This window comes from Chlorocebus sabaeus, chromosome 29 (genome assembly GCF_047675955.1).
Source record: "Chlorocebus sabaeus isolate Y175 chromosome 29, mChlSab1.0.hap1, whole genome shotgun sequence".
Taxonomy (NCBI): domain Eukaryota; kingdom Metazoa; phylum Chordata; class Mammalia; order Primates; family Cercopithecidae; genus Chlorocebus; species Chlorocebus sabaeus.
This window is the reverse complement of record NC_132932.1, coordinates 24,099,432-24,171,520: the sequence shown is the minus strand read 5'-3', so window position 1 is coordinate 24,171,520 and position 72,089 is coordinate 24,099,432.

The window sequence follows — 72,089 nt, the reverse complement described above, 5'->3', positions numbered from 1 at the left end:
GTGCTACGTGTATTCATTTCACCTAGATAAAATTTTCTTTACATTACACAGCTTGGAAACTCTGTCATGGACGGATCCGCGAAGGGACATTCGGGAGCACATTCAGGATTATGGTGAAAAAGGAAATATCTTCAGATAAAAAGTGGAAAAAGCTTTCTGTGAATCTGCTTTTTGCTATGTTTATTGATTTCACGTAGATAATGCTTTCTTTCCATTATTCAGCTTGGAAAGTCTGTCATGGAAGGATCTGCAAAGGGCATTCGGGAGCACATTTAGGGCTATGGTGAAAAGGAAAATATCTTCAGATAAAAACCAGAAGGAAGCTTTCTTTGAAACTGCTATGTGTCGTGTGAATTCCTCTCGCTCAGTTAAGCTTCTCTTTTCTTTGAGAAGTTTTCTAACACTGTTTATGTTTAGTGTGTGAAGGGATATTTTGGAGCGCTTTGAGACTTATGGTGAAAAAGGAAATATGTTCGGATAGAAACTGGAGAGAAGCTTTCTGAGAAACTGCTTTGTGATGTGTGCAATCCGCTCAGGGAGTTATACCTCTTTTCTCATAAGGCACTGTTTGAACACTGTTCCTGTAAAATGAAAAAGTGATATTTCGGAGCGCATTGAGGACTATGGCGAAAAGTGAAATATCCTCAGATAAAACCCAGAAAGAAGCATTTCAGGAAACTGCTCTCTGATACGTGCACTCATTTCACAGAGTTAAAGCTTACTCTACATTGTCCAGTTTGGAAATTCTGTCTTTGAGAAATCTGCAAAGTGATATTCAGTAGCGCCCGGAGGCCTGCGGTGAGCAAGGAAACGTCTTCCGATGAAAACCTGAGAGAAGCTTTCTGAGCAACTGCTTTGTGATGTGTGTATTCATCTCATAGAGTTAAACCATTCTTTGGATTGAGCAGTTTGAAATCACTGTTTTTGTGGAATCTGAGGAAGGACATTTGGGAACGCTCCTTAGAATATGGAGAAAGAAATATCCTCAGGTAAAATCCATAAGGAAGTTTTCTGTGAAACTGCTCTGTGTCTTCTTAATTCCTCTCACTCCATTAAGCCTCTCTTTTCATTGAGCAGTTTTCTAACTCTTTTTATGTTTAGCGTGTGAAGGGATATTCAGGAGCACTTTGAGGCTTATGGTGAAAAAGGAAATATGTTCAGAACGAAAGTGGAGAGAAGCTTTCTGGGGAACTGCTTTGTGACGTGTGCATTCCACACACAGTGTAATACCTCTTTTCTCATACAGTATCAGGGAAACCCTTTTGAAGAAAAAGATACCAAGAGATATTCGGGGGCACTTTAACGCCTATGGTGAAAAGGGAAATAGCCTTAGACAGAAACTGGAAAGAGGCTTTCTGTGAAACTGCTCTGTGCTATGTGTATTCATCTCACATAGATAAAGCTTTCTTTAAATTATGCAGTTTGGAATCTCCGCCATGCAAGCATCCGTGAAGGGACATTTTGGAACACATTCAGGACTATGGTGAAAAAAGAAATATCTTCAGATAAAAACTGGAAAGAAGCTTTCTGTGAATCTTCTTTTTGCTATGTTTATTTATCTCACATACATAAAGTTTTCTTTACATTGCGTAGCTTGGAAACACTGTCATGGATGGATCCGCCAAGTTACATTCGGCTACACCTTCAGGACTGTGGTGAAAAAGGAAATATCTTCAGATACAAAGAGGAAAGGAGCTTTGTGAGAAACTGCTTTGTGATGTGTGCATTCCACTCAGGGAGTTATACCTCTTTTCTCATAAGGCAGTGTTTGAACACTGTTCCTGCAAAACCAAAAATGTGATATTTTGGAACGCATATAGGACTATGGAGAAAAGTGAAATATCCTCAAATAAAACCCAGAAAGAAGCATTCCAAGGAACTAATCTCTGACAATGTGCATTCACTTCACAGAGTTAAAGCTTAAACTACATTGACCAGTTTGGAAACTCTGTCTTTGAGGGATCTTCCAATGGATATTAAGTGGCATCTGGAGGCCTGTGGTGAGCAAGGAAACGTCTTCCGTTGAAAACTGGAGAGAAGTTTTCTGAGTAAATGCTTTATGACGTGTGTATTCATCACATAGAGTTAAATCATTCTTTGGATTAAGCAGTTTGAAATCACTGTTTCTGTGGAATCTGAGGAAGGACATTTGGGAATGCTCTTTACAATATGGAGAAAGAAATATCCTCACATAAAAACCAGAAGGAAGCTTTCTGTGAAACGGCTATGTGTCGTGTGAATTCCTCTCACTCAGTTAAGCTTCTCTTTTCATTGAGCAGTTTTCTAACACTGCTTACGTTTAGCGTGTGATGGGTTTTTCAGGAGCGCTTTGAGGCTTACGGTGAATAAGGAAATGTGTTCCGATAGAAACTGGAGACTAGCTTTCTGAGGAACTGCTTCATGACGTGTGCATTCCACTCACAGTGTTATACCTCCCTTCTCATGCAGCATCAGGAAAACACCTTTGGGGAAAAATTTACCAAGGGAAAGAAGCTTTCTATGAAACTGCTCTGTCATATGTGTATTCATTTCATGTAGACAAAGCTTTCTTTACATTACGCAGCTTGGAAACTCTGTCATGGATGGATCCATGAAGGGACATTCGGGAGCACATTCAGGACTAGGGTGAGAAAGGAAATATCTTCAGATAAAAACTGGAAAGAAGCTTTCTGTGAATCTGCTTTTTGTTATGTTTATTCATCTCACATAGGTAAAGCTTTCTTTTCATTACGAAGCTTGGAAACTCGGTCATGGATGGATCCGTGAAGGGATATTCGGGATCACATTTGGGCCGATGGTGAAAAAGGAAATATCGTCAGATAGAAAGTGGAGAGAAGCTTTCTGAGCAACTGCTTGGTGATGTGTGCATTCCACTCAGAGAGTTATACATTTTTTTGCATAAGGCACTGTTTGAACACTGTTCCTGTAAAACTAAAAAAGTGATATTCGGAACACTTTGAAGACTATGGCGAAAAGTGAAATGTCACTCAATAAAACTCAGGAAGAAGCATTCCAAGAAACTGCTCTCTGACATGTCCAATCATTTCACAGAGTTAAAGCTTACTCTACATTTCCCAGTTTGGAAAGTCTGTCTCTGAGGATTCTGCAAAGGGATATTAAGCAGCAAATGGAGGCCTGTGGTGAGCAAGGAAATGGTTTCCTTTGAAAATTGGAGAGAAGCTTTCTGAGCAACTCTTTTGTGATGTTTGCATTCATCTCATAGAGATAAATCATTCTTTGAATTGAGCAGTTTGAAATCACTGTGTCTGTAAATCTGAGAACGGACGTTTGGGAGCGCTCTTTAGAATATCCTGAAAAAGAAATGATCTCAGATAGAAACCAGAAGAAAGCGTTCTGTGAAACTCCTCTTTGTCATGTGAATTCCACTTGCACAATTAAGCTTCCCATTTCACTCAACAGTTTTCTAACCTTGTTCATGTTTAGCGTGTGAAGGGATATTCGGGAGCGCTTTGAGTCTTACAGTGAAAAAGGAAATATGTTCAGACCGAAACTGGAGAGAAGCTTTCCGAGGAACTGCTTTGTGACGTGTGCATTCCACTCACAGTGTTATACCTCTCTTCTCATATAGCATTGGGGAAACCCTTTTGGAGATTAAGGTACCAAATGGTATTTGGGAGCATGTTGATGCCTATGGTGAAAAGAGAAATAGCCTCAGACAAAAACTGGAAAGAAACTTTCTATGAAACTGCTCTGTGCTATGTGTATTCATCTCACATAGATAAAGCTTTCTTTACATTACGCAGCTTGGAAACTCTGTCATGGACGGATCCACGAAGGGACATTCGGGAGCACATACAGGACTCTGGTGAAAAAGAAAATATCTTTAGGTAAATACTTTAAAGAAGCTTTCTGTGAATCTGCTTTTTGCTATGTTTATTCACCTCACATAGATAAAGCTTTCTTTACATTATGCAGCTTGGAAACTCTGTCAAGGATGGATCCACGAAGGAATATTCGGGATCACTTTCGGGCCTATGGTGAAAAAGGAAATACTGTCAGATAAAAACTGGAGAGAAACTTTATGAGAAACTGCTTGGTGACATGTGCATTCCACTCAGGGAGTTATACCTTTCTTCTGATAAAGCACTGTTTGAACACTGTTCCTGCAAAATTAAAAAAGTGAAATTTAGAGCACACTGAAGACTACAGTGAATAGCGAAATGTCGTCCAATAAAACCCAGAAAGAAGCATTCCAAGAAACTGCTCTCTGACATGTCCATTCATTTCACAGAGTTAAAGCTTACTCTACATTTTCCAGTTTGGAAAGTCTGTCTTTGGGGATTCTGTGAAGGGATATTAAGTGGCAACAGGAGGCCTGTGGCGAGCAAGGAAATGTCTGCCATTGAAAATTGGAGAGAAGCTTTCTGAGCAACTCTCTTGTGATGTTTGTATTCATCTCGTAGAGTTAAATCATTCTTTGAATTGAGCAGTTTGAGGTCACTGGTTCTGTGGAATCTGAGAAAGAACATTTGGGAACGCTCCTTAGAATATCCTGAAAAAGAAATGACCTCAGATGGAAACCAGAAGGAAGCTTTCTGTGAAGCTGCTCTGTGTTGCATGAATTCCACTCACACAATTAAGCTTCCCTTTTCATTCAGCAGTATTCTGACACTGGTTTTGTTTAGTCTGCGAAGGAACATTTGGGAGCGCTTTGAGTCTTACGGTGAAAATGGAAATACCTTCAGATAGAAACCGGAGAGAAGCTTTCCGATGAGCTGCTTTGGGACGTGTGCATTCCACTCACAGAATTGTACCTTTCCTCTCATAGAGGACTGAGGAATACCTTTTGGAGAAAAAGCTACCAGGGAACATTCAGGAGTATACGGATGGCTATGGTGAAAAAGGAGATACCCTCAGACAAAAACTGGAAAGAGAATTTCTGTGAAACTCTTTGTGATAGATATGTTTATTCATCTCACATAGATAAAACTTTCCTTACATTAAGCAGTTTGTAAACTCCGTAATGGACAGATCTGCGAAGGGACATTCGGGAGCACATTCAGGCCTACGGTGAAAAAGGAGATATCTTCAGATAAAAACTGGAGAGAAGCTTTCTGAGAAACTGCTTTGTGATGTGTGCATTCCACTCAGGGAGTTATACCTCTTTTCTCATAAGGCAGTGTTTGAACGCTGTTCCTGTAAAACCGAAAAAGTGATATTTCGGAGCACCTTGAAGACTATAGCGGAAAGTGAAATATCATCAAATAAAACCCAGAAAGAAGCGTTGTGAGAAACTGATCTCTGATATATGCATTCATTTCACAGAGTTTAAGATTACTCTACATTGCCCAGTTTGGAAACTGTCTTTGAGGAATCTGCGAAGGGATATTGAGTGGCACCGGGAGGCCTGTGGTGAGCAAGGAAATGTCTTCCGATGAAAAGTGGAGAGAAGCTATGTGAGCAACTGCTTCATGATGTGTGTATTCATCTCATAGAGTTAAACCATTCTCTGGATTGAGCTGTTTGAAATCACCATTTGGGTGGAATCTGAGGAAGGACATTTGGGAATGCTGTTTAGAATATTGAGAAAGAAATATCCTCAGAGAAAAACCAGAAGGAAACTTTCTGTGAAACATCTCTGTCGTGTGAATTCTAGTCACAGAGTTCAGCTTCTCTTTTCATTGAGCAGTACTCTAACACTGTGTTTAGTGTGCAAATGGATATTCGGGAGCGCTGTGAGGCTTATGGTGAAAACGGAGATATCTTCAGATAGAAACTGGAAAGAAGATTTCAGAGGAGCTGCTTTGTGACGTGCGCATTCCACTGACAGAGATATATCTTTCTTCTCATACAGCATCGGGGAAACCCTTTTGGAGTAATAGGTACCAAGTGATATTCGGGAGCATGTTGATGCCTATGGTGAAAAGGGAAATAGACTCAGACAAAAACTGGAAAGAAGTTTTCTATGAAACTGCTCTGTGATCTGTGTATTAATCTCACACATATAAGCTGTCTTTACATTACGCCGCTTGGAAATTCCGTCATGGACAGATCCGCCAAGGGACGTTTGGGAGCATATTCAGGACTATGGTGAAAAAGGAAATATCTTCAGATAAAAACTGGAAAGAAGCTTTGTGAATCTGCTTTTTGCTATGTTTATTCACCTCACATAGATAAAGCTTTCTTTACATTATGCAGCTTGGAAACTCCGTCATGGATAGATCCGTGAAGGGATATTTGGTATCACATTCGGGCTTCTGGTGAAAAAGGAAATATCATCAGATAAAAACTGGAGAGAAACTTTCTGAGAAACTGCTTGGTGATGTGTGCATTCCAATCAGGGAGTTATACTTTTCTTCTCATAAGGCACTGTTTGAACACTGTTCCTGTAAAACTAAATAAGTGATATTCGGAACACATTGAAGGCTATCGTGAAAAGTGAAATGTCGTCAAATAAAACCCAGAAAGAGGCATTCCAAGAAACTGCTCTCTGACATTTCCATTCATTTCACAGTGTTAAACCTTACTTTACATTTCCAAGTTTGGAAAGTCTGTCTTTGAGGATTCTGCGAAGGGATATCAAGTGGCACTTGGGGCCTGTGACGAGCAAGGAAATGTCTTTCGTTGAAAATTGGAGAGAAGTTTTCTGAGCAACTCCTTTGTGATATTTGTATTCATCTCATAGACTTAAATCATTCTTTGGATTGAACATTTTGAAATCACTGTTTCTGTGGAATCTGAGAAAGGACATTTGTGAACCCTCTTTAGAATATCCTGAAAAAGAAATAACCTCAGATAGAAACCAGAAGGAAGCTTTCTGTGAATCTGTTCTGTGTCGAATGAATTCCGCTCACACAGTTAAACTTCTCTTTTCATTGAACAGTATTCTAACACTGTTTTTGTTTAGCTTGCTAATGGATATTCGGGAGCGCTTTGAGGCTTATGGTGAAAAAGGAAATATCTTCAGATAGACACTGGAGAGAAGCTTTCCGAGGAGCTACTTTGTGACATGTGCATTCCACTCACAAAATTATACCATTCTTCTCATAGAGGATTGGGGAATCCCTTTTGGAGAAAAAGCTACCAAGGGGCATTCGGGAGTATATACGGCTATGGTGAAAAAGGAAATATCCTCAGACAAAAACTGGAAAGAAGATTTCTGTGAAACTGCTTTGTGATAGATAAGTTTATTCATCTCACATAGATAAAACTTTCCTCATATTACGCAATTTGGAAAGTCCGTCATGGACGGATCCGCGAAGGGACATTCGGGAGAACATTCAGGCCTATGGTGAAAAAGGAGGTATCTCCAGATAGAAACCGGATAGAGGCTTTTTGAGAAACTGCTTTGTGATGTGATCATTCCACTCAGGGAGTTTTACTTCTTATCTCATAAGGCAGCGTTTGAACACTGTTCCTGTAAAACCCAGACAGTGGTATTTCAGAGTGCATTGAAGACTATGGCGAAAAGTGAAATATCATCAAATAAAACCCAGAAAGAAGCGTTCCAACAAACTGCTCTCTGATATATGCATTCATTTCACAAAGTTAAACTTATTGTACATTTCCCAGTTTGGAAAGTCTGTCTTTGAGGATTCTGCGAAGGGATGTTAAGTAGCTACCTGAGGCCTGTGGCAAGCAAGGAAATGTCTTCCCTTGAAAACTGGAGAGAAGCTTTCTGAGCAACTCTTTTGTGATGTTTGTATTCATCTCGTAGAGTTAAACCATTCTTTGGATTGAGCAGTTTGAAATCCCTGTTTCCGTGGAATCTGTGGAAGGACATTTGGGAACGTTCACTAGAATATGGAGAAAGAAATATACTCAGGTAAAATCCGGATTGAAGCTTTCTGCAAAACTGCACTCATTTAAGCCTCTTTTCATTGAGCAGTTTTCTAATCCTGTTTATGTTTAGCGTGGGAAGGGATTTTCGGGAGTGCTTTGAGGCTTACAGTGAAAAAGGAAATATGTTTAGATAGAAAATGGAAGAGAAGCTTTCTTAGGAACTGCTTAGTGACGCGTGCATTCCACTCACAGTGTTATAACTCTCTTCTCATACAGCATCGGGGAAACCCTTCTGTAGAAAAAGGTACCAAGTGATACTCGGGAGCATAGTGACGTCTATGGTGAAAAGGGAAATAGCCTCAGACAAAAACTGGAAAGAAGCTTTCTGTGAAACTGCTCTGTGATATGTGCATTCATCTCACATAGATAAAGCTTTCTTTACAATACAGAGCTTGGAAACTCTGCCATGGACGGATCCGTGAAAGGACATTTGGGAGCACATTCAGGACTATGGTGAAAAAGGAAATATCTTCAGATAAAAACTGGAAAGAAGCTTTCTGTGAACCTACCTTTTGCTAGGTTTATTCATCCCACATATATAAAACCTTCTTTACATTACGCAGCTTGGTAACTCTGTCATGGACGGATCCGCGAAGGGATATTCGGGATCACATTCGGGCCAAGGGTGAAAAAGGAAATATCATCAGATAAAAACTGGAGAGAAGCTTTCTGAGAAACTGCTTTGTGATGTGTGCATTCCACTCAGGGAACTGTACCTCTTTTCCCATAAGGCAATGTTTGAGCACTCTTCCCGTAAAACTGAAAAAGTGATATTTTGTAGCACCTTGAAGACTATGCAAAAAGTGAAGAATAATCAAATAAAACAGAGAAAGAAGGGTTCCAAGAATCTGTTCGGTGATATGTGCATTCATTTCAGAGAGTTAAAGTTTACACTACATTGCCCAGTTTGGAAACTCTGTCTTTCAGGAATCTGTGAAGGGGTAGTAAGTGGCACCTGGAGGCCTGTGTTGAGCAAGGAAATGTCTTCTGTTCAAAACTCGGGAGAATCTTTCTGAGCAACTGCTTTGTGATGTGTGTATTCATCTCATAGAGTTAAGTCATTCTTTGGATTGAGCAGGTTGAAATCACTGTTTCTGTGGAATCTGAGAAAGGACGTTTAGGAACGCTCTTAAGAATATTTTGAAAAAGAAAGACCCTCAGATAAAAACCGGAAGGAGGCATTCTGTGAAATTGCTCTGTGTCTTGTGAATTCCACTGGTAGTTAAACTTCTGTTTTCAGAGAGCAGTATTCTAACACTGTTTTAGATTAGTCTTCTAAGGGATATTCGGGAACGCTTTGAGGATCATGGTGAAAACGGAAATATCTTCAGATAGAAACTGTAGAGAAGATTTCTGAGGAACTGCTTTCTGACGTGTGCATTCCACTTACAGAATTATACCTTTCTTCTTACACAGCATTGGAGAAACCCTTTTGGAGAAAGAGGAACCAAGGGATAACCGGAAACATATTGACTCCTATGGTGAAAAGGGAAATAGCCTCAGACAAAAACTGGAAAGAAGCTTTTTGTGAAACTGCTCTGTGCTATGTGTACTCATCTCACATAGATAAAGCTTTCTTTACATTATGCAGCTTGGAAACTCTCTCATGGACGGATCCATGAAGGGACATTCAGGAGCACATTCAGGACTATGGTGAAAAATGAAAGGTCCTCGGCCAAAAACTGGAAAGAAGATATCTGTGAAACTGCTTTGTGCTAGATATGTTTATTCATCTCACATAGATAAAACTTTCTTTATATTATGCAGTTTGTAAACTCCATCATGGACGTATCTGCAAAGGGACATTCGGGAGCACATTCAGGCGTATGGTGAAAAAGGAAATATCTTTAGATAAAAACTGGAGAGAAGCTTTCTGATAAACTGCTTTGTGATCTGTGCATTCCATTCAGGGAGATATACCTCTTTTCTCATAAGACAGTGTTTGAACGCTGTTCCTGTAAAACCAAAAAAGTGATATTTCGGAGCACCTGGAAGACTATGGTGGAAAGTGAAGTATTCTCAAATAAAACCCAGACAGAAGCGTTCCATGAAACTGCTCTCTGATATGTGCATTCATTTCACAGAGTTAAAGATTACTCTACATTGCCCATTTTGGAAACTCTGTCTTTGAGGAATCTGCGAAGGGATATTAAGTGGCGCCGGGAGGTCTGTGGTGAGCAAGGAAATGTCTTCCGATGAAAAGTGGAGAGAAGCTTTGTGAGCAACTGCTTTGTGATGTGTGTATTCATCTCATAGAATTAAATCATTCTTTGGATTCAGCAGTTTGATATCACTGTTTGGGTGGAATCTGAGGAGGACATTTGGGAACACTCTTTAGAATACGGAGAAAGAACTATCCTCAGATAGAAACCAGAAGGAAGCTTTCTGTGAAACTGCTATGTATCGAGTAAATTTTTCTCCCTCGTTAAGCTTCTCTTTTCATTGAGCAGTTTTCTAACACTGTTTATGTCTAGTCTGTGAAGGGATATTCTGCAGTGCTTTGAGGCTTATGGTGAAAACGGAAATATCTTCAGATAAAAACTGGAGAGAAGCATTCCGAGGAGCTGCTCTGTGACGTGTGCATTCCACTCACAGAGATACGTCTTTTTTCTCATAGAGGATTGGAAAATCCCTTTTGGACAAAAAACTACCAAGGGACATTCATCATATGGAGGGCTACGATGAAAAAGGAAATATCCTCAGGCAAAAACTGAAAAGAAGCTTTCTCTGTAAATGCTTTGTGATAGATACGTTTATTCATCTCATATAGATAAAATTTTCTTTATGTTACACCGTTTGGAAACTCCATTATGGACGGATCCGCAAGTTGACATTCGGGAGCAAATTAAGCCCTATGGTGAAAAAGGAAATATCTTCAGGAAAAAACTGGAGAGAAGCTTTCTGAGAAACTGCTTTGTGATGTGTGCATTCCACTCAGGGAGTTATACCTCCTTTCTCATAAGGAAGTGTTTGAAAACTGTTCCGGTAAAACCGAAAAGGTGATATTTCAGAGTGCATTGAAGACTTTGGAGAAAAGTGAAATATCCTCAGGTAAAACCCAGAAAGCAGCTTTCCAAGAATATACTCTCTGATATGTGCATTCACTTCACAGAGTCAAAGCTTACTCTACATTGCCGAGTTTGGAAAATCTTTCTTTGAGGAATCTGCGAAGGGATATTAAGTGGCGCCCGGAGGACTGTGGTGAGTAAAGAAACGTCTTCCATTGAAAACTGGAGAGAAGCATTCTGAGCAACTGCTTTGTGATGTGTGTATTCATCTCATGGAGTTAAATCATACTTTGGATTGAGCAGTTTGAAGTCACTGTTTTTGTGGAAACTGAGGAAGGACATTAGGGAACGTTCTTTAGAATATGGAGAAAGAAATATCCTCAGATTAAAAAAAGAAGGAAGCTTTCTGTGAAACTACTATGTGTCGTGTGAATTCCTCTCACTCAGTTAAGCTTCTCTTTTCATTGAGCAATTTTCTAACACTGTTTATGTTTAGTGTGAACGGATATTAGGGAGTGGTTTGAGGCTTATGGTGAAGAAGGAAATATGTTCAGATAGAAACTGGACAGAAGATTTCCGAGGAACTGCTTCGTGACGTGTGCATTCCACTCAAGGTGTTATACCTCTCTTCTCATACAGCATCAGGGAAATCCTTTTGGAGAAAAAGGTACCAAGAGATATTCAGGGGCACATTAATGTCTATGGTGAAAAGGGAAATAGCCTCAGAGAGAAACTGGAAAGAAACATTCTGTGAAACTGCCCTGTGCTATGTGTATTCATCTCACATAGATAAAGCTTTCTTTACATTAAGCAGTTTGGAATCTCCGTCATGAAGCGATCCGCGAAGGGACATCCGGGAGCACATTCAGGAGTATGGTGAAAATCGAAATACCTTCAGATAAAAACTGGAAAGAAGCTTTCTGTGAATCTACTTTTTGCTACATTTATTCATCTCATACAGATAAAGTTTTCTTTACATTATGTAGCTTGGAAACACCATCATGGACGGATCCGCGAATTGACATTTGGGAGCAAATTCAGGCCTATGGTGAAAAAGGAATTATCTTTAGATAAAAACTGCAGAGAAGCTTTGTGAGAAACTGCTTTGTGATGTGTGCATTCCACTCAGGGAGTTATACCTCTTTTCTCATAAGGCAGTGTTAGAAAACGGTTCCTGTACAACCGAAAAAGTGATATTTTGGAGTGCATTGAGGGCTATAGCGAAAAGTGAAATATCATCAAATAAAATCCAGAAAGAAGCATTCAAGAAACTGCTCTCTGATATTTGCATTCAATTCACAGAGTAAAAGCTTACTCTACATTGCCCACTTTGGAAAATCTGTCTTTGAGGAGTCTCCGAGGGGATATTAAGTGGCCCCCGGAGGCCTGTTGTGAGCAAGGAAATGTCTTCCTTTGAAAATGTAGAGAAGCTTTCTGACCAACTGTCTGTGATGTCTGTTTTCATCTTGTAGAGTTAAGTCATTCTTTGGATTGAGCAGTTTGAAATCACTGTTTCTGTGGAACCTGAAAAAGGACATTTGAGAACATTCTTTAGAATGTGTTGAAAAAGAAATACCCTCAGATAAAAGCAAGAAGCAAGCTTTTTGTGAAACTGCTTTGAATTGTGTGAATTCCACTCGCACAGTTAAGTTTCTCTTTTCATTGAGCAGTATTGTATCGTTGTTTTTGTTTAGTCTGCAAAGGGATATTCGGGAGTGTTTTGACGTTTATGGTGAAATCGGAAATATCTTCAGATAGAAACTGGAGAGAAGCTTTCCAAGGAGTTGTTTTGTGATGTGCGCATTTCACTCACAGAGTTATGCCTTTCTTCTCATAGAGGATTGGGGAATCCCTTTTTGAGAAAAAGCTACCAAGGGACATTAGGAAGTATATGGACGGCTACGGTGAAAAAGGAATTATGCTCGAACAAAAACTGGAAAGAAGCTTTCAGTGACACTGCTTTGTGTTGGATATATTTATTCATGTCACATAGATAAAATTTTGTTTATACAATGCAGTTTGGAAACTCTCATGGATGGATCCACGAAGGAACATTTAGGAGCACATTCAGGACTATCGTGAAAATGGAAATATCTTCAGATAAAATCTGGAGAGAAGCTTTCTGAGAAACAGCTTTGTGATGTGTGCATTTCACTCGGGGAGTTATATCTCTTTTCTCATAAGGCAGTGTTTGAACACTGTTCCTATAAAACAGAACAAGTGATATTTCGGAGCGCCTTGAGGACTACAGCAAAACGTGAAATAACCCCAAATAAAACCCAGAAAGAAGAGGGTCAAGAAACTGCTCTCTGATATGTGCATTCATTTCACAGAGTTAAAGCTTTCTCCACATTGCTCAGATTGGAAATGCCCTCTTTGAGGAATCTGCGATGTGATATTAAGTGGCGCCCAGAGGTCTGTGGCGAGCAAGGAAATATCTTCCGTTGAAAATTGGAGAGAGGCTTTCTGAGCAACTGCTTTGTGATGTATGTATTCATCTCACAGAGTTAAATCATTCTTTGGATTGAGCAGTTTGAAATCACTCTTTCTGTGGAATCTGAGGAAGGACATTTGGGAACGCTCTTGAGAATATACTGAAAAAGAAATACCCTCTGATAAAATCCAGAAGGAAGCTTTCTGTGAAACTTCTCTGTGTCGTCTTAATTTCTCTCTCTCAGTTAAGCCTCTCTTTTCATTGAACAGTTTTCTAGCCCTGTTTATGTTTAGCGTGTGAAGGGATATTCGGGAGCGTTTTGAGGCTTATGGTGAAAAAGGAAATATGTTCAGACCGAAATTGGAGAGAAACATTCCCAGGAACTGCTTTGTGACGTGTGCATTCCACTCACAGAGGTATACTTCTCCTCTCATACAGCATCAGGGAAACCTTTTTGGAGAAAAAGGTACCAAGTGATATTCGAGAGCATGTTGATGCCTATGAGGAAAAGGGAAATAGCCTCAGACAAAAACTGGAAAGAAGCTTTCTATAAAACTGCTCTGTGATATGTGTATTCATCTCCCATAGATAAAGCTTTCTTTACATTATGCAGCTTGGAAACTCTGTCATGGACGGATCCACAAAGGGATATTCTGGAGCACATTCAGGACTGTGGTGAAAAAGGAAATATTTTCAGATGAAAACTGTAAAGAAGCTTTCTGTGAATCTGCTTTTTGCTATGTTTATTCATCTCACATACATAAAGCTTTCTTTATATTACGCATCTTGGAAAATCTGTCATGGACGGATCCGTGAAGGGACATTCGGGAACACATTCAGGACTACGGTAAAAAAGGAAATATCTTCACTCAAAAACTGGAAAGAAGCTTTCTGTGAATCTGCTTTTTGCTATGTTTATTCATCTCACATAGGTGAAGTTTTCTTTACATTACACAGCTTAGAAACTCCGCCATGGATGGATCCACGAAGGGATATTCGGGATGACATTTGGTGAAATATGGCAATAAAGCAAATATTGTCAGATTAAAACTGGAAAGAATCTCTCTAAGAAACAGCTTGGTGATGTGTGCATTCCACTCAGAGAGTTATTCCTTTCTTCTTATAAGGCACTGTTTGAATACACTGTTCCTGTAAAACTAAAAAAGTGGTATTTGGAGCACATTGAAGACTGACGAAAAGTGAAAAGTTGTCCAATAAAACCCAGAAAGAAGCATTCCAATAAGCTTTTCTCTTACATGTCTATTCATTTCAAAGAGTTAAAGCTTACTCTACATTTCTGAATTTGGAATGTCTGTCTTTAAGGATTCTGTGAAGGGATATTAAGTGGCAACCGGTGGCCTGTGGCAAGCAAGGAAATGTCTTCGGTTGAAAATTTGACAGAATCTTTCTGAGCAACTCTTTGTGATGTTTGCATTCATCTCATAGAGTTAAATCATTCTTTGGATTGAGCAGTTTGAAATCACTGTTTCTGTGGAATCTGAGAAAAGACGTTTGCAAATGCTCTTTAGAATATCCTGAAAAAGAAATGACCTCAGATAGAAACCAGAAGGAAGCTTTCTGTGAAACTGCTCTGTGTCACGTGAATTCCGCTCACAAAGTTAAGCTTCTCTTTTCATTGAGCAATATTCGACCACTGGTTTTGTTTAGTCTGCGAAGGAATATTCGGGAGCGCTTTGAGTCTTATGGTGAAAAAGGAAATATCTTCAGATAGACACTGGAGAGAAGCTTTCCGAGGAGCTGCTTTGTGATGTGTGCATTCCACTCACAAAATTATACCTTTCTTCTCATAGAGGATTGGGGAATCCCTTTTGGAGAAAAAGCTACCGAAGGGACATTCGGGAGTATAGGGAAGTCTATGGTGAAAAAGGAAATATCCTCAGACAAAAACTGGAAAGAAGATTTCTGTGAAACTGCTTTGTGATAGATATGTTTATTCATCTCACACAGATAAAACTTTGTTTCTATTAAGCAGTTTTGAAACTACGTCATGGACATATCCGTGAAGGGACGTTCGGGAGCACTTGCAGTCCTTTGGAGAACTAGGAAATATATTCAGATAAAAACTAGAGAGTAGCTTTCGTAGAAACTACTTTGTGATGTGTGCATTCCACTCAGGGAGTTATACCTCTCTTCTCATAAGGCAATGTTTGAACACTGTTCTTGTAAAACCAAAATAGTAATATTTCAGACACATGGAAGACCATGGCAAAAAGTGAAATATCCTTTATTAAAACCAAGAAAGAAGCATTCCAAGAAACTGCTCTCTGACATGTGCATTCATTTCAGATATTTAAAGCTTACTCTACATTTTCTAGTTTGGTAAGTCTGTCTTTGAGGATTCTGCAAAGGGATATTAAGTGGCGACTGGAGGCCTGTGGCAAGCAAGGAAATGTCTTCCGTTGAAAACTGGAGAGATGCTTTCTGAGCAACTGCTTTGTGATGTGTGTATTTATCTCATAGAGTTAAATCATTCTTCAACTTGAGCAGTTTGAAATCAGTCTTTATGTGGAACCTGAGAAAGGACATTTGGGAATACTCTTAAGAATATGCTGAAAAAGAAATACCCTCCGATAAAAAGCAGAAGGAAGCGTTCTGTGAAACTGCTCCGTGTCATGTGAATTCCACTCACACAGTTAAGCTTCTGTTTTCATTGAGCAGTATTCTAACACTGCTTTAGTTTAGTCAGCTAAGGGATACTCCACAGCGCTTTGAGGCTTATGGTGAAAATGGAAATATCATGAGATAGAAACTAAAGAGTTTTCCGAGTAGCTGCTTTGTGACGTGTGCATTCCACTTACAGAGTTATACTTTTCTTCTCATAGAGCATTGGGGAATTCCTTATGGAGTAAAAGCTACCAGGGGACATTTGGGAGTATATGGGCAGCTACCATGAAAAAGGAAAGATCCTCAGACAAAAACTGGAAAGAAGCTTTCTGTGAAACTGCTTTGTGATAGATATGTTTATTCATCTCATGAAGATAAAACTTTCTTTCTATTACGCAGTTTTCTAACTTCATCTTGGAAGGATTTGTGAAGGGCCATTCAGGAGCACATTCTGGCCTATGGTGAAATAGGAAATATTTTCAGATAAATACTGGAGAGAAGTTTTCTTAGAAACTGCTTTGTGATGTGTGCATTCCACTCAGGGAGTTATAACTCTCTTCTCATAAGGCAGTGTTTGAACACTGTTCTTGTAAAACTGAAAAAGTGATATTTCAGATCGAATTGAAGATGTGGCAAAAAGTGAAATATTCTCAAATAAAACCCAGAGAGAAGCGTTCCAAGAAACTACTTTCTGATATGTGCATTCATTTCACAGAGTTAAAGCTTACTCTACGTTGCCCAGTTTGGAAACTCTGCCTTTGAGGAACCTGTGAAGGGATATTAAGTGGCCCCCGAAGGCTTGTGGTGAGCTAGGAAACGTCCTCTGATGAAAACTGGAGAGAAGCTTTCTGAGCAACCGCTTTGTGATGTGTGTATTTGTTTCATATAGTTAAACCATTCTTTGAATTGAGCACTTTGAAATCACTGTTTTTGTGGAATCTGAGGAAGGACATTTGGGAACGCTCCTTAGAATATGGAGAAGAAATATCCTCAGGTAATATCCAGAAGGAAGCCTTCTGTGAAACTCCTCTGTGTAGTCTTAATTCCTCTCACTCTGTTAAGCCTCTCTTTTCATTGAGCAGTTTTCTAACCCTGTTTATGTTTAGCATGTGAAGGGATATTCGTGAGCACTTTGAGGCTTACGGTGAAAAAGGAAATATGTTCAGACCGAAACTGGAGAGAAGTTTTCCGAAGAACTTCTTTGTGACGTGTGCATTCCACTCACAGTGTTATACCTCTCTTCTCATACAGCATCGGGGAAACCCTTTTGGAGAAAAAGGTACCAAGTGATATTTGAGAGGATGTTGATGCCTATGGTGAGAAGGGAAATAGCCTCAGACAAAAACTGGAAAGAAGCTTTCTATGAAACTGCTCTGTGATTTGTGTATTCATCTCACATAGTTAAAGTGTTAGTTACATTATGCTGCTTGGAAACTCTGTCATGGACGAATACGCGAATACACATTCTGGAGCACAAGCAGAACTATGGTGAAAAGGGAAATATCTTCAGGTGAAAACTGGAAAGAAGATTTCTGTGGATCTGCTTTTTGCAATGTTTATTCATCTCACCTAGATAAAGATTTCTTTACCTTACACAGCTTGGAAACACAGAAATGGACGGATCAGCAAAGGGACATTTGGGAGCACATTCAGGACTACGGGGAAGAACGAAATATCTTCAGACAAAAACCGGAGAGAAGCTTTGTGAAAAACTGCTTTGTGATGTGTGCATTCCCCTCAGGGAGTTATACTTCTTTTCTCATGAGGCAGTCTTTGAACACTGTTCCTTAAAACTGAAAATATGATATTTCGGAGCGCATTGAGGACTATGGCAAAAAGTGAAATACCCTCAAATAAAACCCAGAAAGAAGCATTCCAAGAAACGGTTCTCCAATATGTGTATTCATGTCACAGAGTTAAAACTTACTCTACATTGCCCAGTTTGGAAACTCCATCTTTGAGGAATCTGCAAAGCGATATTAACTGGTGCCCGGAGGTCTGTGGTGAGCAAGGAAATGTCTTCCATTGAAAACTGGAGAGAAGCTTTCTGACTAACAGCTTTGTGATATGTGTATTCAACTCGTAGAGTTAAATAATTCTTAGGACTGAGCAGTTTGAAATCACTGTTTATGTGACACCCAAGAAAGGAAATTTGGGAATGCTCTTTAGAATATGCTGAAAAATAAATACCTTCGGATAAAAACCAGAAGCAAGCTTCCTGTGAAACTACTCTGTGTTGTGTGAATTCCACTCACTCAGTTAAGCTTCATTTTTCATTGAACAGCTTCCTAACACTCTTTATGTTTAACATGCATAGGGATATTCAGGAACACTTTGAGGACAATGGTGACAAAGGAAATATGTTCTGATAGAAACTGGAGAGAAGCACTCCCAGGTGCTGCTTTGTGATGTGTGCTTTCCACTCACAGTGTTTTACCTCTCTTCTCATACAGCATCTAGGAAACCCTTTCTGTGAAACTCTTCTTACATACGTGTATTCATGTCACATAGATAAATCTTTCTGTACATTTTGCAGCTTGGAAACTCTTTCATGGATGGATCCACGAAGGGATATTCGGGAGCACATTCAGGACTATGATGAAAAAGGAAATATCTTGAGATAAAAACTGGAAAGAAGTTTTCTGTGTATCTGCTTTTTGCTGTGTTTATTCATCTCACATAGATAACACTTTCTTTATATTACACAGTTTGGAAACTCTGTCATGGACGGATCTGCAACAGGATATTAGAAAGCTCATTCAGGCCTGTGGTGAAAAAGGAAATTTGTTCAGGTAAAAACTGGAGAGAAGCTTTCTCAGAAACTGCTTTGTGATGTGTGTATTCCACTCAGGGTGCTATACCTCTTTTCTCATAAGGCAGTGTTTGTACACTGTTCCTGTGAAACGAAAAAATGATATTTTGGAGTTCATTGATGAATATGGCGAAAAGTGATATATCCTCAAATAAAGCCCAGAAAGAAGCGTTCCAAGAAACTGCTCTCTGATATGTGCATTCGTTTCACAGAGGTAAAGCTTACTCTACATTGCCCAGTTTGCAAATTCTGTCTTTCAGTAATCTGCGAACGTATATTAAATGGTGCCCGTTGGCCTGTGGTGAGCAAGGAATTGTCTTCCAATGAAAACTGCAGATAATCTTTCTGAACAACTGCTTTGTGATGTGTGTATTCATCTCATGGAGTTAAATCATTTTTTTGATTGAGCAGTTTGAATTCACTGGTTCTGAGGAACCGGAGTAGGGATATTTGAGAACGATATTTAGAATATGGAAAAAGAAATATCCTCAGATAAAAACCAGAAGGAATCTTTCTGTGAAACTACTCTGTGTCATGTGAATTCCTCTTGCTCACTTAAGCTTCTCTTTTCATTGAGCAGTTTTCTTTCTTTGTTCATGTTTAGCGCTTGAAGGGATATATGGGAGTAGTTTGAGCCTTACCATGAAAAAGAAAATATGTTCAGATAGAAACTGGAGAGAAGCCTTCCATGGAACTGCTTTGTGATGTGTGCATTCCACTCACAGTGTTATACACCTATTCTCATACAGCATCGGGGAAACCCTTTCTGTGATACTGTTCTGTGATATGTGTATTCATCTCACACAGGTAAAGCTTTCTCTACATTACGCAGCTTGAAAACTCTGTCATGGATGAATCCACGAAGAGATATTCGGAAACACTTTCAGGACTATGTTGAAAAAGGAAATATCTTCAGATAAAAACTGGATAGAAGCTTTCTGTGAATCTGTTTTTTGCTATGTTTATTCATTTCACGTAGATAAGACTTTCTTTATATTATGCAGTTTGGAAACTGTGTCACAGACGGATCCACAAAGGGCTATTCGGGATCACATTGGGGCCTACGGTGAAAAAGGAAATATCCTCAGATAAAAACTGGAGAGAAGCTTTCTGAGAACCTGCTTTGTGATGTGTGCATTCTACTCAGGGAGTTATTCCTTTCTTCTCATAAGGCACTGTTTGAACACTGTTCCTGTAAAACTAAAAAAGTGATATTCAGAGCACATTGAAGACAATGATGAAAAGTGAAATGTCGTCAAATAAAACCCAGAAAAAAGCATTCCAAGAAACTGCTCTCTGACACGTTCATTCGTTTCATAGAATTAAAGCTTACTCTACATTTCTGAGTTTGGAAAGTCTGTCTTTTAGGATTCTGCGAAGAGATATTAAGTGGCAACTGGAGGTCTGTGGCAAGCAAGGAAATGTCTTCTGTTGAAAATTGGAGAGAAGTTTTCTGAGCAACTCTTTTGTGATGTTTGTATTCATCTCATAGAGTTAAATCATTCTTTGGATTGAGCAGTTTGAAATCACTGTTTCTGTTGAATCTGAGATAGGACATTTGGGAACGCTCTTTAGAATATGGAGAAAGAAATATCTACAGGTAAAATCCAGAAGGAAGCTATCTGTGAAAGTGTTATGTGTCCTGTGAATTCCTCTCACTCATTTAAGCTTGTCTTTTCATTGAGCAGTTTTCTAACACTGTTTATCTTTAGCGTGTGAAGAAATATTCGGGAGCGCTTTGAGGCTTACGTTGAGAAAGGAAATATGTTCAGATAGAAACTGGACAGAAGTTTTCTGATGAACTGCTTTGTGACGTGTGCATTCCACTCACAGTGTTATACATCTCTTCTCATACAGCATTGGGGAAATCCGTTTGAAGAAAAAGGTATAAAGGGCTATTAGGGAGCATATTGACACCTATGTGAAAAGGGAAATATCTTCAGACAAAAACTGAAAAGAAACTTTCTGTGAAACTGCTCTGTGATATATGTATTCATCTCACACAGCTAAAGCTTCCTTTACATTACACAGCTTGGAAACTCTGTCATGGATGGATCCACGAAGGGATAATCGGGAACACATTAAGTAGTATGGTGAAAAAGGGAATATCTTCAGAAAAATATTGGGAAGAAGCTTTTTGTAAATCTGCTTCCTGTTATGTTTTTTAATCTGACATCGGTAAAGCTTTCATTACATTAGGCAGCTTGGAATCTCTCTCATGGATGGATCCACGAAGGGACATTCGGGAGCACATTCAGGACTGTGGTGAAAATGGTAATATATTCAGATAAAAACTGAATAGAAGCTTTCTGTGAATCTACTTTTTGCCCTGTTTATTCAACTCACATTAGTAAAGCTTATTTTACATTACGCAGCTTGGAAACTCTGTCATGGATGGATCTGCGAAGGGACATTCGGGAGCGCATTCAGGTCAGTAGTGAAAAAGGAAATATCTTCAGATAAAAACTGGAGAGAAGCTTTCTGAGAAATTTCTTTGTGATGTGTGCATTCCACTCAGGGAGTTATAAGTCTTTTCTCATAAGGCAGTGTTTGAACACTGTTCCTGTAAAACAGAAAAAGTAATATTTCAGAGGGCTTTGAAGACTATGGCGAAAAGTGAAATATCCTCAAATACAACCTAGAAAGAAGCGTTCCAAGAAACTGCTCTCTGATATGTGCTTTCATTTCACAGAGTTAAATCTTACTCTACATTGTCCAGTTTGGAAACTCTGTCTTTGAGGAAACTACAAATGGATATTAAGTGGCGCCGGAGGCCTGAGGTGAGTAAGGAAATGGAAAATGGAGAGAACCTGTCTGAGCAACTGCTTTGTGATGTATGTATTCATCTCATAAAGTTATATCATTCTTTGGATTGAGCAGTTTGAAATCACTGTTTGTGTGGAACCTCAGAGAGGATATTTGGGAACACTCTTTAGAATATGTTGTAAAAGAAATACCCTCATATAAATAAACTTCCTTTATATTATGCACTTTGGAATCTCCGTCATGTTCGGATCCGCGAAGGGACATTCCACAGCACATTCAGGCCTACGGTGAAAAAGTAGATACCATCAGATAAAAACTGGATAGAAGTTTTCTGAAAACTACTTTGTGATGTGTGCATTCCACTCAGGGAGTTATACCTGTACTCTCATAAGGCGGGGTTTGTACACTGTTCCTGTATAACTGCTTTGTGATGTGTGTTTTCATCTCATAGAGTTAAATCATACTTTGGATTGAGCAGTTTGAAATCACTCTTTCTGTGGAAACTGAGAAAGGACATTTGGGAACAGTCTTAAGAAAATTTTGAAAAGGAAATACTCTCTGATAAAAACCAGAAGGAACTCTTCTGTGAAACTGCTATCTGTCATGTGAATTCCACTCGCACATTTAAGCTTCTGTTTTCATTCAGCTGCATTCTAACACTCTTTTAGTTTAGTCAACTAAGGGATACTTGGGAGGGCTTTGAGGCTTATGATGAAAAAAGAAACATCTTCAGAGAGAAACAGGAGAGAAGATTTACAAGGAGCTGCTTTGTGACGTGTGCATTCCACTCACAGAGTTATATTTTTCTTCTCATAGAGGATTGGAGAATCCCTTTTGGAGAAAAAGTTACCAGAGAACATTCGGGAGTATATGGACGGCTCTGGTGAAAAGGGAAATATCCTCAGACAAAAACTGGGAAGAAGTTTTCTGTGGAACTGCTTTGTGATAGATATGTTTATTCATCTCTCATAGATAAAATTTCCTTTCTATTATGCTGTTTTGAAACTCCGTCATGGATGGATTCACGAAGGGACATTCGGGAGCACATTCAGGCCTATGGTAAAATAAGAAATATCTTCAGATAAAAGCTGGGGAGAAGCTTCCTGAGAAACTACTTTGTGATGTATGCATTCTACTCCGGGAGTTATACTTCTTTTCTCATGAGGCAGTGCTTGAACACTGTTCCTGCTAAACCAAAAAAGTGTTATTTCGGAGCGCATTGAAGACTATGGCAAAAAGGGAAATATCCTCAAATAAAACCCAGAGATAAATGTTTCATGAAACTGCTCTCTGATATATGCATTCATTTCACAGAGTTAAAACTTGCTCTACATTGCCCAGTTTGGAAACTCTGTCTTTGAGGAATCTATGAAGGGATAATGGGTGGCACCTGGAGGCTTGTGGTGAGTAAGGAAAGGTCTTCCGTTGAAAACTGGAAAGAAGCTTTCTGAAGAGCTGCTTTGTGACATGTGCAATCCACTCACAGAGTTATACTTTTCTTCTCATAGAGGATTGGGGAATTCCTTTTGGAGAAAAGAATATTTGGGAACGCTCCTTAAAATATGGAGAAGAAATATCCTCAAGTAAAATCCGGAAGGGAGTTTTCTGTGAAAATGCTCTGTGATATGTGTATTCATGTCACATAGAGAAAGCTTTCATTACATTACGCAGCTTGGAAACTCTATCAAGGACGGATCCACAAAGGGACATTTGGGAGCACATTCAGGAATGTGGTGAAAAAGGAAATAACTTAAGATAAAAACTGGAAAGAAACTTTCTGTTGATCTGCTTTTTGCTGTGTTTATTCATCTCACATGGATAAAGCTTTCTTTACTCAGCTTGGAAACTCCGTCATGGATGGATCCACGATGGGATATTCAGGATCACATTCCGGGCTATGGTGAGAAAGGAAATAACTTCAGATAAAAACTGGAGAGAAGCTTTCTGAGAAAATGCTTTGTGGTGTGTGCATTCATCTCATAGAGTTAAATCACTCTTTGGATTGAGCAGTTTGAAATCACTGTTCCTGTGGAACCTGAGAAAGGACATTTGGTAACACTATTTAGAATATAGTGAACAAGAAATACCCTCAGGTAAAAACCAGAAGGAAGTCTTCTGTGAAACTGCTCTTTGCCATGTGAATTCCACTCGCACAGTTAAGCTTCTCTTTTCATTGAGCAGTATTCCAACTCTGTTTTTGTTTAGTCTGTGTAGGGATATTCAGGAGCACTTTGAGGCTTATGATGAAAACCGAAATGTCTTCAGATAGAAACTGGAGAATAGCTTTCCAAGGAGCTGCTTTATGACGTGGGCATTTCACTCATCGAATTATACCTTTTTTCTCATAGAGGGTTGGGGAATCTGTTTTGGAGAAAAAGCCACCAAGGGACATTCAAGAATACATGGACGGCTATGGTGAAAAAGGAAATATCCTCAGACAAAAACGGGAAATAAACTTTCTGTGAAACTGTTTTGCGATAGATATGTTTATTCATCTCACATAGATAAAACTTTCTTTATATTACGCAGTTTGGAAACTCCGCCATGGACGGATCCATGAAGGGACATTCGGGAGCACATTCAGGTCTGTGGTGAAAAAGGAAATATCTTGAGGTAATAACTGTAGAGAAATTTTCTGAGAAACTACATTGTGATGTGCACATTCCACTATGGGAATTACACCTCTTTTCTCCTAAGGCAGTGTTTGAACACTGTTCCTGTAAAACACAATGTGATATTGAAGCCCCTTGAAGACTATGGTGAAAAGAAAAATATCCTCAAATAAAACCCAGAAAGAAGTGTTCCAAGAAACTGCTCTGTGATATGTGCATTCATTTCACAGAGTTAAAGCTTTCTCTACATTGCAGAGTTTGGAAACTCTGTCTTTCACGAATCTGTGAGGGGATATTTAGTTGCACCCGGAAGCCTGTGGTGAGTAGTGAAATGTCTTCCCATGAAAACTAGAGAGAAGCTTTCTGAGCAACTGCTTTTTGATGTGTGTATTCATCTCATAGTGTAAAACCATTCTTTGCAAGGAGTAGTTTGAAATCACTGCTTCTGTGGAATCTGATTAAGGACATTTGAATGCTCTTATAATATAGAGAAAGAACTATCCTCTGATAAAAATCAGAAGGTAGCTTTCTGTGAAACTGCTATGTGGTGTGTGAATTCCCATCACCCAATTAAGCTTTTCTTTTCATTAAGCAGTTTTCTAACACTGTTTATGTTTAGCGTGTGAAGGCATATTCAGGAGCACTTGGAAGCTTATGGTGAAAAAGGAAATCTGTTCAGATAGAAACCGGAGAAAAGCTTTCCGAGGAACTTCTTTTGTGACGTGTGCATTCCTCTCACAGAGTTATACCTTACTTCTCATAGAGGATTGAGATATCCCTTTTGGAGAAAAAGCTGCCAAGGGACATTCAGGAGTGTATGCATGGCTCTGGTGAAAAAGGATATATCCTCAGACAAATACTGGAAAGAAGCTTTCTGTGAAACTGCTTTGTGATAGATATGTTTATTCATCGCACATAGATAAAACATTCTTTGTATTACACAGTTTGGAAACTCTGTCATGGACTTATCCACAAAGGGACATTCGGGAGAACATTCAGGCCTATGTTGAAAAACGAAATATCATTGGATAAAAACTGGAGAGAAGCTTTCTGAGAAACTGCATTGTGATGTGTGCATTCTACTCAGGGAGTTATACCTCTTTTCTCATAGGCAGTGTTTGAACGCTGTTCCTGTATAACTGAAAAAGTGATATTTCTGAGCGCATTGAAGACTGTGGCCAACCTTGAAATATCCTCAAATAAAACCCAGAAAGAAGCGTTCCAAAAACTGCTCTGATATGTGACTTCATTTCAGAGAGTTAAAGCATACTCTACATTGCCCAGTTTGAAAACTCTGCCTTTGAGGAATCTTTGAATGGGTATTATGTGGCACCCAGAGGATTGTGGTGAGCAAGGAAATCTCTTCCGATGAAAACTGGACAGAAGCTCTCTCAGCAACTGCTTTGTGATGTGTGTATTCATCTCATAGAGTTAAAACATTCTTTGAATTGAGCAGTTTGAAATCACTATTTCTGTGGAATCTGAGGAAGGACATTTTGGAATGCTGTATAGAATATGGAGAAAGAAATATCCTCAGATAAAAACCAGAGGGAATCTTTCTGTGAAACTGCTATGTGTCTTGTGAATTCCTCTCATGCAGTTAATCTTCCTTTTTCATTAAGCAGTTTTCTAACACTGTTTATGTTTAGCATGTGAAGGGATATTCAGGAGTGCTTTGAAGCTTATGGTGTAAATGGAAGTATGTTCAGATACAAACTGGAGAGAAGCTTTCCGAGGAACAGTTTTGATGTGTGCATTTCACTCACAGGGTTGTACCTTTCTTCTCATGTGGCATCAGGGAAACCCTTAGGTGAAACTGTTCTGTGATATGTGTATTCATCTCACATAGATAAAACTTTCTTCACATGATGCAGCTTGGAAACTCTGTCATGGACGGATCCCCAAAGGGTGGTTCGGAAGCTCATTCAGGACTATGGTGAAAAAGCAAATATCTTCAGGAAAAAAGTGGAAAGAAGCTTTCTGTGAATCTGATTTTTGCTATGTCTATTCATCCCACAGGATAAAACATTCCTTATATTACGCAGTTTCGAAACTCCATCATGAACGGATCCGCGAATGGACATTCGTGAGCATATTCAGGCCTATGTTGAAAAAGGAAATATCTTCAGATAAAAACTGGAGAAAAGCTTTCTGAGAAATTGTGTTGTGATGTGTGCATTCATCTTATAGAGTTAAACCATTCTTTGAATTGAGCAGTTTGAAATCACTGTTTCTGTTAAATCTGAGAAAGGACATTTGGGAACGCTCTTTAGAATAAGGAAAAAGAAACATCCTCAGACAAAAACCAGAAGGAAGCTTTCTGTGAAACTACTATGTGTCGTGTGAATTCTTCTCACTCTGTTAAGCTTCTCTTTTCATTGAGCAGTTTTCTAACACTGTTTATGTTTAGAGTGTGAAGGTATATTCGGGAGCGCTTTGAGGCTTATGGTGAAAAAGGAAATAAGTTCAGATAGAAACTTTCTGATGAACTGCTTTGTGATGTGTGCATTCCACTCACAGTGTTATACCTCTCTTCTCATAGGGCATCGGGAAAATCCTTTTGGAGAAAAAGGTACCAAGGGACATTCAGGAGCTTATTGACGCCTATGGTGTAAAGGGAAATAGCCTCAGACAAATACTGGAGAAAAGCTTTTTGTGAAACTGCTCTGTGATATATGTATTCATCTCATATAAGTAAAGCTTCCTTTACGTTATGCAGATTGGAATCTCTGTCATGGACGGAGCCACAAAGTGATGTTCGGAAGCACATTCAGGACTATGGTGAAAAAGGAAATATCTTCAGATAAAAACTGGAAAAAAGGTTTCTGTAAATCTGCTTTTTGCTATGTTTATTCATCTCACATAGATAAAACCTTCCTTATATTATGCAGTTTGAAAACTCTGTCATGGACGGATCCACAAAGGGACATTCGGGAGCAAATTAAGACATGTGGTGAAAAAGGAAATATCTTCACATAAAAACTGGAGAAAAGCTTTCTGAGAAACTGCTTTGTGATGTCTGTATTCATCTCATAGAGTTAAACCATTCTTTGGATTGAGCAGTTTGAAATCACTATTTCTGTGGAATCTGAGGAAGGACATTTGGGAACGCTCTTTAGAATACGGAGAAAGAAACATCCTCAGATAAAAACCAGAAGGAAACTTTCTGTGAAACTGCTATGTGTTGTGTGACATCCTCTCACTCAGTTAAGCTTCTCACTCAGTTAACTCTGTTTATGTTTTGCATGTCAAGGGATATTCGGGAGAGCTTTGCAGTTTATGGTGCAAAAGGAAATATATTCAGATAGAAAATGGAGGGAAGCTTTCCGAGGAACTGCTTTGTGACGTGTGCATTCCACTCAGTGTTATACCTCTCATCTCATAGAGCTTTGGGAAAACACTTTTGGAGAAAAAGGAGCCAAGGGATATCCCGGAGCATATTGACCCCTAGGGTGAAAAGGGAAATCGCCTCAGACAAAAACTGGAAACAAGCTTTCTGTGAAACTACTCTGTGATATGTGTATTCATCTTACATAGATAAAACTTTCTATACATTACTCAGCTTGGAAACTCTGTCATGGACGGATCCGCAAAAGGACATTTGGGAGCACATTCAGGACTATGGAGTAAGAGGAAATACCTTCAGATAAAAACTGGAGAGAAGCTTTCTGAGAAACTGCTTTCTGATGTGTGCATTCCACTCAATGAACCATACCTCTTTTCTCATAAGGCAGTGTTTGAACACTGTTCCTGTAATACCAAAAATGTGACATTTCTTGGTGCATTGAAGACTATGGCGAAAAGTGAAATATCCTAGATAAAACCCAGAAAGAAGCATTCCACGAATCTACTCTCTGATATGTGCATTCATTTCACAGTGTTAGAGTTTACTCTACATTGTCCAGTTCAGAATCTTTGTCTTTGAGGAATCTGCTGAGGGATATTTAGTGACGCCCAGAGGATCCTGGTGAGCAACAACATGTACTCTGAGGAAAACTGGAGAGAAGCTTTCTGAGCAACTGTTTTGTGTATTCATCTATGAGATGTGTGTATTCATCTCATAGAGTTAAACCATTGTTTGAATTGAGCAGTTTGAAATCACTGTTTCTGTGGTATCTCACGAAGGACATTTGGTATCATTCTTTGGAATATGGAGAAAGAAATATCCACAGATGAAAACCAGAAGGAAGCTTTCTGTGAAACTGCTATGTGTCATGTGAATTCCTCTCACTCAGTTAAGCTTCCCTTTTCATTGGAGAGTTTTCTAACACTGTTTATATTTAGCGTGCGAAAGGATATTCGGAAGTGCTTTGAGTCTTACAGTGAGAAAGGAAATATGTTCAGATAGAAACTGGAGAGAAGCTCTCTGAGGAACTGCTTTATGACGTGTGCATTTTACTCACATTATTGTATGTCTTTTCTCATACAGCATCAGGGAAACCCTTTTGGAAAATTAGGTACCAAGGGATATCCGGGAGCATATTGACGCCTATGGTGAAAAGGGAAAGAGCCTCAGACAAAAACTGGAAAGAAGCTTTCTATGAAACTGCTCTGTGCTATGTGTATTCATCTCACATAGATAAAGCTTTCTTTACATTACACAGCTTGGAAATTCTGTCATGGATGGGTCCGCGAAGGGACATTCAAGAAAACATTCTGGACTATGGTGAAAAAGGAAATATCTTCAGATAAAAACTGGAAAGGAGTTTTCTGAGAGTCTGCTTTTTGCTATGTTTATTCATCTCACATAGATAAAGCTTTCTTTATATTACAGAGCTTGGAAACACTGTCATGGACAGAACCACAAAGGGACATTCAGGAGCACATTCAGGCCAATGGTGAAAAAGAAAATATCTTCAGGAAAAAACCGGAGAGAAGTTTACTGAGAAACTGCTTTGTGATGTCTGCATTCCAGTCAGGGAGTTATAACTCCTTTCTCACAAGGCAGTGTTTGAGCACTGTTCCTGTAAAACCGAGAATGTTATATTTTGGAGTGCATTGAAAACTATGGGGAAAAGTGAACTGTCCTCAAATAAAACCCAGAAAGAAGCCTTCGAAGAAACAGCTCTCTGATATGCGCATTCATTTCACAGAGTTAAAGCTCACTGTACATGGCCCAGTTTGGAAACACTGTCTTTGGGGAATCTGTGAAGATATATTAAGCAGCACCCGGAGGCCTGTGGTGAGCAAGGAAATGTCTTCCACTGAAAACTGGAGAGAACCTTTCTGAACAACGGCTTTGTGACATGTGTATTCATCAAATAGAGTTAAATCATTCTTTGGATTGAGCAGTTTGAAATCACTGTTTCTGTGGAATCTGAGGAAGGACATTTGGGAATGCTCTTTAGAATATGGAGAAAGAAATATACTCTGATAAAAGCCAGAAGGAAGCTTTCTGTGAAACTGCTATGTGTCACGTGAATTCCTTTTGCTCAGTTAAGTTTCTCTTTTCATGGAGCACTTTTCTAACACTCTTTATGTTTAACGAGTGAAGGGATATTTGGAAGTGCTTTGAGGCTTACTTTGAAAAGGGAAATATGTTCAGATAGAAACTGGAGAGAGGCTTTCCGAGGAATTGCTTTGTGACCTGTGCATTTCACTCACAGTGTTATACCTCTCTTTTCATAAAGGATTGGGGAATGTCTTTTGGAGAAAAAGATACCAAGGGACATTCAGGTGTATATGAATGGCTATGGTGAAAAAGGAAATATCCTCAGAGAAAAACTGGAAAGAAGCTTTCTGTGAATCTGTTATTTGCTATTTTATTCATCTCAAATAGATAAAACTTTCTTTACATTACGCAGCTTGGAAACTCTGTCATGGATGGATCCGCAAAGGGACATTTGGGAGCACTTTCAAGACTATTTTGAAAATGGAAATATCTCAGATAAAAACTGGAGAGAAGCTTTGTGAGAAACTGCTTTGTGATGTGTGCATTCCACTCAGGGAGTTATACCTCTTTTCTCATAATGCAGTGTTTGAACACGTTTCCTGTAAAACTGAAATGTGATAGTTCGCAGCACATTCACGACTATGGTGAAAATTGAACTATCCTCAAATAAAACCCAGAAAGAAGCGTTCCAAGAAGCAGCTCTCTGATGTGTGCATTCATTTCAAAGAATTAAAACTTACTCTACATTGCCCACTTTAAAAACTTTGTCTTTGAGGAATCTGTGAAGAGATATTAAGTGGCGCCCGGGGGCCTGTAGTGAGCAAGAAAATTTCTTCAGGTAAAAACAGGAAAGAAGCTTTCCGTGAATCTGCTTTATGCTATGCTTATTCATCTCACATAGATAAAGCATTCTTTATCTTTACATTACACAGCTTGGAAACTCCGTCATGGACAGAATCACGAAGGGACATTCAGGAGCACATTCAGGCCTATGGTGAAAAAGGAAAGATCTTCAGATAAACCTGGAGACAAGTTTTCTGAAAAACTGCTTTCTGATGTGTGCATTCCACTCAGGGAGTTATACTTCTTTTCTCATAAGGCAGTGTTTGAACACTGTTCCTGTAAAACCAAAAATGTTATATTTCAGAGTACATTGAAGACTATGGGGAAAACTGTCCTGTCCTCAAATAAAACCCAGAAAGAAGCGTTCCAAGAAATTGCTCTCTGATATGTGTATTAACGTCACAGAGTTAAAGCTTACTCTACTTTGCCCAGTTTGGAAAGTCTCTCTTTAAGGAATCTGCGAAGTTATATTAAGTGGCGCCCAGAGGCCTGTGTTGAGCAAGGAAATATCATTTGGAAATGCTCTTTACTCTATGGAGAAAGAAATATCCTCAGATAAAAACCAGAAGGAAGCTTTCTGTGAAACTGCTATGTGTCATGTGAATTCTGCTCACTCAGTTAAGCTTCTCTTTTCATGGAGCACTCTTTCTAACACTGTTTGTGTTTAGCGAATAAAGGAATCTTTGGGAGTGCTTTGAGGCTTACAATGTAAAAGGAAACATGTTCAGATAGAAACTGTAAAGAGGCTTTCCAAGGAACTGCTTTGTGACCTGTGTATTTCACTCAGCGTTATACCTCTCTTCTAATAAAGGATTGGGGAATCCCTTTTGGAGAAAAAGTGGCCAAGGGACATTCGAGAGTACACTGATGGCTATGGTGAAAAAAGAAATATCCTCAGACAAAAGCTGGAAGGAAGGCCTTTGTGAATCTGCTTTTTGCTATGTTTATTCGTCTCACATAGATAAAGCTTTCTTTACATTACACAGCTTGGAAACTCTGTCATGGATGATTCTGTGAAGGGACATTCGGGAGTACATTCAGGCCTATGCTGAAAAAGGAAATATCTTCAGATAAAAACTGGAGAGAAGCTTTCTGAGAAACTGCTTTATGATGAGTGCATTCCACTCAGGGAGTTATACCACTTTTCTCATAAAGCAGTGTTTGAACTCTGTTCCTGTAAAACCGAAAAAGTGATATTATGGAGCACATTGAGGATTATGATGAAAAGTGAAATATCCTCATAAATAATCATTCCAAGAAACTTCTCTCTGATATGTGCATTCGTTTCACAGAGTTAAAGCTTACTCTACATTGCCCAGTTTGGAAATTCTGTCTTTGAAGAATCTGCGATGGGATATTATGTGGCTCTTGGAGGCCTGTGGTGAGCAAGGAAATGTCTTCTGTTGAAACCTGGAGAGAATCTTTTTGAGAAGGTGCTTTGTGATATGTGAATTCATCTTATAGACTTAAATCATCCTTTGGATTGAAGAGTTTGAAATCACTTTCTGTGGAACCTGAGAAAAGACATTTGGGAGCACTCTTTAGAATATGCTGAAAAAGAAATACCCTCAGATAAAAAACAGAAGGAAGCTTTCCATGAGACTGCTCTGTTTAGTCTTTGAAGGGATATTCGGGAGTCCTATGAGGCTTATGGTGAAAATGGAAATATCTTCAGATAGAAACTGGAGAGAAACTTTCAGAGGAGCTGCTTTAAGACGTGTACATTTCACTCACAGAGTTATACCTTTCTTTCCATAGAGGATTTGGGAATCCCTTTTGAGGAAAAAGTTGCCAAGGGACATTCCGGAGTACATGTATGGTTATTGTGAAAAAGGAAATATCCTCAGACAAAAACTGAAAAGAAGCTTTCTGTGAAACTGCTTTGTGATATACATATTTATTCTCTAACATAGATAAAACTTTCTTTATTTTATACAGTTTGGAAACACTGTCATGGAGGAATCCACGAAGGAAAATTCAGGAAGACATTCAGACCTATGGCGAAAAAGGAAATATCTTTAGATAAAAACTGGAAAGAGGCTTTCTGAGAAAGTGCTTTGTGATGTGTGCCTTCCACTCAGGGGTTTTACCTCTTTGCTCATAAGGCAGTGTTTGAACACTGTTCCTGTAAGACCAAAAAAGTGATATTTCGGAGCGCATTGAGGACTACGGCAAAAAGTGAAATATCCTCAAATAAAACCCAGAAAGAAGTGTTCCTAGAAAATGTTCTCTGATATGTGTATTCATGTCACAGAGTTAAAACTTACTCTACATTGCCCAATTTGAAAACTGCATCTTTGAGGAATCTGCGAAGGGATATTAAGTGGTGCCCAGAGGTCTGTGGTGAGCAAGGAAATGTCTTCCTTTGAAAACTACAGAGAAGTATTCTGAGCAACTCCTTTGTGATATGTGTATTCATCTCGTAGAGTTAAATCATTCTTTGGATTGTGCAGCTTGATATCACTGTTTCTGTGGAACCTGAGAAAGGAAATTTGAGAATGCTCTTTAGAATATGCTGAAAACCCCAGTTAAGCTTCACTTTTCATTGAGCAGTTTCCTAACACGGTTTATGTTTAGCGTGCATAGGGATATTTGGGAACACTTTGAGGCTTATGATGAAAAAGGAAATATATTCTGATAGAAACTGGAGAAAGGTTTTCCGAGGTGCTGCTCTGTGACGTGTGCATTCCACTCACAGTGTTCTACCTCTCTTCTCACACAGCATCTAGGAAACCCATTCTGTGAAACTGTTTTTAGATATGTGTATTCATCTGATATAGATAAATCTTTCTTTACATTTCACAGCTTGGAAACTCTGTCATGGATGGATCCGCGAAGGGATATTCGGGAGCACATTCAGGACTATGTTGAAAAAGGAAATATCTTCAGATAAAAACTGGAAAGAAGCTTTCTGTGAAACTACTTTATGCTGTGTTTATTCATCTCACATAGATAAAACTTTCTTTCTCTTATGCAGTTTGAAAACTGCTTTATCGACAGATCCACGATGGGATAATCGAAAGCGCTTTCAGTTCTATGGTGAAAAAGGAAATATATTCAGATAAAAACTGGAGAGAAGCATTCTGAGAAACTGCTTTGTGATGTGTGTATTCCACTCAGTGTGTTATACCTCTTTTCTCATAAGGCAGTGTTTGAACACTGTTCCTGTAGAATGAAAAAGTGCTATTTTGGAGCACATTGAAGACTATGGTGAAAAGTGATATATCCTCAAATAAAACCCAGAAAGAAGTGTACCAAGAAGCTGCTCTCTTGTGTATGCATTCATTTCACAGAGGTAAAGCTTACACTGCATTGCCCAGTTTGCAAATTCTGTCTTTCAAAAATCTGTGAAGGGATAGTAAGTGGTGCCCGTTCGCCTGTGGTGAGCAAAGAAATGTCTTTCAATGAAACTACAGAGAAGCTTTCTGAGCAACTGCTTTGTGATGTGTGTATTCATCTCATAGAGTTAAATCATTATTTGGATTGAGCAGTTTGAATTCACTGCTTCTGTGGAATCTGAGGAGGGACTTTCGGGAGCGATCTTTAGAATGTAGAGAAAGAAATATCCTACGATAAAAACCAGAAGGAAACTTTCTGTGAAACTGCTGTATGTCATGGGAATTCCTCTTGCTCAGTTAAGGTTCTCTTTTCATTGAGCAGTTTTCTAACATTGTTCATGTGTAGCGTATGAAGGAATATATGGAGCACTTTGAGGCTTATGGTGAAAAAGAAAATATGTTCAGATAAAAACTGGAGGGAAGCATTCCGAGGAACTGCTTTGTGACGTGAGCATTCCACTCACAGTGTTATACCTGTCTTCTCATACAGCATCGGGGAAGCCCTTCTGGAGAAAAAGGTACCAAGTGATATCCAGGAGCATATTCATGCTTATTGTGAAAAGGGAAACAGCCTCAGACAAAAACTGGAAATAAGTATTCTGTGTAACTGCTCTGTGATATACATATTCGTCTCATATACATAAAGCTTTCTTTACAGTACGCAGCTTGGAAACTCTGTCATGGAAGGATCCGCCATGGGACATTTGGGAGCATATTCAGTAGTATGATGGAAAAGGAAATATTTTCAGATAAAAACTGGAAAGAAGCTTTCTGTGAATTTGCTTCTTGTTATGTTTATTCATCTCACATAGATAAAGCTTTCGTTATGGTGAAAATTGAACTATCCTCAAATAAAACCCAGAAAGAAGCATTCCAAGAAGCAGCTCTCTGATGTGCGCATTTATTTCACAGATTAAAGCTTACTCTACATTGCCCACTTTGGAAACTCTGTCTCTGAGGAATCTGCGAAGGGATATTAAGTGGCACCCGGAGGCCTGTGGTGAGCAAGAAAATTTCTTTCATTGAAAACTGGAGAGAAGCTTTCTGAGCAACTGCTTTGTGATGTGTGGATTCATCTCATAGAGTTAAATCATTTTTTGGATTGAGCAGTTTGAATTCATTGTTTCTGTGGAGCCTGAGAAAGGACATTTGGGAACGGTCTTTAGAATATACTGAAAAGGAAATACCCTCAGATAAAAACGAGAAGGAAACTTTCTGTGAAACTGCTCTCGGTCACGTGATTTCCACTTACACAGTTAAGCTTCTCTTTTCATTGAGCAGTATTCTAACACTGTATTTAGTTTGCAAAGGGATACTTGGATGCGCTTTGAGGCTTATGGTGAAAATGGAAATATCTTCAGATAAACACTAGAGAGAAGCTTTCTGAGGAGCTGCTTTATGACGTGTGCATTCCACTCACATAGTTATACTTTTCTTCTCATAGAGGATTGGGGAATCCCTTTTGGAGAAAAAGTTACCAAGGGACATTCAGGAGTATATAGATGGCTATTGTGAAAAAGGAATACCCTCTGACAAAAACGGGAAAGAAGCTTTCTGTACAACTGCTTTGTGATAGATATGTTTATTCATCTCACATAGATAAAACTTTCTTTGTATTACGCAGTTTGGAAACTCTGTCAGGGACATATCTGCAAAGGGACATTCGGGAGTACCTTCAGGGCTATGGTGAAAATGGAAATCTCTTCATATAAAAATTGGAGAGAAGCTTTCTGAGAAACTGCTTTGTGATGTGTTCATTGAACTCAGGGAGATATACCTCTTTTCTCATAAGGCAGTGTTTCAACACTGTTCATGTAAAACCAAAAACGTGATATTTTGTAGCGCATTGAAGACTACCATGAAAAGAGAACACTCCTCAAATAAAACCCAGAAAGAAGCGTTCCAAGAAACTGTTCTCTGATATGTGCATTCATTTCACAGAATTAAAGCTTACTCTACATTGTCCAGTTTGGAAACGCTGTCTTTGTGGAACCTGCGAAGGGATATTAAGTGGCTCCCAGAGGTCTGTGGTGAGCAAGGAATAGTCTTCCGTTGAAAACTGGGGAGAAGATTTGTGAGTAACTGCTTTGCGATGTGTGTATTCATCTCACAGTGATAAACCATTCTTTGGATTGAGTAGTTTGAAATCACTGTTTCTGTGGAATCTGAGGAAGGACATTTGGGAACGCTCTTTAGAATATGAAAACTAGATCCCATTTGTCAATTTTGGCTTTTGTTGTCATTGCTTTTGGTGTTTTAGACATGAAATCCTTGCCCATGCCTAGGTCCTGAATGGTATTACCTAGGTTTTCTTCTAGGATTTTTATGGTATTAGGTCTAATATTTAAGACTCTAATCCATCTTGAATTTTTTTTTGTATATGGAGTAAGGAAAGCGTCCAGTTTCAGCTTTCTACTTATGGCTAGCCAATTTTCCCAGCACCATTTATTAAACAGGGAATCCTTTCCCCATTTCTTGTTTTTCTCATGTTTATCAAACATCAGATGGCTGTAGATGTGTGGTATTATTTCTGAGGACTCTGTTCTGTTCCATTGGTCTATATCTCTGTTTTGGTACCAGTACCATGCTGTTTTGGTTACTGTAGCTTTGTAGTATAGTTTGAAGACAGGAAGCGTGATGCCTCCAGCTTTGGTTCATTTGACTTAGGATTGTCTTGGAGATGCGAGTTCTTTTTTGGTTCCATATGAACTTTAAAGCAGTTTTATCCAATTCTGTGAAGAAACTCATTGGTAGCTTGATGGGGATGGCATTGATCTATAAATTACCTTGGGCAGTATGGCCATTTTCATGATATTGATTCTTCCTATCCATGAGCATGGTAAGTTCTTCCATTTGTTTGTGTCCTCTTTTATTTAACTGAGCAGTGGTTTGTAGTTCTCCTGGAAGAGGTCCATCACATCCCTTGTAAAGAGCTTCTGCAAAGCAAAAGAAACTACCATCAGAGTGAACAGGCAACCTACAGAATGGGAGAAAATTTTTGCAATCTACTCATCTGACAAAGGGCTAATATCCAGAACCTACAAAGAACTCAAACAAATTTACAAGAAAAAACAAACAACCCCATCAAAAAGTGGGCAAAGGATATGAACAGACATTTCTCAAAAGAGGACATTTATACAGCCAACAGACACATGAAAAAATGCTCATCACCACTGGCCATCAGAGAAATGCAAATCAAAACCACAGTGAGATACCATCTCACACCAGTTAGAATGGCAATCATTCAAAAGTCAGGAAACAACAGGTGCTGGAGAGGATGTGGAGAAATAGGGACACTTTTACACTGTTGGTGGGATTGTAAACTAGTTCAACCATTATGGAAAACAGTATGGCGATTCCTCAAGGATCTAGAACTAGATGTACCATATGACCCAGCCATCCCATTACTGGGTATATACCCAAAGGATTATAAATCATGCTGCTATAAAGACACATGCACACGTATATTTATTGTGGCACTATTCACAATAGCAAAGACTTGGAATCAACCCAAATGTCCATCAGTGACAGACTTGATTAAGAAAATGTGGCACATATACACCATGGAATACTATGCAACCATAAAAAAGGATGAGATTGTGTCCTTTGTAGGGACATGGATGCTGCTGGAAACCATCATTCTCAGCAAACTATCACAAGAACAGAAAACTGAACACTGCATATTCTCATTCATAGGTGGGGACTGAACAATGAGATCACTTGGACTCGGGAAGGGGAACATCACACACCAGGGCCTATCATGGGTGCAGCACACCAACATGGCACAAGTGTACATATGTAACAAACCTGCACGTTATGCACATGTACCCTAGAACTTAAAGTATAAAAAAAAAAAAAAGAAAGAATATGAAAACTAAATATCCTCAGATAAAAACAAGAAGGACACTTTCTGTGAAACTGCTGTGTGTCCTGTGAATTCCTCTTTGTGTGATCCACAAAGGGACATTAGGGAACACATTCAGGACAATGGTGAAAAAGGAAATATCTTCAGATAAAAACTGGTAAGAAACTTTCTGTGAATCTGATTTTTGCTATGTTTATTTGTCTCACATAGATAAAGCTTTCTTTACATTACGCAGCATGGAAACTCCGTCATGGATGGATCTGTGAATGGATATTCGGGATCACATTCGGGCCTATGGTGAAAAAGGAAATATCGTCAGATAAAAACTGGAGAGAAGCTTTCTGAGAAACTGCTTGGTGATGTTTTCATTCCACTCAGGGAGTTATAACTTTCCTCTCATAAGGCACTGTTTGAACAATGTTCCTGTAAAACTAAAAAAGTGATACTAGGAGCACACTGAAGACTATGGCGAAAAGTGAAACATCATCAAATTAAACCCAGAAAGAAGCATTCCAAGAAACTGCTTTCTGACATATCCATTCATTTCACAGAGTTAAAGCTTACTTTACATTTCCCAGTTTGGAAAGTCTGTCTTTGAGGATTCTGCGAAGGGATATGAAGTGGCAACTGTAGGCCTCTGATGAGCAAGGAAATCTCTTCCATTGAAAAATGGAGAGAAGTTTTCTGAGTCACTCTTTTCTGATGTTTGTATTCATCTCATAGAGTTAAATCATTCTTTGGATTGAGCACTTTGAAATCACCGTTTCTGAGGAATCTGAGAAAGGACATTTGGGAACGCTCTTTAGGATATGCTGAAAAAGAAATAACTGCAGATAGAAAACAGAAGGAAGCTTTCTGTGAAACTGCTCTCTGTCATATGAATTCTGCTTGCACAATTAAACTTCTCTCTTCATTGAGCAGTATTCTAACACTATTTTTGTTTAGTGTGCAAAGGATATTCGGGAGCACTTTGAGACTTACGGTGAAAAAGGAAATACATTCAGATGGAAACTGGAGAGAAGCTTTCCAAGGAGCTGCTTTGTAAAATATGTATTCCACTCACAGAGATATAATTTCTTCAATAGGGAATTGGGGAATCTCTTTTGAAGAAAAAGCTACCAAAGGACATTCCAGAGTATAAGGATGACTATGGTGAAATAGGAATTATCCTAAGACAAAAACTAGAAAGAATCTTTCTATGAAACTGCTTTGTGATAGATATGTGTATTCGTCTCACATAGATATAACTTTCTTTATATTATGCAGTTTTGAAACTGCATCATGGACGGATTCGTGCAGGGACTTTTGGGAACTCATTCAGGCCTGTGGGGAAATAGGACATACCTTCAGATAAAAACTGGAGAGAAGCTTTCTGAGAAACGGCTTTGTGATGTGTGCATTCCACTCAGGGAGTTATATCTCTTTTCTCATAAGGCAGTGTTTAAACACTGTTCCTGTAAAACAGGAAAAGTGTTATTTTACAGCACATTGAAGACTATGGCGAAAAGTGCAATATCCTGAAAGAAAACCCAGAAAGAAGCATTCCAAGAAACCGTTCTCTGACGTGTGCATTCATTTCAGAGAGTTAAAGCTTACGCTACGTTGTCCAGTTTGAAAACTCTATCTTTGAGGAATCTGTGAAGGGATATTAAGTGGCCCCTGGAGGCTTGTGGTGAGAAAGGAAACGTCTTCCGATGAAAACTGGAGAGAAGATTGCGGAGCAACTGCTTTGTGATGTGTGTACTCATCTCATAGTGTTAAATCACTCTTTGGATTGAGCAGTTTGAAATCACTGTTTCTGTTTAACCTGAGAAAGGACATTTGGGAACGCTGTTAAGAATATGCTGAAAGAGAAATACCCTCTGATAACACCAGTAGGAAACTTTCTGTGAAATTGCTCTAGGTCACGTGAATTCCACTCACATAGTTAAGCTTCTGTTTACATTGAGCAGTATTCTAACATTGTTTTAGGTTACTCAGTTAAGGGATACTCGGGAGCACTTTGAAGCTTATGGTGAAAATGGAAATATCTTCAGAGAGAGACTGGAGAAAAGATTTCTGAGGAGCTGCTTTGTGATGGGTGCATTCAACTCAAAGAGTTATACTTTTCTTCTCAGAGAGGATTTTGGAATCCCATTTGGAGAAAACACTACCAGGGGACATTCAGGAGATTATGGATGGCTATGGTGAAAAAGGAAATATCTTCAGACAAAAACTGGAAAGAAGCTTTCTGTGAAACTGCCTTGTGATAGATACATCTATTCATCTCACAGAGATAAAACTTTCGTTCCATTACGCAGTTTTGAAACTGCGTCATGGACGGATTTGCAAAGGGACATTCAGGACACATTCAGGCCTGTGGGAAAATAGGAAATATCTTCAGCTAAAAACTGGAGAGAAGCTTTCTGAGAAACTGCTTTGTGATGTGTGCTACCCACTCAGGGAGTTTTACCTCTTTTCTGATAAGGCAATGTTTGAACACTGTTCCTGAAAAGCAGAAAAAGTGGTATTTTGCAGTGCATTGGCGACTATGGTGAGAAGTGAAAATCCGGAAACAAAACCGAGAAGGAAGCATTGCAAGAAACTGCTCTCTGACGTGTGCATTCATTTCAGAGAGTTAAAGCTCACACTGCCTTGCCCAGGTTGGAAACTCTGTCTTTGAGGAATCTGTGAGGTGATATTCAGTGGCGCCTGGAGACTTGGGATGAGAAGGAAAACGTCTTCTGATGAAAACTGGAGAGAATCTTTCGGAGCATCTGCTTTGTGATGTGTGTACTCATCTCAGAGACTTAAATCATTCTTTGTTTGAGCAGCTTGAAATCACTGTTTCTGTGGAACCTGAGAAAGGACATTTGGGAACGATCATAAGATTTGCTGAAAAAGAAATACTTTCCAATAAAAACCAGAAGGAAATTTTCTGTGAAACTACTCTAGGTCATGTGGATTGCACTCACACAGTTAAGCTTCTATATTCATTGAGCAGTGTTCTAACACTGTTTTAGGTTAGTCAGCTAAGGGATACTCGGGAGCACTCTGAGGCTTACGGTGAAAACGGAAATATCTTCAGATAGATGCTGGAGAGAATATTTCCGAGGAGCTGATTTGTGACGTGTGCAATTCACTCACAGTGTTTTACTTTTCTTCTCATATAGGATTGTGGAATCCCTTTTGGAGAAAAGGCTACCAGGGGACATTCGGGAGTATATGGACAACTATGGTAAAAAAGGAAATATACTCTGACTAAAACTGGAAAGAATCTCTCTGTGTAACTGCTTTGTGATAGATATGTCTATTCATCTAACATAGATACAACTTTCTTTCTATTATGCAGTTTTGAAACTCGGCATTCACGGATTCGTGAAGGGACATTCGGGAGCATATTCAGGCCTGTGGGGAAATAGGACATATCTTCAGATAAAAACTGGAGAGAAGCTTTCTGAGAAACTGCTTTGTGATGTGTGCATTCCACTCAGGCAGTTTTACCTCTTTTCTTATATGGCAGTGTTTGAACACTGTTCCTGTAAAACTGAAAAAGTGATACTTTGCAGCACATTGAAGACTATGGTGAAAAGTGAAATATCCTGAAATAAAACCCAGAAAGAAGCGTTACAGGAAACTGCTCTCCGACGTGTGCATCCATTTCAGAGAGTGAAATCTTACACTACATTGCCCACTTTCGAATCTCTGTCTTTGTGGAATCTGTGACCTCATATTAAGTGGCGCCTGGAGGCTTGTGGTGAGAAAGGAAACGTTTTCCAATGAAAACTGGAGAGAAGCTTTAGGAGCAACTGCTTTGTGATGTGTGTATTCATCTCAGAGAGTTAAATCATTCTTTGGATTGAGTAGTTTGAAATCACTGTTTCTTTGGAACCTGAGAAAGGACATTTGGGAACAGTCTTAAGAATATGCTGAAAAAGAAATACCCTCTGATAAAAATCAGAAGGAAACTTTCCTTGAAACTGCTCTATGTCACATGAATTCCACTCACACAGTTCAGCTTCTGTTTTCATTGAGTAGTATTCTAACACTGTTTTAGGTAGGTCAGCTAGGGAATACTCGGGAGCGCTTTGAGGCTTGCGGTGAAAACGGAAATATCTTCAGATAGATACTGGAGAGAAGATTTCCAAGAAGCTGCTTTGTGACGTGTGCATTCCACTCACAGAGTTATACTTCTCTTCTCATAGAAGATTGGGGAATCCCATTTGGAGAAAAAGCTACCAGGGGACATTCGGGAGTATATGGTTGGCTATGGTGAAAAAGGAAATATCCTCAGACAAAAACTGGAAAGAAGCTTTCTGTGAATCTTGTTTGTGTTATATATGTCTATTCATCTCACATAGATAAACTTTCTTTCTATTACACAGTTTGAAACTGCATCATAGATGGATTTGTGAAGGAACATTTGGGAGCACATTCAGGCCTGTGGGGAAATAGGAAATATCTTCAGCTAAAAACGGGAGAGAAGTTTTCTGAGAAACTGCTTTTTGATGTGAACATTCCACTCAGGAACTTATACCTCTTCCTCATAAGGCAGTGTTTGAACACTGTTCCTGTAAAACTGAAAAAGTGATATTTTGAAGGGCATTGAAGACTTTGTTGGAAAGTGAAATATCCTGAAATAAAAAACAGAAAGAGGCATTCCAAGAAACTGCTGTCTGATGAGTGCATTCGTTTCAGAGAGTTATAGCTTACACTACGTTGCCTAGTTTGGAAACTCTGACTTTGAGGGATCTGTGAAGGGATATTAACTGGTGCACGGAGGCTTGTGGTGAGAGAGGAAACGTCTTCTGAAGAAAGCTGGAGAGAAGCTTTTGGAGCACTGCTTTGTGTTGTGTGCATTCCACTCAGGGAGTTATATCTCTTTTCTCATAAGACAGTGTTTGAACACGGCTCCTGTAAAACTGAAAAAGTGATATTTTGCAGCGAATAGAAGACTATGCTGAAAAGTGAAATATCCTGAAATGAAACACAGAAAGAAAGGTTTCAAGAAACTGCTCTCTGACGTGTGCATTCATGTTAGAGAGTTAAAGCTTACACTACGTTGCCCAGGATGTTTGTGGTGAGAAAGGAAACGTCTTCCGATGAAAAACTAGAGAGAAAATTTTGGAGCAACTGCTTTGTGATGTGTGTATTCATCTCATAGATTTAAATCATTCTTTGGATTGAGCAGTTTGAAATCAATGTTTCTGTTGAATCTGAGATAGGACATCTGGGAACGCCGTTAAGAATATGCTGAAAAAGAAATACACTCCGATAAAAACCAGAAGGAAACTTTCTGTGAAACTGCTCTAGGTCACGTGAATTCCACTCTCAAAGTTAAGTTTCTGTTTTCATTGAGCAGTATTCTAACACTGTTTCAGGTTAGTCAGCTAAGGGATACTCGGGAGCGCTTTGAGGCTTACGGTGGGAACGGAAATATCTTCAGATAGACACTGGAGAGAAGATTTCTGAGTAGCTGCTTTGTGACGTATGCATTCCACTCACAGAGTTATACTCTTTTTCTCATAGAGGATTGGGGAATCCCGTTTGGAGAAAAAGGTACCAGTGGACATTCGGAAGTATGTGGATGGTTATGATGAAAAATAAAATATGCTCAGAAAAAAACTGGAAAGAAGCTATCTGTGAAACTGCTATGTGATGAATATATCTATTCATCTCACATAAATAAAACTTTCTATCTATTATGCAGTTTTGAGACTGTGTCATGGACGGTTTCATGAAGGGAGATTCTGGAGCACATTCAGGCCTGTGGGGAAATAGGAAATATCTTCAGCTACAAACTGGAGAGAAGCTTTCTGAGAAAATGCTTTGTGATGTGTGCATTCCACTCATGGACTTATATCTCTTTTCTCTTAAGGCAGTGTTTGAGCACTGCTCCTTTAAAACTGAAAATGTGATATTTTCCATCGCATTGAAGACTATGGTGAAATGTGAATAATCCTGAAATAAAAACCAGATAGAAGTGTTCCAAGAAACTGCTTTCTGACGAGTACATTCATTTCAGAGAGTTAAAGCTTACAATATATTGCCCAGTTTGGAAACCCTTTCTTTGAGGAATCTGTGAAGGTATATTAAGTGTCCCCCAGAGGTTTGTGGTGAGAAAGAAATGTCTTCCGATGGAAACTGGAGAGAAGCTTTCGGAGCAACTGCTTTGTTATGTGTGAATATATCTCATAGAGTTAAGTTATTCTTTGGATTGTGCAGTTTGAAATCACTGCTTCTGTGGAACATGAGAAAGGACATTTGGGAACGCTCTTAAGAATGTGCTAAAAAGGAAATACCCACCAATAAAAACCAGAAGGAAACTTTCTGTGAAACTGCTCTAGATCACGTGAAGTCCACTCACCCAGTTAAGCTTCTGTTTTCAATGAGCAGTATTCTAACACTGTTTAAGGTTAGTCAGCTAAGGGTTACTTGGGAGTGCTTTGAGGCTCACAGTGAAAAACAGAAATATCTTCAGGTAGATACTGGAGAGATGATTTCCAAGGAGCTGCTTTTGGACACGTGCATTCCACTCACAGAGTTACAGTTTTCTTCTCATAGACGATGCGGGAATCCCGTTTAGAGAAAAAGCTACCAGGGAACATTTGGGAGTATACAGATGGCTATGGTGAAAAAGGAAATATACTCAGACAAAAACTGGAAAGAAGCTTTCTGTGAAATTGCTTTGTGATAAATATGTCTATTCATCTCACATAGATAAAACTTTCTCTCTACGACACAGATTAGAAACTGCGTCGTGGACGGATTCACGAAGGGATATTCGGGAGCGTTTTCAGGCCTATGGGTAAATAGGAAATATCTTCAGATAAAAACTGGAGAGAAGCTTTCTGAGAAACTGCTTTGTGATATGTGTATTCCACTCAGGGACTTGTGCCTCTTTTCTCATAAGACAGTGTTTGAACACTGTTCCTGTAAAACTGAAAAAGTGATATTTTGCATCGCATTAAAGATTATGGCAAAAAATGAAATATCCTGAAATAAAACCCAGAAGGAAGCATTTCAAGAAACTGCTCTCTGAAGTGTGCATTCATTTCAGAGAGTTAACGCTTACACTCTGTTGCCTAGTTTGGAAACTTTGTCTTTGAGGAACCTGGGAAGGGATATTAAGCGGTGCCAGGAGGTTTTTGGTGAGAAAGGTAACATCTTCTGATGAAAACTGGACAGAAGCTTTCGGACAATGACTTTGTGAATAGAGTTTAATCATTTTTTGGATTGAGAAGTTTGAAATCACTTTTTCTGTGCAACCTGAGAAAGGACATTTGGGAAAGCTCTTAAGAATATGCTGAAAAAGAAATACTCTGTGATAAAAACCAGAAGGAAACTTTCTGTGAAACTGTTCTAGGTCACATGAAGTCCACATGATCTAGAAACGTGTCTGAGGAAATATTCTCAGACAAAAACAGGAAAGACACCTTCTGTGAATCTGCTTTGTGATAGATACGCCTATTCATCTCACATAGATAAAACTTTCTTTCTATTATGCAGTCTTGAAACTGCATCATGGACGGATTTGTGAAGGGACATTTGGGAACACATTCAGGCCTGTGGAGAAATATGAAACATCTTCAGACAAAAACTGGATAGACGATTTCTGAGAAACTGCTTTGTGATGTGTGCATTCCAATCAGGGAGTTATACCTCTTTTCTCATAAGGCAGTGTTTGAACACTGTTCCTGTAAAACTGAAAAAGTGATATTTTGCAGTGCATTGAAGACTATGGAGAAAAATCAAATATCCTGTAGTAAAACCCAGAAAGAAGCGTTCCAGGAAACTGCTCTCTGAAGTGTGCATTCATTTCAGAGACTTAAAGCTTACACTACATTACCCAGTTTTGAAACTCTGTTTATGAGGAATGTGTGAAGGGATATTAAGTGGCACCCAGAGGTTTGTGGTGAGAAAGGAAGCTTCTTCCAGTGAAACTGGAGAGAAGCTTTCGGAGCAACTGCTTTGTTATGTGTGAATTCATCTCATAGAGTTAAGTTATTCTTTGGATTGTGCAGTTTGAAATCACTGCTTCTGAGCAACCTGAGAAAGGACATTTGGGAACGCTCTTAAGATTATGCTGAAAAAGAAATACCCTCCGATGAAAACCAGAAGGAAATACTCTATGAAACTGCTCTAGGTCACGTGAAGTCCACTCGCACAGTTAAGCTTCTGATTTCATTGAGCAGTACTCTAACACTGTTTTAGGTTAGTCAGCCTAGGGATACTCGGAAGTGCTTTGAGGCTTACGGTGAAAACCGATATATCTTCAGATAGATACTGGAGAGTAGATTTCCGAGGAGATGTTTTGTGACGTTTGCATTCCACACACAGAGTTATACTTTTCTTCATACAGCAGATGGGGAATCCCGTTTGGAGAAAAAGCTACCAGGGCACATTTGGGAGTATATGGACAGCTATGGTGAAAAAGAAAATCTCCGCAGACAAAAACTAGGAAGAAACTTTCTGTGGAACTGCTTTGTGATAGATATGTCTATTCATCTCACATAGATGAAACTTTCTTTCTACTACGCAATTTTGAAACTGCATCAGGGATGGATTCACGAAGGGCCATTCAGAGTTCATTCAGACCTGTGGGGAAATAGGAGATATCTTCAGTTAAAAATTGCAGAGAAGCTTTCTGAGAAACTGCTTTGTGATGTGTGCATTCCACAGAGGGAGTTATACCTCTCTTCTCATAAGGCAGTGTTTGAACACTGTTCCTGTAAAACCAAAAAAGTAATATTTCGAAGCGCATGGGAGACTATGGTGAAAAGTGAAATATCCTGAAATAAAACCCAGAAAGAAGCGTTCCACGAAACTGCTCTCTGACGTGTGCATTCATTTCAGAGTGTTAAAGCTTACTCTATATTTCCCACCTTGGAAAGTCTGTCTTTGTGGATTCTGCGAAAGGATATTAAGTGGCAACCAGAGATCAGTGGCCAGCAAGGAAAAGTCTTCGCGCTGAAAACCAGAGAGAAGCTTTCATAGTAACTGCTTTGTGATGTGTGTATGCTTCTCATAGAGTTAAATCATTCTTTGGATTGAACAGTTTGAAATCACTCTTTCTGTGAAACTTGAGAAAGGACGTTTAGGAACACTCCTAAGAATACGCTGAAAAAGAACTACTCTCCGATAAAAATCATAAGAAAGCTTTCTGTGAAACTCCACTGGGTCACACAAAGTCCACTCTCACAGTTAAGCTTCTGTTTTCATTGAGCAGTATTTTAACACTGTTTTAGTTTGGTCAGCTAAGGTATACTCCTGAGCGCTTTGAGGCTTATGGTGAAAACGGAAATACCTTCAGATAGAAACTGGAGAGATTTCCGTGGAGCTGCTTTGTGATGTGTGCATTCCACTCAGAGTTACACTTTTCTTCTCAGAGAGGACTGGGGAGTCCCTTTGGGAGAAAAAGCTACCAGTGGACATTCGGGAGTATATGGACAGCTATGGTGGAAAAAGAAATATCCTCAGACAAAAACGGAAAATAAGCTTTCTGTGAAACTACTTTGTGACAGATATGTTTATTCATCTCACATAGATAAACTTTCTTTCTATTACGCAGTTTTGAAACACCGTCATGGACGGATTCGCGAAGGGACATTTGAGAGCATATTCAGACCAATGGTGAGAAAGGAAATATCTTCAAATAAAAACTGGAGAGAAACTTTCTGAGAAACTGCTTTGTGATGTGTGCATTCCACTCAGGGAGTTTTATCTCTTTTCTCATAAGGCAGTGTTTGAACACTGTTCCTATAAAACCAAAATGTGATATTTCTTAGCGCATTGAAAACTATGACGAAAAGTGAAATATCCTCAAATAAAAGCGAGAAAGAAGCGTTCCAAGAAAATGGTCTATGATATGTGCATTCATTTCACAGAGTTAAAGCTTACTCTACTTTACTCAGTTTGGAAAGTCTGTCTTTGGGGAATCTGTGAAGAGATATTAAGTGGCACCTGGAGGCATGTGGTGAGATAGGAAGTGTCTTCTGATGAAAACTGAAGAGAAGCTTTCCGTACAACTGGTTTGTGATGTGTGTATTCATCCATTCTTTGGATTGAGCTGTTTGAAATCACTGTTTTTGTGGAATCTGAGGAAGGACATTTGGGAACGCTCTTCAGAATATATAGAAAGAAATATCCTCAGGTAAAATCCAGAAGGAAGCATTCTATGGAACTGCTCTGTGTCGCCTTAATTCGTCTTGCTCAGTTAAGCCTCTCTTTTCATTGAGCAGTTTTCTAACCCTGTTTATGTTTAACATGTGAAGGGATATTCGGGAGTGCTTTGAGGCTTATGGTGAAAAAGAAATGTGTTCAGACCATAACTGGAGAGCAGTTTTCGGAGGAACTGCTTTGTGACGTGTGCATTCCACTCACAGTGTTATACCTCGCTTCTCATACAGCATAGGGGAAACCCTTTTGGAGAAGAAGGTAGCAAGTGATATCAGGAGCATGTTGACACCTGTGGTGAAATGGAAAATAGTCTCAGACAAAAACTGGAAAGAATCTCTCTATGAAACTGCCCTGTGATTTGTGTATTCATCTCACATACATAAATTTTCCTTTACATTACTGCAGCTTGGAAACTCTCACGGACGGGTCTCTGAAGGGACATTTGGGAGCACATTCAGGACTATGGTGAAAAAGGAAATATCTTCAGATAAAAACTGAAAAGAAGTTTTCTGGGAATCTGCTTTTTGCTATGTTTATTCATCTCACATGGATAAAACTTTCTTTACATTATGCAGCTTAGAAACTCCATCATGGATGGATCCGTAATGGGATATTTGAAAGTGCATTCAGGCCTATTGCGAAAAAGGAAATATATTCTGATAAAAACTGAAGAGAAGCTTTGTGAGAAACTGTTTTGTGATGTGTGTATTCCACTCAGAGAGTTATACCTCTCTTCTCATAAGGCAGTGTTTGTACACTGTTCCTGTAAAACAAAAAAGTGATATTTTGGTGCGCATTGAAGACTATGGCTAAAAAGGATATATCCTGAAATAAAACCCAGAAAGAAATGTACCAAGAAACTGCTCTCGGATATGAACATTCATTTCACAGAGGTAAAGCTTACTCTACATTGCCCTGTTTGCAAATTCTGTCGTTCAGGAATCTGTGAAGGGATATTAAGTGGTGCCCATTCGCTTGTGGTGGGCAAGGAAATGTCTTTCGATGAAAACTGCAGAGAAGCTTTCTGAGCAACTGCTTTGTGATGTGTGTATTCATCTCATAGAGTTAAATCATTCTTTGGATTCAACAATGTGAATTCACTGCTTCTGTGTAATCTGAGGAGGGACAATTGGGAACAATCTTTAGAATATGGAGAAAGAAATATCCTCAGATAAAAACCAGAAGGAATCTTTCTGTGAAACTGCTGTGTGTTGTGTGAATTCCTCTCGCTCAGTTAAGCTTCTCTTTTCATTGGGCAGTTTTCTAACATTGCTCATGTTTAGCATATAAAGGGATATACGTCAGCACTTTGAGGCTTACAGTGGAAAAGAAAATATGTTGAGATAGAATCTGTAGAGAAGTTTTCTGTGGAACTACTTTGTGACGTGTGTATTCCACTCACAGTATTATAACTCTCTTCCCATACAGCATCAGGGAAACCCTTTATGTGATGCTGTTCTGTGATGTGTGTATTCATCTCACATAGATAAAGCTTTCTCTACATTACACAGTTTGGAAACTCTGTCAGGGATGGATGCATGAAGGGACACTTGGGAGCACATTCAGGACTATGTTAAAAAAGGAAATAAATTCAGATAAATACCGGAAAGAATCTTTCTGTAAATCTGATTTTCACTGTGTTTATTCATCTCACATAGATAAAGCTTTCTTTACATTACGCAGCTTGGAATCTCCATCATGGATGGATGCATGAATGGATATCGGGGTCACATTCGGGCCAATGGTGACAAAGGAAATATCATCTGATAAAAACTGGAGAGAAGCTTTCTGAGAAACTACTTGGTGATGTGTGCATTCCACTCAGGGTGTTATACCTTTCTTCTTATAAGACACTGTTTCAACACTGTTCCTGTAAAACTAAAAAAGTGATATTCAGAGCACATTGAAGACTACGGTGAAAAGTGAAATGTCATCAAATAAAATCCGGAAAGAAGCATTCCAAAAAACTGCTCTCTGACATGTTCATTCATTTCACAGAATTAAAGCTTACTCTACATTTCCGAGTTTGGAAAGTCTCTCTTTTGGGATTTTGCGAAGGGATACTAAGTGGCAACCGGAGGCCTGTGGCAAACAAGGTAATGTGTTCCATTGAAAATTGAAGAGAAGCTTTCTGAGCAACTCTTTCGTGATGTTTGTATGCAACTCACAGTGTTAAATCATTCTTTGGATTGAGCTGTTTGAAATCACTGTTCCTGTGGATTCTCAGAAAGGACATTTGGGAATGCTCTTTAGAATATGGAGAAAGAAATATCCTCAGGTAAAATCCAGATGGAATTTTTCTGTGAAACTCCTGTGTGTCGTGTGAATTTCTCTTGCTCAGTTAAGCTTCTGTTTTCATTGAGCAGCTTTCTAACTCTGTTTTTTCAGCGTGCGAAGAGATATTCGGGTGTGGTTTGAGGCTTATGTTGAAAAAGGAAATATGTTCAGATAGAAACTGGACAGAAGCTTTCTGAGGAACTGTTTGTGATGTGTGAATTTTACTCACAGTGTTATACCTCTCTTCTCATACAGCATTGGGGAAATCCTTTAGGAGAAAAAGGTACAAAGAGCTGTTCCAGAGCGTATTGATGCCTATGGTGAAAAGGGAAATATCTTCAGACAAAAACTGGAAAGAAGCTTTCTGTGAAACTACTCTGTGATATGTGTATTCATCTCACATAGATAAAGCTTCTTTTACGTTACGCAGGTTGGAAACTCTGTCATGGACAGATTTACAAAGGGACATTTGGGAACACATTCAGTAGTATGACTAAAATGGAAATACCTTCAGATAAAAACTGGAAAGAAGCATTCTGTGAATCTGCTTCTTGTTATGTATATTCATGTCACATTGGTAGAGCTTCCTTTACATTACGCAGCTTGGAAACTCCGTCATGGACGGATCGATGAAGGGACATTCGGGAGCACATTCAAGCCTATAGTGAAAAAGAAAATATCTTCAGATAAAAACTGGAGAGAAGCTTTCTGAGAAACTTCTTTGTGATGTGTGCATTCCACTCAGGAATTTATAACTCTTTTCTCATAAGGCAGTTTTTTGACCACTGTTCCTGTAAAACAGAAAAAATGATAATTTGGAGTGCTTTGAAGACTATGACAAAAAGTGAAACATCCTCAAATAAAATCCAGAAAGAAGTGTTCCAAGAAACTGCTCTGCAATATGTGTTTTAATTTCACAGAGCTAAAGCTTACTCTATGTTGCCCAGTTTGGAAACTCTGTCTTTGAGGAATCTATGAAGGGATATTAAGTGATGCCAGAGGCCTGTGGTGAGCAAGGAAATGTCTTCTGTCGAAAACTGGAGAGAAGATTTCTGAACAACTTCTTTGTGATGTGTGCATTCATCTCATAGAGTTAAATCATTCCTTGGATTGAGCAGTTTGAAATCACTGTTTCTGTGGTATCTCAGCAAGGACATTTGGGATCGTTCTTTGGAATATGGAGAAAGAAATATCCTCAGATGAAAACCAGAAGGAAGCTTTCTGTGAAACTGCTATGTATCACGTGAATTCCTCTCGCTCATTTAAACTTCCCTTTTCATTGGAGAGTTTTCTAATACTGTTTATATTTAGCGTGCAAAGGGATATTTGGAAGCTCTTTGAGTCTTACGGTGAGAAAGGAAATATGTTCAGATAGAAACTGGAGAGAAGCTTTCCGAGGAACTGCTTTGTGATGTGTGCATTTTACTCACAGTATTGTACATCTCTTCTCATACAGCTTTGGGGAAACCCTTTTGGAGAACAAGGTAACAAGGGATATCTGGGAGCATATTGATGCCTATGGTGAAAAGAGAAAAAGCCTCAGACAAAAACTGGAAAGAAGCTCTCTATGAAACTGCTCTGTGCTATGTGTATTCCTCTCACATAGATAAAGTTTTCTTTACATTACGCAGCTTGCAAACTCTGTCATGGATGGATCCACGAAGCGACATTTGGGAGAACATTCTGGACTATGGTGAAAAAGGAAATATCTTCAGATAAAAACTGGAAAGAAGCTTTCTGAGAGTCTGCTTTTTTCTATGTTTATTCATCTCAAATAGATAAAGCTTTTTTTCCATTACGCAGCATGGAAACTCCATCATGGATGAATCCACAAAGGGATATTCGGGATCACTTTCGGGTCTATAGTGAAGAAGTAAATATCGTCAGATAAAAACTGGAGAGAAGCTTTCAGAGAAACTGTTTGGTGATGTTTGCATTCCACTCTGGGAGTTAGAATTTTCTTCTCAGAAGGCACTGTTTGAAGACTGTTCCTGTAAAACAAAAAAGGCGATATTAGGAATCTGTCTTTCAAGATTCTGCAAAGGGATAGTAAGTGGCAACCGGATGCCTGTGGCAAGCAGGGAAGTGTCTTCCATTGAAAACTGGAGAGAAGCTTTCTGAACAACTGCTGTTTGATGTGTGTATTTATCTCATAGAGTTAAATCATTCTTTGGATTGGTCAGTTTCAAATCACTGTTTCTGTGGAACCTGAGAAAGGACATTTGAGAACGCTCTTAAGAATATGATGAAAACAAAATACCCTCCGATAAAAACCAGAAGGAAACTTTCTGTGAAACTGCTCTAGGTCACGTGAATTCTACTCACACAGTTAACTTTCTGTTTTCTTTGGACAGTATTCTAACACTGTTTTTGCTTAGTCAGCAAAGGAATACTCGGGAGCACTTTGAGGCTTACAGTGAAAATGGAAATATCTTCAGATAGGTACTGGAGAGAAGATATCCAAGGAGCTGCTATGTGACGTGTGCATTCCACTCACAGAGTTTTACTTTACTTCTCAGAGAGAATTAAGGAATCCCGTGTGGAGAAAAAGCTACCGGGGGTATTCAGGAGTATATGGACGGCTACGGTGAAAAAGGAAATATCCTCAGACAAAAACTGGAAAGAAGCTTTCTGTGAAACTGCTTTCTGATAGATATGTCTATTCATCTCACATAGATAAAACTTTCTTTCTATTACGCAGTTTTGAAACTGCGTCATGGACTGATTCTCAAAGGGACATTCGGGAGCACATTCAGGCCTTTGGGGAAGTAGGAGATATATTCAGATAAAACTGGAGAGAAGCTTTCCGAGAAACTGCTTTGTGGTGTGTGCATTCCACTCAGGGAGTTATACCTCTTTTCTCATAAGGCTATGTTTGAACACTCTTCCTGTGAAACTGAAAAGTGATATTTTGCAGCGCATTGAAGACTACGGAGAAAAGTGAATTATCCTGAAATAAAACCAAGAAGGAAGCATTCCAGGAAACTGCTTTCTGACTTGTGCATTCATTTCTGGGAGTTAAAGCTTACACTAGGCTGTCCGGTTTGGAAACTCTGTCTTTGAGTAATCTGTGAAGGGATATTAGGTAGCACCCAGAAGCTTGTGTTGAGAAAGGAAATATCTTCTGATGAAAACTGGAGAGAAGCTTTCGGAGCAACTGCTTGTGATTTGTGTATTCATCTCATAGAGTTATATCATTCTTTTGATTGAGCAGTTTGAAATCACTTCTTCTGTGGAATCGGAGAAAGGACATTTGGGAACGCTCTTAAGAATATGCTGAAAAAGACATACCCTCCAATAAAAACCAGAAGGAAACTTTCCATGAAACTGCTCTAGGTCATTTGAATTTCACTCACACAGTTAAGCTTCTGTTTTAATTGAGCAGTATTCTAGCATTGTTTTAGGTTAGTCTGCTAAGGGATACTCGGGAGCGCTTTGAGGCTTACAGTGAAAATGGAAATACCTTCAGATAGATACTGGAGAGAAGATTTCTGAAGAGTTGCTTTATGACATGCTCATTCCACTCACAGAGTTATACCTTTCTTCTCATAGAGGATTGGGGAATCCTGTTTGGAGGAAATGCTACCAGGGGACATTCGGGAGTATATGCACAGCTATGGTGAAAAAGGAAGTATCCTTGGACGAAAACTGGAAAGAAGCTTTCTGTGAAACTGCTTTCTGATAGATATGTCTATTCATCTCACATAGAAAAACTTTCTTTCTATTATGCAGTTTTGAAACTGTGTCATGAACAGATTCATGAAGGGACATTCAGCAGCCCATTCAGGACTGTGGGCAAATGGGAAATATCTCCAGATAAAAACTGGGGAGAAGCTTTTTGTGAAACTGCTTTGTGACGTGTTCATTCCACTCAGGGTGTTATACCTCTTTTCTGATAAGGCAGTGTTTGAACACTGATCCTGTAAAGCAGAAAAAGTGATATTTTGCAGTGCATTTAAGACTATGGCGAAAAGTGAAATATCCTGAAATAAAACCCAGAAAGAAGTGTTCCAGGAAACTGCTCTCTGACGTGTGCATTCATTTCAGAGAGTTGAAACTTACACACTACACTGCCCAGTTTGGAAACTCTGTCTTTGAAGAGTCTGGGAAGGGATATTAAGTGGCACTCGGAGGCCTGTGGTGAGAAAGGAAACGTCTTCCGATGAAAAGTGGAGAGAAGATTATGGAGCAACTGTTTTGTGATGTGTGTATTCATCTGATAGAGTTAATCATTCTTTGGATTGAGCAGTTTGAAATCACTGTGTGGATTCTCCTAAAGGTCATTTGGGAACATTCTTAAGACTATGCTAAAAAAGTAATACCCTCAGATAAAAACCAGAAGGAAATTTTCTGTGGTACTGCTCTAGGTCACGTGAAGTCCACTCTCACAGTTATGCTTCTGTTTTCCTTGAGCACTGTTTTAGGTTAGTCAGCTAAGGGACACTCGGGAGTGCTTTGAGGCTTAAGGTGAAAACGGATATATCTTCAGATATATATTGAAGAGAAGATTTCCGTGGAGCTGCTTTGAGACATGTGCATTCCACTCACAGAGTTATACTTTTCTTCTCATAGAGGATTGGGGAATCCTGCTTGGAGAAAAAGCTACCAGAGGACATTTGGGAGTATATGGATGGCTATGGTGAAAAAGGAAATATCCTCAGACAAAAACTGGAAAGAAGCTTTCCATGAAACTGCTTTGTGATAGATATGTCTATTCATCTCACATATTAAAACTTCCTTTCTATTTGGCACATTTGACACTGTGTCATGGTCGGATTCATGAAGTGACATTCGGGAGCACTTTCAGGCCTGTAGGGAAATCGGAAATATCTTCAGAGAAAAACTGGAGAGAAGCTTTCTGGGAAATTGCTTTATGATGTGTGCATTTCACTCAGGCAGTTATACCTCTTTTCTCATAAGGCAGTGTTTGAACACTGTTCCTCTAAAACTGAAAAAGTGATAATTGGCAGCGCATTGAAGACTATGGCAAAAAGAAAATTATCCTGAAATAATCCAAGAAAGAAGCGTTCCAAGAAACTGCTTTCTGAGGTGTGCATTCATTTCAGAGAATTAAAGCTTGCACTACGTTGCCCAGTTTGGAAAGTCTGTCTTTGAGGAATCTGTGATGGGATATTAAGTGGCACTCGGAGGCTTGTGGTGAGAAAGGAAACGTCTTCAAATGAAAACTGGAGTGAAGCTTTTGGAGCAACAGTTTTTTGATGTGTGTATTCATCTCATAGAGTTAAATCATAATTTGGATTTAGCAGTTTGAAATCACTGTTTCTGTGGAAACTGAGAAAGGACATTTGGGAACGCTCTTAGGAATATGCTGAAATAGAAATAACCTCCAATAAAAACCAGAAGAAAACTTTCTGTGAAACTGTTCTAGGTCATGTGAATTTCACTCACACAGTTAAGCTTCTGTTTTCATTAAGAAGTATTACAACACTGTTTTTGTTTAGTCAGCTAAGGGATATGGAGGATCACTTTGAGACTTACGGTGAAAACGGAAATATCTTCAGATAGATCCTGGAAAGAAGATTTCAGAGGAGCTGCTTTGTGACGTGTGCATTTTACTCACAAAGTTATACTTTTCTTTTTATAGAGTATTGGAGCATCCCGTTTGCAGAAAACGCTACTAGGGGCCATTCGGGAGTATATGGATGGCTATGATTAACAAAGAAATATCCTCAGACAAACTGGAAAGAAGCTCTCTGTGAAACTGCTTTGGGATAGATATGTCTATTCATCTCATATAGATAAAACTTTCTTTCTATTACGCAGTTTTGAAACTGCGTCATGGACAGATTCGAGAAGGGACATTCAGGAGCACATTCAGGCCTGTGGGGAAGTAGGAAATATCTTCAGATAAGAACTGGAGAGTAGCTTTCCGAGATACAACTTTGTGATGTGTGCATTCCACTCAGGGAGTTATACCTCTTTTCTCATAAGGCAGTGTTTGAACACTGTTCTTGTGAAACTGAAAAAATGATATTTTGCAGCGCATTGAAGACTATGACGAAAATAGAATTACCCTGAAATAAAACCAAGAAAGAAGCGTTCCAAGAAACTGCTCTCTGACGTGTGCATTCATTTCAGAGAGTAAAAGCTTATGCTCTGTTGCCCAGTTTGGAAACTCATTCTTTGAGGAATCTGTGAAGGGATATTTAGTGACACCCGGTGGCTTGTGGTGAGAAAGGAAACGTCTTCCTATGAAAACTGGAGAGAAGCTTCGGAGCAACAGCTTTGTGATGTGTGTATTCATCTCATGGAGTTAAATCATTATTTGGATTGAGCAGTTTGAAATCACTGTTTCTGTGGAACCTGAGGAAGGACACTTGGGAACGCTCTTAAGCATATGCTGAAATAGAAATAGTCTCCAATAAAACCGGAAGGAAACTTTCTGTGAAACTGCTCTAGGTCATGTGAAGTCCACTTGCACAGTTAAGCTTCTGTTTTCATTGAGTAGTATTCTAACACTGTTTTATGTTAGTCAGCTAAGAGATACTCGGGAGCACTTTGAGGTTTATGGTGAAAATGGAAACACGTTTTGAGAGATCCTGGAGAGAAGTTTTCCAAGGAGCTGCTTTGTGACGTTTGCACTCCACTCACAGAGTTATACTTTTGTTCTCATGGAGGATTGGGGATCCCCTTTGGAGAAAAAGCTACCATGGGACATTCAGGAGTATATTGATGGCTATGGTGAAAAAGGATATATCCTGAGACAAAATTGGAAAAAGCTTTCTGTGAAACTGCTTTGTGATAGATATGTCCGTTAATCTCACATAGATAAAACCTTTCTATTTCTAACTTTTGAAACTGCGTCATGGACGGATTCGCAAAGGGACATTCGGGAGCACATCTGGGCCTTTGGGGAAATAGGAGATATCTTCAGTTAAAAAGTGGAGAGAAGCTTTCTGAGAAACTGCTTTGTGATGTGTGCATTCCACTCAGGGAGTTATACGTCTTTTCTCATAAGGCAGTGTTTGAACACTGTTTCTGTAAAATTGAAAAAGTGATGTTTTGCATCGCTTTGAAGGCTATGGTGAAAAGTGAAATATCCGGAAATAAAACCCAGAAAGAAGCATTCCAAGAAACTGCTGTCTGACCTCTGCATTCATTTCAGGGAGTTAAAGCTTACACTAGGCTGTCCAGTTTGGAAACTCTGTCTTTGAGTAATCTGTGAAGGGGTATTAAGTAGCACCCAGAAGCTTGTGTTAAGAAAGGAAACGTATTCTGATGAAAACTGGAGAGAAGCTTTCGGAGCAACTACTTTGTGAATTGTGTATTCATATCATAGAGTTAAATCATTTTTTGCATTGAACAGTTTGAAATCACTTCTTCTGTGGATTCTGAGAAAGGACATTTGGGAACACTCTTAAGAATATGCTGAAAAGTAAATACCCTCCAATATAAACGAGAAGGAAACTTTCTGTGAAACTGCTCTAGGTCACCTGAATTCCACTCGCACAGTTAAGCCTCTTTTTTAATTGAGCAGTATTCTAACACTGTTTTTGGTTAGTCATCGAAGGGATACTCTGGAGAGCTTATGGTGAAAATGGAAATATCTTCAGATAGATACTGGAGAGAAGATTTCCAAGGAGCTGATTTGTGACTTTTGCATTCCTCTCACAGAGCTATACTTTCTTCTTATAGAGTATTGGGGAATCCCGCTTGCAGAAAAGCTACCAGGGGACATTCGGGAGTATATGGACGGCTATGGTGAAAAAGGAAATATCCTCAGACAAAAACTGGAAAGAAGCTTTCTGTGAAACTGCTTTGTGATAGATATATCTATTCATCTCACAGAGATAAGCTTTCTTTCTATTACGCAGTTTTGAAACTGCGTCATGGATGGATTTGCGAAGAAATATTTGGGAACACATTCAGGCCTGTGGGGAAATAGGAGATATCTTCAGATAAAAACTGGAGAGAACATTTCTGAGAAACTGCTTTGTGATGTGTACATTCCACTCAGGGAGTTATACCTCTTTTCTCATAAGGCAGTGTTTGAACACTGTTCCTGTAACACTGAAACAGTGATATTTTGCAACGCATTGAAGAGTATGGCGAAAAGTGAAATATCCTGATATAAAACCCAGTAGAAGGTTTCCAAGAAACTGCTGTCTGACGTGTGCATTCATTTCAGAGAGTTAATGCTTACACTACATAGCCCAGTTTGGAAACTCTGTCTTTGAGGAATCTCTGAAAGGATATTGACTGGTGCACGGAGGCTTGTGGTGAGAGAGGAAACATCTTCCGAAGAAAGCTGGAGAGAAGCTTTAGGAGCAACTGCTTTGCGATGTGTGTATTCACCTCATAGAGTTAAATCATACTTTGGAAGGAAGAGTTTGAAATCACTGTTTCTGTGGAACCTGAGGAAGGACATTTGGGAACGCTCTTAAGAATATGCTGAAAAATAAATACCCTCCAATAAAAACCAGAAGGAAACTTTCTGTGAAACTGCTCTACGTCAGGTGAAGTCGACTCACACAGTTGAGCTTCTGTTTTCATTGATCAGTATTCTAACACTGTTTTAGGTTAGTCAGCTAAGTGATACTCAGGAGAGCTTTGAGGCTTACAGTGAAAACAGAAATATCTTCAGATAGATACTAAGAGAAGATTTCTGAGGAGCAGCTTTGTGACATGTGCATTCCACTCAGGGAGTTATATCTCTTTCTTCGTAAGGCACAGTTTGAACACTGTTCCTGTAAAACTGAAAAAGTGATATTTTACAGCTCTTTGAAGACTATGGCAAAAAGTGAAATATCCTGCAAAAAAACGAGAAAGAAGCTTTTCAGGAAACTGCTCTCCGAATTCAGCATTCATTTCAGAGAGTTAAAGCTTACGTTACGTTGCCCATTTTGGAAACTCTGTCTTTGAAGAATCTGTGAAAGGATATTAAGTGGCGCCTGGAGGCTTGTGGTGAGAAAGGAAACGTCTTCCAGTGAAAACTGGAGAGAAGCTTTCGGAGCGACTGCTTTGTGATGTGTGCATTCATCTCATAGAGTTAAATCATTCTTTGCATCGAGCAGTTTGAAATCACTGTTTCTGTGGAATCTGAGAAAGGCATTTGGGACTGCTTTTAAGAATATGCTGAGAAAGAAATACCCTCCAATAAACACCAGAAGGAAACATTCTGTGAAACTGCTCTAGGTCATGTGAATTCCACTCATACAATTAAGCTTCTGTTTTCATTGAGCAGTATTCCAACACTGTTTTGGTTAGTCAGCTAAGTGATACTCGGGAGCGCTTTGAGGCTTACGGTGAAAACAGAAATATCTTCGGATAGATACTGGAGAGAAGATTTCTGAGGAGCTGCTTTGTAGCGTGTGCATTCCACTTTCAGAGTTATGCTTTTCTTTTCATAGAATATTGGGGCATCTCGTTTGGAGAAAACACTACCGGGGCCATTAGGGAGTGTATGGACGGCTATCGTGAAAAAGCAAATATCCTCAGACAAAATAGAAAGAAAGTTTCTGTGAAACTGCTTTGGGATAGATATGTCTATTCATCTCATATTGATAGAACTTTCAATTTCACAGTTTTGAAACTGCATCACGGACAGATTCATGAAGGGACATTCGTGAGCACACTCAGGACTATGGGGAAATAGGAGACACCTTCAGATAAAAATTGGAGAGAAGTTTTCAGAGAAACTGCTTTGTGGTGTGTGCATTCCACTCAAAAAGTTGTACCTCTTTTCTCATAAGGCAATGTTTGAACACTGTTCCTGTACAACTGAAAAAGTGATATTTTGCAGCGTGTTGAAGACTGTGGTGAAAGTGAAATATCCCAAAATAAAACCCAGACTATGGCAAAAAGTGAAACATTATGAAATAAAATCCAGAAAAAAGCGTTCCAAGAAATTGCACTCTGACATGTGCATTCATATCGGAGAGTTAAAGCTCATACTACATTGCCCAGTTTCGAAACTCTGCCTTTGAGGAATCTGTGAAGGGATATTAAGAGGCTCCTGGAGGCATATGGTAAGAAAAGAATCATCTTCCGATGAAAACTGGAGAGAAGTTTTCAGAGCAACTGCTTTGTGATGTGTGTATTCATCTCATAGAGTTAAATCATTCTTTGGATTGAACAGTTTGAAATCACTGTTTGTGTGAAACCTGAGAGAGTACATTTGGGAACGCTCTTAAGAATATGCTGAAAAAGAAATACCCTCCGATATAAACCAGAAGGAGACTTTCTGTGAAACTGCTCTAGGTCACCTGAATTCCACTCGAACAGTTAAGCTTCTGTTTTCATTGAGCTGTGTTCTCACACTGTTTTAGGTTAGTCAGCTGAGGGATACTCGGGAGTGCTTTGAGGCCTGTGGTGAAAACGGAAATATCTTCAGATAGACCATAGAGAGAAGATTTCCTAGGAGCTGCTTTTTGACTTTTGCATTCCTCTCACAGAGTTATACTTTCTTCTCATAGAGGATTGGGGAATCCTGTCTGGAGAAAAAGTTAACAGGGGACATTCAGGAGTATATTGATGGCTATGGTGAAAAAGGTAACATCCTCAGACAAAAACTGGAAAGAAGCTTTCTGTGAAACTGCTTTGTGATAAATATGTCTACTCCTCTCACATAGATAAAACTTTCTATTACACAGTTTTGAAACTGCGTCATGGAGGGATACAGGAAAGGACATTCGGGAACACATTCAGGCCTATGATGAAAAAGGAGGTATTTTCTGATAAAAACTGTAGAGACGCTTTCTGAGAAAACATTTTGTGATGTGTGCATTCCACTCAGGTAGTTATACCTCTTTTCTCATAAGGCAGTGTTTGAACACTATTCTTGTAAAATTGAAAAAGTATTATTTTGCAGTGCATTGAAGACTATGGCGAAAAGTGAAATATCCTGAAATAAAACGCAGAAAGATGCATTTGAAGAAACTGCTCTCTGACGTGTGCATTCATTTCAGAGAGTTAAAGCTTACACTACGTTGCCGAGTTTGGAAACTCTGTGTTTGAGGAATATGTGAAGGGATATTAAGTGGTGCCCGGAGGCTTGTGGTGAGAAAGGAAACATCTTCCGATGAAAACTGAAGAAAAGCTTTCAGAGAAACTGCTTTACGATGTGTGTATTCATCTCATCAAGTTAAACATTCTTTGGATTGAGCAGTTTTAAATCACTGTTTCTGTGTAACCTGAGAAAGGACATTTGGGAACGCTCTTAAGAATATGTTGAAAAAGAAATACCCTCCAATAAAAACCAGAAGAAATATCTCTGTGGAACTGCTGTAGGTCATGTGAAGTCCACTCGCACAGTTATGCTTCTGTTTTCATTGAGAAGTATTCTAACACTGTTTTAGGTTAGTCAGCTAAGAGATACTAAGGAGCGCATTGAAGCTTATGGTGAAAATGGAAATATCTTCAAATAGATACTGGAGAGATTTCGGAGGACCTGCTTTGTGACGTGTGTATTCCACTCACAGTCAGCTAAGGGATACTTGGGAGCACGTTGAGGCTTACGGTGAAAATGGAAATATCTTCAGATGGATACTGGAAAGAAGATTTTCGAGTAGTTGCTTTGTGATGTGTGCATTCCACTCACAGAGTTATACTTTTCTTCTCATAGAGTACTGGGGAATCCCGTTTGAAATAAGCCCTACCAGGGGATATTTGGGAGTATATGGACGGCTATGAAGAAAAAGGAAATGTCTTCAGACAAAAAATGGAAAGAAGCTTTCTGTGAAACTGCTTGGTGATAGTTATGCCTATTCATCTCACATAGATAAAACTTTCTTTCTATTACGCAATTTTGAACCTGCGTCATGGACGGTTTTGCGAAAGGACATTGTGGAGCACATTCAGGCCTGTGGGAAAATAGGAGATATCTTCAGATAAATACTGGAGAAAAGCTTTCTGAGAAACTGCTTTGTGATGTGTGCATTCCACTCAGGGAGTTATACCTCTTTTCTCATAAGGCAGGTTTGAACACTGTTCCTGTAAAACTGAAAATGTGGTATTTTGCAGTGCATTGAAGACTATGGCGAAGAGTGAACTGTACTCAAGTAAAACCCAAAAAGATGAGTTCCAAGAAACTGCTCTCTGATGTGTGCATTTATTTCAGAGAATTAAAGCTTATACTACATTGTCCAGTTTTTGAAACTTTCTTTTAGGAATCTGTGAAGGGATATTGTGTGGTGCACGGAGGTTTCTGGTGAGAAAGGAAATGTCTTCCGATGAACACTGGAGAGAAGCTTTCGGAGCAACTACTTTGTGAGGTGTGTATTCATCTCATAGAGTTAAATTATTCTTTGGATTCAACAGTTAGAAATCACTGTTTCTGTGGAACCTGAGAAAGGACATTTGGGAACGCACTTAAGAACATTCGGAAAAAGCTATACCCTCTGATAAAAACCAGAAGGAATCTTTCTGTGAAACTGCTCTAGGTCACGTGAATTCAACTCACACAGTTAAGCTTCCATTGTCATTGGGCAGTATTCTAACACTGTTTTAGGATAGTTAGCTAAGGGATACTCGGGAGCACTTTGAGGCTTATGGTGAAAACGGAAATATCTTCAGATATATACTGGAGAGAAGACTTCTGAGGATATGCTTTATGACATGTGCATTCCGCCCTCAGAGTTATACTTTTTTTCTCATAGAGGATTGGGTAATCCCGTTTGGAGAAAAAGTTAACAAGGGACATTCGAGAGTATAGGGATGGCTATGGTGAAAAAGGAAATATCCTCAGACAAAAGCTGGAAAAACCTTTTAGGTGAAACTGCTTTGTGAGAGACATGTCTGTTCATTTCACATAGATAAAATTTTCCTTGTATTACACAGTTTTGAAACTGCTTCATGGACAGATTCACAAAGGGACGTTCGGGAGCACATTCAGGCCTGTGGGGGAAAAAGGAGATATCTTCAGATAAAAACTGGAGAGAAGCTTACTGAGAAACTGCTTTGTGGTGTGTGTATTCCAGTCTGGGCGTTATATCTCTTTTCTCATAAGGTAGTGTTTGAACATTGTTCCTGTAAAACTGAAAAAGTGATATTTTGCAGCACATATTAGACTAGGGAGAAAAGAGAAATATCCTGAAGTGAAGCCCAGAAAGAAGTGTTCCAGGAAACTGCTCTCTGACGTGTGCATTCATTTCAGAGAGTTAAAGCTTACACAACATTGCCTGGTTTGGAAACTCTGTCTTTTAGGAATCTGTGAAGGGATATTAAGTGGCACCCAGAGGCTTGTGGTGAGAAAGGAAACGTCTTCTGATGAAAACTGGAGAGAAGCTTTTGGAGTAACTGCTTTGTGATGTGTGTATTCATCTCATAGAGTTAAATCATTCTCTGGATTGAGCAGTTTGAAATCACTGTTTCTGTGGAAACTGAGAAAGGACATTTGGGAACACTCTTAAGAATATGCTGAAAAGGAAATACCCTCCGATAAAAACCGGAAGGAAACTTCTTGTGAAACTGCTCTAGGTCACGTGAAGTCCACTCCTACATGAAACCTTCTGTTTTTATTGAGCAGTATTCTAACACTCTTTTAGGTTAGTCAGCTAAGGAATACTCGGGAGCACTTTAAGGCTTATGGGTAAAACGGAAATATCTTCAGATAGATACTGGAGAGAAGATTTCTGAGGAACTGCTTTGTGACGTGTGCATTCCACTCACAGAGTTATACTTTTCTTCTCATAGAGTATTGGGGAATCCCATTTGGAGTAAACACTACCAGAAGACATTCAGGAGTATAAGCACGGCTATGGAGAGCAAGGAAATATCCTGAGACAAAAACGGGAAGGAAGCTTTCTGTGTAACTGTTTTGTGATAGATATGACTCTTCATCACACATAAATAAAACTTTCTTTCTATTACGCAGTTTTGAAACAGCTTCAAGGACAGTTTTGCAAAGAGGCATTCAGGAGTCCATTCAGGAATGTGGGGTAATAGGAGATTTCTTCAGATAAAAACTGAAGAGAAGTTTTCTGAGAAACTGCTTTGTGATATGTGCATTCCACTTAGTGAGTTATACCTCTTTTCTCATAAGGCAGATTTGAACACTGTTCCTGTAAAACTGAAAAAGTGATACTTTGCAGTGCATTGAAGACTATGGTGAAAAGTGAAATACCTGGAAATAAAACCCAGGAAGAAACATTACAGGAAACTGTTCTCTGATGTGTGCATTCATTTCAGAGAGTTAAAGCTTAGACTACATTGCCCAGTGTGGAAACTCTGTCCTTCAGGAATCTGTGAGGGGATGTTAAGTGGCGCCCAAAGGCTTGTGGTGAGAAAGGAAACGTCTTCCAATGAATACTGGAGAGAAGCTTTCAGAGAAGCTTTCACATTATTTTGTGATGTGTGTATTCATCTCATAGAGTTAAATCATTCCTTGAATTGAGCAGTTTGAAATCACTGTTTCTGTGGAGCCTGAGAAAGGACATTTGGGAACACTCTTAAGGATATGCAGAAAAAGAAATACCCTGTGATGAAAACCAGAAGGAAACATCGTGTGAAACTGCTTTAGGTCACGTGAAGTCCACTCACACAATTAAGCTTCTGTTTTCACTGAGCAGTATTCTAACACTGTTTTAGGTTAGTCAGCTAAGGGATACTCGGGAGCACTTTGAGGCTTACAGTGAAAACGGAAATATCTTCAGATGGATACTGGAGAGAAGATTTCCGAGTAGTTGCTTTGTGATGTGTGCATTCCACTCACAGAGTTATACTTTTCTTCTCGTAGAGTATTGGGGAATTCCGTTTGGAATAAGCCCTACCAGGGGATATTCGGGAGTATATGCACGGCTATGGTGAAAAAGGAAATATGCTCAGAAAAAACACGGAAAGAAGCTTTCTGTTAAACTGCTTTGTGATAGTTATGTCTATTCATCTCACATAGATAAAACTTTTTCTGTTACGCAGTTTTGAAACTGCATCATGGACGGATTTGTGAAGGGACATTCGGGAGCACATTCAGGCCTGCAGGGAAATAGGAGGTATCTTCAGATAAATACTGGAGAGAAGCTTTATGAGAAAATTATTTGTGGTGTGTGCATTCCACTCAGGGAGTTATGCCTCTTTTCTCATACGGCAGTGTTTGAACACTGTTCCTGTAAATGTGAAAAAGTGATATTTTGCAGCACTTTGAAGATGATAGGGTAAAGTGAAATATCCTGAAATAAAACCCAGAAGGAACCATTCCAAGAAACTGCTCTCTGACGTGCACACTCATTTCACAGTGTTAAACATTACACTACGTTGCTCAATTTGGAAACTCTGTCTCTGAGGAATCTGGGAAGGGATATAAAGTAACGCCCAGAGGTTTGTGGTGAGAAAGGAAACTTCTTCCAATGAAAACTGGAGAGAAGCTTTCAGAGCAACTACTTTGTGATGAGTGTATTCATCTCATACAGGTAAATCATTCATTGGATTGAGCAGTTTGAAATCACTGTTTCTGTGGAACCTGAGAAAGGACATTTGGGAATGCTCTTAAGAATATGCTGAAAAGGAAATACCCTCCAATAAAAACCAGAAGAAAACTTTCTGTGAAACTGCTCTAGGTCACGTGAAGTCAATGTGCATAGTTAAGCTTCTGTTTTCATTGAGCAGTATTCTAATACTGTTTTGGGTTAGACAGCTAAGGGAAACTCAGGAGTGCTTTGAGGCTTACGGTGAAAATGGAAATATCTTCAGATTGATACTGGGGAGAAGATTTCTGAGGAGCTGCTTTGTGACGTGTGCATTCCACTCACAGATTTATACTTCTCTTCTGTGACGTGTGCATTCCGCTTAGGGAGTCATACCTCTTTTCTGATAAGGCAATGTTTGAACACTGTTCCTGTAAAACTGAAAAAGTGATACTTTGCAGCACATTGAAGACTGTGGAGAAAAGTGAAATATCCTGAAATAAAACCCAGACAGAAGCATGCCAAGAAACTGCTCTCTGAAGTGTGCATTCATTTCAGAGAGTTAAAGCTTATACTACGTTGCCCAGTTTGGAAATTCTGTCTTTGAAATCTGTTAAGGGATATTAAGTGGTGCCCAGAGTCTTGTGGTGAGAAAGGAAACGCCTTCCAATGAAAAACTAGAGAGAAGCTTTCGGAGCAACTGCTTTGTGATATGTGTATTCATCTCATAGAGTTAAATCATTCTTTGTATTGAGCAGTTTGAAATCACTGTTTCTGAGGCCTGAGAAAGGACATTTCGGAATGCTCTTTAGAATATGCTGAAAAAGAAATACCCTCTGATAAAAACCAGAAGGAAACTTTCTGTGAAACTGCTCTAGGTCACATGAATTCCACTCGCACAGTTAAGCTTCTGTTTTCATTGAGCAGTATTCTAACACTGTTTTAGGTTACCCAGCTAAGTGATACTCGGAAGCACTTTGAGGCTTACGGTAAAAACAGAAATATCTTCAGATAGATACTGGAGAGAAGATTTCCGAGGAGCTGTTTAGTGATGTTTGCATTCCACTCACAGAGTTATAATTTTCTTGTCATTGAGGATTGAGGAATCCCATCTGGAGAAAGCGCTACCAGGGGAGATTCGGGTGTATACGGAGGGCTATGGTGAAAAATGAAATATCCTCAGACTAAAACTGGAAAGAGGCTTTCTGTGTAACTTCTTTGTGATAGATATGTCTATTCATCTTGCATAGATAAAACTTTCTTTCTATTACACAGTTTTGAAACTGCATCATGGAAGGATTGGCGAAGGGACATTCGGGAGCTCATTCAGGCCTGTGGGAAAATAGGAGATATCTTCAGATAAAAATTGGACAGAAGCTTTCTGAGAAACTGCTTTGTGATGTGTATATTCCACTCAGGGACTTATACCTCTTTTCTCATAAGGCACAGTTTGAACCCTGCTCCTGTAAAACTGAAAAAGTGATATTTTGCAGTACATTGAAGACTATGGCGAAAAGTGAAGTATCCTGAAATAAAAACCAGAAAGAAGCGTTCTAAGAAACTGCTCTCTGACGTGTACATTCATTTCAGAGAGTTAAAGCTTACACTACATTGTCCAGTTTGGAAACTCTGTGTTTGACGAAACTGTGAAGGGATATTAAGTGGCACCCAGAGGCTTGTAGGAGAAAGGAAACGTCTTCCGATGAAAATTGGAGAGAAGCTTTCGGAGCAAGTGCTTTGTGATGTGTGTATTCATCTCATAGAGTTAAATCATTCTTTGGATTGAGCAGTTTGAATTCACTGTTTCTGTGGAACCTGAGAAAGGACATTTGGGAATGCTCTTAAGAATATGCTGAAAAAGAAATACCCTCCGATAAAAACCAGAAAGAAACCTTCTGTGAAAATGCTCTAGGTCACTTGAATTCCACTCCCACAGTTAAGCTTCTGTTTTCATTGAGCAGTATTCTAACACTGTTTTAGGTTAGTCTGCTAAGGGATACTCGGGAGCGCTTTGAGGCTTACGGTGAAAACGGAAATATCTTCAGATAGATACTGGAGAGAAGATTTCCGAAGAGCTGCTTTGTGATCTGTGCATTCCACTCACAGAGTTGTACTTTTTTTCTTATCAAAGATTGGGGAATCCCGTTTGGAGAAAAAGCTACCAGGGCACATTCGCGAGGATATGGATGGCTATGACGAAAAAGGAAATATCCTCAGACAAAAAGTGGAAAGAGGCTTTCTGTGACACTGCTTTGTGATAGATATGTCAAATCATCCCACTTAGATAAAACTTTCTTTCTATTACACGGTTTTGAGATGGCATCATGGATGGATTCGTGAAGGGACATTCGGGAGCTCATTAAGTAATGTGGATTAATAGGAGATTTCTTCAGATAAAAACTGGAGAGAAGCTTTCTGAGAAACTGCTTTGTGATTTGTGCATTCCACTCACTGAGTTATACCTCTTTTCTCAAAAGACAGGTTTGAACACTGTTCCTGTAAAACTGAAAGGTGATATTTTGCAGTGCTTTGAAGACTATGGTGAAAAGTGAAATGTCCTGAAATAAAACCCAGAAAGAAGCATTCCAAGAAACTGGTCTATGATGTGTTCATTCATTTCAGGGAGTTAAAGCTTACACTACGTGGCCCAGTTTGGAAACTCTCTCTTTGAGGAATCTGTGAAGAATATTTAGTGGTGCCCAGAGGGTTGTGGTGAGAAAGAAAACATCTTCCGATTAAAACCGGACAGAAGCTTTCGGAGCAACTGTTTTGTGATGTGTTTATTCATCTCATAGAGTTAAGTCATTCTTTGGATTGAGCAGTTTCAAATCACTGTTTCTGTGGAACCTGAGACAGGACATTTGGGAACACTCTTAAGAATATGCTGAAAAGGAAATACCCTCCAATAAAAACCAGAAGGAAGCATTCTGTGAAACTGCTCTAGATCACTTGAAGTCCATTCGCAGAGTTAATCTTCTGTTTTCATTGAGCAGTATTCTAACACTGTTTAAGGTTAATCAGCTAAGGGATACTCGGGAGCACATTGAGGCTTATGGTGAAAATGGAAATATCTTCAGAGAGATAATGGAAAAAAGATTTACGAGGAGCTGCTCTGTGACGTGAAAATTCCACTCACAGAATTATACTTTTCTTATCATACAGGGACATTCGGGAGCAGATTCAGGTGTGTGGGAAAACAGGAGATATCTTCAGATAAATACTGGAGAGAAGCTTTCTGAGAAACTGCTTTGTGATGTGTGCGTTGCACTCAGGGAGTAATACCTCTTTTCTCATAAGGCAGTGTTTGTACACTGTTCCTGTAAAACTGAAAAAGTGATATTTTGCAGCTCATTGAAGAGTATGGCGAAAAGTAAAATATCCTGAAATAAAATGCAGAAAGAAATACTCCAAGAAACTGCTCTCTGACGTGTGCATTCATTTCAGAGAGTGAAAGCTTACACTACGTTGCCCAGTTTGGAGACTCTGTCTTTGAGGAATCTGTGAAGGGATATTAAGCGAAGCGCGGAGGCTTGTGGTTAGAAAGGAAATGTCTTCCGATGAAAACTGGGGAGATGCTTTCAGAGCAACTGCTTTGTGATGTGTGTATTTAACTCATAGAGTTAAATCATTCTTTGGATTGAGCAGTTTGAAATCACTGATTCTGTGGAACCTGAGAAAGGACATTTGGGAATGCTCTTAAGAATATGCTGAAAAAGAAAAACCCTCTGATAAAAACTAGAAGGTAACTTTCTGTGAAACTGCTCTAGGTCACGTGAATTCCACATGCACAGTTAAGCTTCCATTTTAATTGAGCAGTATTCTAACACTGTTTTAGGTTAGTCAGCTAAGGGATACTCGGCAGCACTTTCAGGCTTTGGTGAAAATGGAAATATCTTCGGATAGATACTGGAGAGAAGGTTTCTGAGCAGCTGCCTTGTGGTGTGTGCATTCCACTCACAGAGTTATATTTTTCTTATCATAGAGCATTGGGGAATCCCATTTGGAGAAAAAGCTACCAGGGGACATTCGGGAGTATACGGATAGCTCTGGCAAAATAGAAAATCTCCTCAGACAAATACTGGGAAGAAACTTTCTGTGAAACGGCTTTGTGATAGATATGTCTATTCATCTCACAAAGATAAAACTTTCTTACTATTACGCAGTTTTGAAACTGTGTCATGGACGGATTTGAGAAGGGACATCTGGGAGCACATTCAGGCCTGTGGGGAAATAAGAGATATCTTCAGATAAAAATGGGAGAAAAGCTTTCTGAGAAACTGCTTTGTGATATGTTCATTCCACTCAGAGAGTTATACCCCTTTTCTCATAGGGCATGGTTTGAACACTGTTCTTGCAAAACTGAAAAAGTGATATTTTGCAGTGCTTTGAAGAGTATGGTGAAAAGCGAAATATCCTGAATTAAAACCCAGAAAGAAGCATTCCAGGAAACTGCTCTCTCACGTGTGCATTCATTTCAGAGAGTTAAAGCTTTCACTATGTTGCTCAGTTTGGAAACTCTGTCTATGAGGAACCTGGAAAGGGATATTAAGTGGTGCCCAGAGGCTTGTAGTGAGAAAGCAAACGTCTTCCAATGAAAACTGGAGAGAAGCTTTTGGAGCAACTGCTTTGTGATGTGTGTATTCATCTCATAGTGTTAAATCATTCTTTGGATTGAGCAGTTTGAAATCACTGTTTCTGTGGAACCTGAGAAAGGACATTTGGGATCGCTCTTTAAAATATGCAGGAAAGAAATACCCTCCGATAAAAACCAGAAGGAAACGTTCTGTGAAACTGCTCTAGGTCACGTGAAGTACACTTACACAGTTAAGTTTCCGTTTTCATTGAGCAGTATTCTAACACTGTTTTTGGTTAGTCAGCTAAGGGATACTCGGGAGTGCTTTCAGGATTATGGTTAAAACGGAAATATCTTCAGATAGATACTGGAGAGAAGATTTCCAAGAAGCTGCTTTGTGACGTGTGCATTACACTCAGAGAGTTATACCTTTCTTCTCAAAGAGGATTGGGAAATCCTGTGTGGAAAAACACCTACCAGGGGACATTCGGGAGTATATGGATGGCTATGGTGAAAAAGGAAATATCCTCAGACAAAAACTGTAAAGAAGCTTTCAGTGATTCTGGTTTGTGATAGATATATCTATTCATCTCACACAGATAAAGCTTTCTTTGTATTATGCAGTTTTGAAACTGCGTCATGGATGGATTTGCGAAGGGACATTCAGGAGCACATTCAGGCCTACGATGAAAAAGGAGATATCTTCAGCAAAAAACTGGAGAGAAGCATTCTGAGAAACTGCTTTGCGATGTGTGTAATCCACTCAGGAAGTTTTACCTCTTTTTTCCTAAGACAGTGTTTGAAAGTGTTCCTGTAAAACTGAAAAAGTGGTAATTTGCAGCCCATTGAAGACTGCGGTGAAAAGTGAAAATTTGGAAACAAAACCCAGAAAGAAGTGGTGCATGAAACCACTCTCTGACGTGTGCATTCATTTCAGGAAGCTATAGCTTACCCTACATTGCCCAGTTTGGAAACCCTGTCTTCCAGGATTCGGTGACAGGATATAAAGTGGCGCACAGAGGTTTGTGGTGAGTAAGGAAGCGTCTTCCGATGAAAACTGGAGAGAGGCTTTCAGAACAACTACTTTGTGATATGTGTATTCATCTCATAGAGTTAAATCATTCTTTGGATTGAGCAGTTTGAAGTCACTGTTTCTGTGGAAACTGAGAGAGGACATTTGGGAACGCTCTTAAGAATATGCTGAAAAAAAATAGCCTCCAATAAAAACCAGAGGGAAACATTCTGTGAAACTGCTCTGGGTCACGTGAAGTCCACTCCCACAGTTAAGCTTCTGCTTTCATTGAGCAGTATTCTAACACTGTTTTAGGTTATTCAGTTAAGGGTTACTCGGGAGCGCTTTGAGGTTTATGGTGAAAATGAAATATCTTCAGATGGACACTGGAGAGAACATTTCCGAGGAGCTGCTTTGTGATGTGTGCATTCCACTCACAGATTTATACTTTTCTTCTCATAGAGTATTGGGGAAACCCATGTGGAATAAACGCTGCTAGGGGACATTCGGGAGTATATGCATGGCTATGGAGAGAAAGGAAATATCCTCAGACAAAACGTGGAAAGAAGCTTTCTGAGAAACTGCTTTGTGATGTGTGAATTCATATCACAGACCTACACCTTTCTCTTCATGAAGCAGTTTGCTAACACTGTCTTCGTGGAATCTGAAAAGTGATATTTGGGAGTTCATGGAGGGATCTGGTGAAAAAAGATATATCCTTAGATGAAAAGTTTAAAGAAGCGTTCTGAGAAATTGCATTGTGATGTGTGAATGCAACTCACAGAGTTACAGTGTTCTTTTCATTCATCAGTTTGCTAACACTCTTTCCTTGAAATCTACAATTGGGTACTTCTTAGCGAAATGAAGCTTAAGGTGACAAAGGAAATATCCTCAAATAAAAACTAGACGGAAACTTTCTGAGAAACTGCTTTGTGATGTGTGAATTCATCACACAGGTTTACACGTTTCTCTCCATGAAGCAGTTTCCTAATACAGTTTTCGCGGAATCTGTATAGTGATATTTGGGAGCGCATTGAGGCCTGTGGTGAAAAAGGAAATATCCTCAGATGAAAACTGGAAAGAAGCATTCTGGGAAGCTGCATTCTGATGTGGGAATACACCTCACAGAGTGACACTTTTGTTTTCATTGATCAGTTTGTCAACACTGTTTTCTTGAAATCTGCAATGGGATATTTCTTAGTGCCATGAAGT